At 48.3% G+C, this 72,089-nt stretch overlaps 2 protein-coding genes across 2 annotated transcripts in view; one reads left to right on the top strand and one right to left on the bottom strand.

Moving 5' to 3' along the window:
• The first annotated feature begins 2,724 nt into the window (after window positions 1-2,724).
• Window positions 2,725-45,841, top strand: LOC125946092 (zinc finger protein 674-like). The gene is made up of 3 exons (XM_049668552.1): window positions 2,725-2,798; window positions 15,940-16,149; window positions 43,817-45,841. The coding sequence occupies exons 2-3, from the start codon at window positions 15,954-15,956 to the stop codon at window positions 44,314-44,316; spliced, it is 696 nt and encodes a 231-aa protein (XP_049524509.1). The 5' UTR covers window positions 2,725-2,798; window positions 15,940-15,953; the 3' UTR covers window positions 44,317-45,841.
• Window positions 45,842-71,414: 25,573 nt separating this feature from the next.
• The window catches only part of LOC125946091 (uncharacterized), a 1,003-nt gene continuing 328 nt past the window's right edge, over window positions 71,415-72,089 (bottom strand). The window contains exon 1 of the mRNA XM_049668551.1: window positions 71,415-72,089. This exon is cut by the window's right edge and continues 328 nt beyond it. Coding sequence (XP_049524508.1) covers window positions 71,524-72,089 — 566 coding nt within the window. The 3' untranslated portion in view covers window positions 71,415-71,523.

The raw sequence follows: 72,089 nt of genomic DNA on the forward strand, positions 1-72,089 counted from the left end.
TACTTTGTCTGGCACGACCAGGTCTTGGTGTCTTTCCTTAACTCTCTTTCCTTTAACTCCCCCTCTTTTTTTTTTTTTTGCATGCTCAACTTAACATGACAGGCGTGTCCGCCAATTGTGCATGTGTAAGACGCTTAACAGCTGAACAGCTACCTTGCCCTAAGCTTCGTCTGGCACGACCAGGTCTTGGTGTCTTTCCTTTAACTCTCTCTCTCTCTCTCTTTTTTTTTTAAACATGACAGGCGTGTCCGTCAATTGTGCATGTGAAACACGCTTAACAGCGACCTTGACCTTTGCTTTGTCTGGCACGACCAGGTCTTGGTGTCTTTCCTTTAACTCCCCTCCCTCCCCCCCTTTTTTTTTTTTTGCATGTTCAACTTAACATAACAGGCGTGTCCGTCAATTGTGCTTGTGAAACACGCTTAACAGCGACCTTGCCCTCTGCTTTGTCTGGCACGACCAGGTCTTGGGGTCTTCCCTTTAACTCTCCATCCTTTTTTTTTTTTTGCATGTTCACCTTTGTCATATATCTCTCTATCTCTCCTTTCTCACCTTTTTTTGGCGCCTTCTTTCTCTACCTGAAGATATAAAAAGACTGTTGCAAGATTTTCCTGTATCCCTTGATAAAGGTCGGTCCACCGACCGAAACTGTTGGGAAAATGATAAACCTAAGATAACCGCGAAGTTGTGCTTCTGATTTTCCTAAATACGCTTGGCCCATTGAAAAATCCAGTTACTACTATATATATATATATATATATATATATATATAAAGATGGTAAGATCTACTGTAAGACACCGAATAGCCGTTTCGTTCAAATGTAACGCATAACAGCACTATTTATGTCTCAAAGGTCAAAGGTGAGTGACCGATGCAAGTGAGGACCGTTATTCCGTATGATTGTGCTGCCGGAGAGTCGTGGCTGTTGCGCAGAGGCGCAGTTCCTGAGAGAATTAACGCATGGGTGTTAATGAGTTCTGCTTAACAAGTTCCTAGCTGTCATTCAATATAAACGCCCCGCTGTAAATCTGCTAACTTGATTCAGACAAGGAAAACCTCGTTTGACAGTCTCACCATGTTTACAAGCCATTAAACTGGGTGCCCCATTTGGTACCACACTTTTCTTCAACGAACACAACAGATCTGCACATATCTCTACGTGTATGTGAGACATGCCGTTCCTTTAATTGTTTCATTATGGTCGTTATGATAGTGCACCGAATAACTGAAAGCAGCTGTTTATAATACACAAGCTGCTGAGTTGAGCGGTCATACAATTGGGAACGGCATTACATTTATGTATGAAATGTAGGATAAGCGTAACATGTTTTTCTCGGAAATCAGACTCGAGAATAATTTATGTTGTTTACTCCTTAGAAAAAAGCCGGAGAACGCAGCCGCATGCTTTTTTTTTATTTAAACTAATTTTTCGGTTTTACGTGGTAAAACCACAATATGATTATGAGGCATCTGGTTTAGTTTTCACCACCTGGGGTTCTTAATGTGCACCTAAAGAGAAGTACACGAGTCTTTTTCCATTTCGTTCCCATCGAATTCCGCGACCTGAAAATTGAACCCGCGAGCTCCAGTTTATCAGCGCAACGCCGTATCCACTATATAGGCACTAATTAGGCTACCGCGCAGGCTTTCTTTCTTTTCTTTCTTTTTTCTATTTTGAAGTATCGACTGAAAAAAAAATCCGCGTACGATGTACGGCCAAAGATTAGCATATAGATTGACAAACTAAAACCGTTTTCGGCGCTCGAAGTCCAACCGCAATCAATGACCCCGTACCAATTACTCCGCATTCTGTTACGCGAAGGCGGAAACTTGAATGGAATGTTGCGCTGCAGTTTACTCTTTTTTTTAATCTATAACAATGCTGCCCGTAAATCTGAGTACAAGGCGCCGGATGGGGCAGATATGCTTTACTTGTTTGAAGCTGCAAGCAGGAAGGTTACATATGTTTCTTCGTCTGCGTTTCGCAAGAAATACTCATGGAAAACTATATGCGCAACAATACACACGAGAGATACATGCGGCTTGAATAACGAGAAAAATATTTGTTCTCGAAAGGGAACCGTACAATAACATAGTAGAATGAAAGCCGACACTGCGGCCGCAATGCACGCGCAATCAGCGAGCGGCATTAAAAATAAAATAAAATAAAGAAGAGAAAGGAATTTATTCTTAAGGCATAAATACATGTCATATGCAATTATGAACACCATTTGAGTGGTCTCAACGCAAATACCAGCGCGCGAAGTAGTACGAATGACACTATGGAGCAGTATCGCCAGCAATTTCCAACGGCGCGACCTTGATGCGGCCCAAACCACTTCGATCGCAGCGCCGCCACAGTATTTTTCCACGTCGGGCGCCTCACTGCAAAGCATGCGCCGCCCCAGCCGCTCGTCCCACTCGACCGTATTCTAGTACACTCTACTTTAGACACTCTCCCATATTCTAGGTCACTCTAGCATGATCTGTTCTTGAAAACGCGCAAGCCCAAAAGGCATTATTGACGTATCCTAACAGTTTGTATCGTTCATTTTTTGCAAATTATGATACTTTAAATTTTGTTTCGGAGCGTTTTTGTTTATAAATGCAGCAAGTTTTGCACAACATATTTAAATTTTGCGCGCAAGGCACACCGATACATTGCAGCGCCTATTTGGTGGCGTCATCGCAGAAGAAACCACGGTTCCCAATAGTTTTACTATACGGACGACACACTGTTCCATTCCTGTACACCATAGTTGTTCCACTGGGCTCAGTAGTGGTCACCCGCAAGAAGGTTGAATTTCATTTCGTTCCTCAAAGCTTGTGAACACCTTCCATATGTGATAACTTTCCTTTGCTTGAAGCTTAGCTGCTCTTATGTGTCAGCTGTGCTGTTGTGTCATGTTATGTGTACGTTGTGAATCAGTAGGTAAAGCCCACTCGACTGCTGCTGTCGCTTACGGGCACTTCCGAAGGTAAACATATGAGCGCACGAATCAATCCATCAGTCTATATGTGCATGTCCGCTGCTTTCGTTCTTAAAACATGCGCGTAACTTTTCGTCCGTAATCGGGGTTCTACAAACAGCAAGAAGGCAAACGACAGAGGCACCAAGTGCCTTAATTCTTTGTCAGCGCCGTTTATAGGGTAGAAATTACGAGCTGCCTAGACCACTCGGCCTTTTTACAGGTAAAGTAGTTCTTTTCCTTGATGCGTGAAGAGCATACTTCTACTTGCCGCAGTGACGGGGTGACGGCTGAGTACGCAGCACGTGTGTAGTTTGTTTCACTGAGCTGCTGCTGTCTCTACAGCCTCAGCTGATTTCTTCTGCCTTCGTTGTGCCAACCAGGACCTAGACTGTCTTTGCCTTGTTGGCTACAAATAGCGCCAAGTACTGGTTGATGCTGGTTTGCTCTGTCGAGAATCTGGTATGTGTGTCCAGCTGCTAAGGGTGTGCTATGAAATAATTATTTATTCAGCACCGTTCCAAGGTTTTAGGAGCGTGGCAGAAAAAGCCAGCAGAAGTGCTGCTTTCTGCTGGCTTCCAATGCTTGTTCTGCTCCAGTAAAAGTGTATTTGAGTAATGTAGGTTCGAGTGACGTATGACACATTGTCATAATCGTGTTAGACAGCTGGTAAGGCTTGCTGACAGGTTCAAGCTATGGATGCTTGCCATTCAAATGTTGTAATTTGCCGCAGTGGTGTTAAACTTCCATTTGAAATTGTGTAGGCTAAAAGACCTATAATATTGTATTGCACTTGATGCATAGTGCCGTCACAAGAAACAGACTAGAAGATGAATCCAAAGAATGTGCTTCCAGCTCTCCTGAGACAATAAATTGTTGAAGAATAATTGTGTTGAGAGCTACCAACAACCATTCTTAGCTTTGGTCCATATTTCTGTGGGGCTACTGTTGTTCACCAGTGTGAACACCACTACTGTTGTTCACTAGATGGTGCCTAGTGTTCTTAGAGAAACTTATGAGATTTTTAGAGATTCTTAAGAGTTATTTGGGATTTACCAACACAGCAAGAAAGACATTGGGAGGGAAAGTGTGTATGATAATGCAAAAGGGAGTGCCTTGCCATTTGACACCCCAGCTGGCTGCCTGAGGGCAAAAAGATACAGGAGAAAATATGCGCCACAGGATGAGGCACGTGTGTGCTGCTGCTGCAAAAAAGGACCCGGAAATGACTCTGCTCATCCTAATAAAAGGCCAAGATATTCACCAAGCAAGACCCGTAAGGAGTGTCCACCTTCCAGAAGCGTGGGAATTCAAAGAAGGTGGAAGAATTGACTGGTCAGCAGTTGAGATGACTTAGGGACGATTAGAGTATTAGTGAAAAAATGCTATGAAAAGCCTGATAAAACTGGAGTCATTGCCAGCCTAGATAATGGTAGAATATAGTGAGAGAAGTTTTGAATACATAAGATCGAGGTAAGATAGCGGTAGATGTACAGTCCTCCCTCTCCTGTGCCAAATTGTGCCAAACGAGATGTCCTGCAAATCTTGTTTAAAATAACGCAAATTGTGTTTAAAAAACAAGATTTTGCGCAAAAGTCCGCCAAAATTAGCGATTGCGCAATACATGTGTGGGCACAGTTGTCTGCAGACGTGTATAGCGCACATGATTAAAGCAGCTTAATAAATTGAACTTTTCATTATATATACGTCACTGACCAATAGATCGGGCCTGAAAGGGACAGCCTAAAAATCCGAATAATCGGGAGTCTTATATATCCAAGTTCACCAGAAAACAAGTGACTTTATTCCACGAATGGCTAAAAAATTGTCCCATATTCTCAAGTGACCACTTCCAGGGATGCATTCACTTTCGCGTGATTTCGCTTCGCTAGCTTCAGACACACCAGTGTCTACGAGTGATGGCATTCTTGGCACTGTGCCAGGAACGTCATTGTCTGTCGACGTGTCTAGTATCCCCGAAAGGGATCATCCAAAAAGAAAGCCGACATTCATCAATGCGTTGCAGCGTGCGGATACGCTTGCCTACGATCTGGGTCAGTCAGTATCTCTGCCATTGTCATGCTGTCGCCACAGATAGGCAAAAGTACAATCAATTCATACATAAGATCCATGTCATCCTTTAAAGCATGAAGAACAACGACACAAGGAAGACCAGACAGGATGAGCACGGGAAGTACAATCAGTGCATGCACCAAACCTCCAACCCCTGGTAACATAGCAGAACCGCAATTTTGTAGCGATGCCTTTTCCGGTGTCACTCTTTCTTGCGCTTTCTTGCTTTCTCAGTGGTAAGAGCAGCACTCCCCCTTCGTTATCAATGGTATTAGCCAGCCGTGAATGAGGCATGATAGGGGTGGGATATATAGAATCGAGCAGAATGCATTGCTACAACATGGCCCAGAAGTCGACCATGCTATCATAGCCAAATGACGTCAGTTTATTTATTTTTAACAACAGTCATTGTCCGCGCCAGCACAGACATCGAGAGTGGAGTTGGCGCCGCTTAAACAACATGAAGTCAGCGGGGCCGTTTCACTATTTAAAATGTCAATGAACAAACGCTCGACACACGGAGCCAACACCGCGGGACTCGCGATTGGGTTGCCAGGGTTCGTTTGTCCTACGTTTTGGACGCAGTTGGTGCTGGTTTAACCAGGCTTCTGTAGTTTCGGTTTCCAGGAGGTGTCAGCAACACAGCCGACAGCGTGCCGCAGCATTGTGAGCGATATATCAAAGCCAGAACTCGGCGGTAAAATTAGCATGCAGTCGTGCAGCCGTAGTCTGAATTATTCACTGGCATGCCTTAAGGTGTCCGAAATTTTGGTCTTACGTATACATTAAATATATGGGCCGGTGATAGTGGCTCGAAGTCGTCCAAATAATCGAGCGTGTCTGAAATGTTGATGCCCAAATAATCGGTTGGTGCCAGGTGTGAACCAGCCAGTTGCTGAGCAGAGGAAAAGGTGCCTGGTGTCGTCTAAAGTAATGCTTGAGCTTTACCAGGTGCTCATCAAGGATGGCCTGGCTCAGAAGAGCATAGGTGACAATGAGTCTGGCCAACTGTTTCTGACTGAGGCCTTGCTGTAAGCATGGCTATGCTGGCAGCTGTCAATAAAAACTCCTGGGTGAATCCAGATAACGAACAGGTGGTCCTGGTCAACATTCCCGATTTGATCAAATTTACTTTAGGCGCAGCTTTTGGGCCTAGAACAATGATTCTGAATTTAGTTTTGTGGAACAAAGTTTTGTTTGCCCCCAAAAATGCACAAATTTCGCCCGTCGAAAACAGTTTTCCGCCCGTTTCGCGATTTCTCAATTTTGAGCGTGCATAGATAAACAATGGTACACTTCTCGATCGCCAGTCAGGCTCTAGAATCTGTAAAGGAATATGTTTATCTAGGTCAATTACTCACAGGGGACCCTGATCATGAGAAAGAAATTTACAGAAGAATAAAATTAGGTTGGAGTGCATACGGCAGGCATTGCCAAATCCTGACTGGGAGCTTACCACTGTCGTTGAAAAGAAAAGTGTACAATCATTGCATTCTACCGGTGCTAACATACGGGGCAGAAACTTGGAGGTTAACAAAGAAGCTCGAGAACAAGTTAAGGACCGCACAAAGAGCAATGGAACGAAAAATCTTAGGAGTAACGTTAAGAGACAGGAAGAGAGCGGTGTGGATAAGAGAACAAACGGGGGTAGACGATATTCTAGTTGACATTAAGCGGAAGAAATGGAGCTGGGCAGGCCATGTAATGCGTAGGATGGATAACCGGTGGACCATTAGGGTTACAGAATGGATACCAAGAGAAGGGAAGCGCAGTCGAGGACGGCAGAAAGTCAGGTGGGATGATGAGGTTAGGAAATTCGCAGGCGCAAGTTGGAATACGCTAGCGCAAGACAGGGGTAATTGGAGATCGCAGGGAGAGGCCTTCATCCTGCAGTGGACATAAATATAGGCTGATGATGATGATGATGACACTTCTCGATTGCAATATGTTTTTCCTCACATAGAACAAGGGAAATGCTACTCAAGTATTTTATTGCACTTGGCTACGGAAGGAACCTTGAGAAAAAAATCACAAACATGGTAAACGGACCAAAATACTGTAATTCAGGAATTTATTGCTCCAGGCTAATTAAAGAGGATAATAAAACTCGGTGCACATGAACTTTTAAGTTTTCACATTCCTTAAAAATAATTTGTCAAGCACCGTCATATTTAAAAATTGCACTGAAACATAAGTGGTTTGCCAAAAACATCGAAATTTGAAAATAGTTTTCTGAAAAAGACCATTTCTAATTTATTTGAAAATCACTCTGGTTGAAGTCATGGACGTTGCCTACCACTGTGCGTAAAAGAACTTAGTATTATTTGAGTGCCGAGCAACTTACAATGCGTCAAATATGACCACACTCAGCCTAGCGGTCGCAATAGGATTTCATGCGTTCTGATTTGTTGAGCTATGCAAGGACTCATTCAATGTAATATTCATTGTTCAAATATAACGCTGCCAACAAGCGATGCTGTCCTGTGTGGGTCACAACCTTTTAACTGCACAACTGCGCATGTTGTATGCCAATGTGGCTGAGGAAGAAGGCTGACGGTACTGTTGCCATGGGGTTTTATTTTATTAATCTGGTCTTGCACCTTTTTGAGAACATGTGACATTCGATTTCACTACCGAAGACTGTTCTTGTTACGGACAACTGCAATTCGGAGTTATGGGTCCGCTTGCTCTCCCACATATGCCACGACTGAATACCAGGCCTTGCAGGAACCGCAACCCATTCTCTTGCCTTCAATCGCCTGAAAGATTCAATGGCAGCTTTTGGAGCGTAAATTAATGTAACCTTTGGTAGCTTAGGAGTCAAAATTTGCATCATATCGAAAGCAGAGTTGATAGCAGATGAGGCGGGATTTTGAAGATTTTGCAGCGGGGGGGTCGCCTGGTGCTTCACAATGCCTCCGATTCCATTGCAGGCATTTTTCCCGTGTCCAGTCGCGCGGTGTACCTATTTGGCTGATGCATACCAGTGGTTTTTCAATTCATGAAATTGAAATTTGTTCTTGAATTGAGAAGCAGCACAGTCACTGATATAAGTAGTATGAGCATACACTGTGATGTGCTCTTCAAGCCATTCGTGCACCTTAGCCAAGGTGTAGCATGCATGGGCCGAGTCATGGCACATGTCATCGCTTACGACAGAAAAACTGTGCGACCCTTCTGGGTCGTGGCCACACAGGTGAATATGGTGACTTGACTGGTAGTGTGGTAGTGTGACTCTCCAGTTCTCTGCAAAATCGAAATGCAGAACACTTGCTTTCTTCATAGACTTCTTTTCTTTACTGATTGCTTCGGGTTGAATGTGCCTGATGTAGCTGTGATTTATCCATTTCTTTAGGCATGTCTGAAGGTGCTCCAAGAATGCACTCGGGGTAGACTCTATATTAAGTCACCTTTCTCCCAAGTCACATATAATATTTCTTCATCTTCAAGAATTCCAAGGTCAGTCAGTGTGAGAGCTCTGACCATCGGACACGCTGGACACTCTCCAAGTTCGCTTTTAAAGGAAAAGTGACTGCATGAGCAAAGGTCGCGAAAGTCTTCGGTGCTTTTCTTCTGACAGGAACTCTTTTCCAGCGCACATACTGCCAATTTTATGTTGGCACAATACACAGACACATACTTCCTGTGTTGGCGTGGGCGTGACACTTTTCGATCATAAAGAGTAGAACCTAGTGACAGGGTGAGCTTTCTTAAATATGTGGCAAGTTTCACGTATAGAGCGTGTCATTACACGTTTTGCAATAAATTCTTTCTTGCCATCCAGTATACCGTGAACCACATCCTTCTTTTTTGGGCTTGGTTGGCTACAATTAAGCTCATCTTCAGTGTAATGGTGCTATGCTGCTTCGAGATCTTTCTGGTTTACCCGTTTTCTTGTGTAAGGGTAAGACCACACACTATGATTTTCTTTGTACTTTCTAGATTTACGGATCATGTAGCGTGTCGCTGCTTGAATAACATGCTGTATCTCTTTGATGTCAAGCCACTTTGGCAGCAAGGTAAAAGACGACAACGCTCACTGAACGACTCCGAAGCTTCAAAGGCTTGCTTTAAGTTGTTCAGCCAGTCCGAACAGGTATTGCAGCTTTCTGTCAATGTCATAGGCTGGCTTTCTGCGTCATATGCTGCTGATAAACTGGAATTAAGTGTCTTCTTGAGACCATGTTCAAATTCTCCTTGCTTTCGCTTGGCATATGAGCTTCGATGTTTTCTTTCAATCAAATGTGGAGGTTTTAGTGGCAAAACTTCTGGACACCGCACATACCTGTCGAGCTTTTCAACGGCCACTTGTTTTGGAACGAACACTTTCTGTGACGTAGATGCCTCCTCAAACTCAGATGAAACATAATTTCTAGATGTTTCAACACACGCTGACACATGAGGATGTCAATGCATCCTCATGTGTCAGCATGTGCTCAGGAGCTGGGGAAGTTGAAGAATCCGCGGTCAGTGCCTTGAAGGGATTGACACAGTTCCCGCAGAAAAAACCCGTTTCTCGAACAGGAACACTGGTCTCAGGCAGGTGTTGCCTTATTTGAACAATGTCCAAGTCCTTTACGCTACGAAAGTTCCGCTGATACAAAATTTTCTTTTGTCTCTGCAGATAGCCAGCACAACCATGCGTTTCAGGCTATACTTTGTGGCTTCAGCCACCACAGCGGAGGAAGAAACATGCGTCGGGTGCACGGAAGGTGTCCTCAGAAAAACTACCGGCAGACCTAATTTACCTTGTTGACGCACTGACAGCTTTCGCCTTTCACTTTCTACGTTCCTTATCTCATTGACTCTCTGAACTTCGCTGTCACGCGCAGGCAGACTGCGCTTACAATCGAAGCGGCACTGACGAAATGTGAGCGCCCGCTGCCACGGATCGCCTGCTTAAGATTGCTAAGTGCCGGATCGAAAGACAAAGCTTGAGGCACCACTCAACCTGATGGCTCATTTTTTTTTCTGTTTTCTTATTTTTATTTTTTGAGGGTTTCTTTATGAGTATGTCGGGTACCATTATTTTTAAACGACCTGCGTCCAATTTGCAGTACAATATCAGTGGCGCGGCCGCTAGGCTGAGTGTGGTCACATTTCACGCATTGTAACTTGTTCGGTACTCATATAATGCTACATTTCTTTATGCACAGTAGTGGCAGACAACGTCCTTGACTTCAACGAGAGTGATTTTCAAAAAAATTTAAAATGGCATTTTTCAGAAAACTATTTTGAAATTTCTATGTTTTTGGCAAACCACTTATGTTTAAGTACAATGTTTAAATATAACGGTACTTGACAAAGTAACGAAAATTATTTCGAAAGAATGTGAAGACTTAAATGTTAATGTGCACAGAGTTTTATTATCCTCACTCTAATTAGTCTAGAGCAATAAATTCCTGAATTACAGGTATTTTGGTCTGTTTAACATGTTTGTGATCTTCTTTTTCTCAATGTTCCTTCCGTAGCCAAGTGCAATACAGTGGCGTAGCCAGAAATTTTGTTCGGGGGGGGGGGGGGGGCTCAGGTTGCAGCGCGGCCTCCTCCTTATAGAATTTGTCGAGGGATCAAATGCATGAATAACTGCATTGCCAATTTAATTGTATATTAGATGCTGCAAAGAATTATTGAACGTTATGCACTGTCCATTAAAATGTGTATGTTGTCATAAAAGAATAAATTCGTATGCCCCAAAAATTGTGGCAGAAATAACTGATACCAATGCTTCCGCGTTTTTTTGTCTAATTAATAAGTAAAGAAAACATCACATGAACTTTAGAACTATTGACCCTTTTCGCGGACCTCTCCTCAGCGACCGCGCACGAATACGAAACCATTACCGCTTCTACCTTGCTTCTGTGCGATCAGTTGTCGGAAATGCAACTGAGTTTTCGCTAACACACTGTGCTCCAATCATGCTAGATTGAATAATGTGGATTGAAGACGTGTGGAGTAGTTGGCTGCAAAAATAGTGACTGGCATGTAAAGGAATAGAATAAATCTGTGTGGCGAAGTTCGCGGACCGCTGCGGCAACTGTCCGAAAGTGTTACCGGCACTTCGTGATGTACGGCTTTCTTCGAGGGTACAGAAATTTGTTCATCTGCCAGCCTTGTATCGCTAACCTTCAAAGAAAGGGCTTCATCCCCAGAACGTCGGCAAGAATGAGTACCACTCGTTAAACAATGACAAAGGGAGTGGCGCCGCTTCCTGTCATAGTAAGTTTCGCGCACGTTATCTATACACATCTGTCCAAATGGCAGGAAAACTTACGCCCACTCTATCGCCGACGTATCAAGAATAAGTGAATGGACTCACACTTGAATGTATGCGCACTGTATACACACAATAAATGACGGACTACACCTATGGCGCACCAATGGTCGAAGCTGAATGTTTCATGATGGTCCACAAGAGTAAGCAAGTTACTAGCTGTTATATATTTGCTACAATATATTACAATGTACAAAAAAGCTACGTTTCAAGCCTTGTGCGCAGCAAGAGCAAATCTATCGGATTCAGAACTGAGCACACCCGCGAGTGATTAGGCAGAAAATAATCAGATAGTGGCCGCACCGAGGAACTTCACTGAGTCAGAAACTGACAAGCCACTGCTTCAAAATATTTGCCGAATAATGAACAAAGAGCAAAACACACTAATCCTGACTGAATTCATAATCGGACAGCTTGGAATACATATTTAGCCCCGCTTTTAGAAGAAGCACCATATACGCTGCTTATGCCATTTGGACATAGCTTAATCAGCTCCGAAAGCGCTTTTGCATGTTCTCTGAAGCTGTGATAAAAGATTCGTGTCGTCCATCTAGTCACCGTCTATGATATCTACGAAAACAGAGGTTTTCTAAGCCGCGCCGGCGTCATACACTTCCATTGTAAACAAGGAGGCAACGGAGGCAGTTGAGGCAAGCAATGGACGTGTCACCACGTGATCAAATATGGCAGCGCCCACGGGATTGCCGCGAAAAGGGTCAATATCAGTCTGAAACCAGCAAAGCAGTGCATGCAGCTTATATGAAAAACGTAAAGGCCATGAAATGAATAAGTTGAGGACAAATATTTTGATGAATCTTTGTCAATCAAGAACCTTATTTACATTTTTGTATATATGCAACGGCCAGGAAGAAACCCCAATGACGCTATCCTTCGTTGCAATCGATTGCGCAGGAGCAGCTGTAACTCGTCGTGTATTGTAATTACACCGAGATAATACTCGCAGCAGTGAGTACAAATAAAAAGAGGGAGTGCTGCAAAATATATATTAGAAATGCGAAGATAGAATGGAATATACAAATGCGAACCTACAACTCGCTAAAGGGCAAAAAAAGAGTCGCTGGAAACAAAGTTCACTGCTTGTATACACAAAACCTCGCAATAAGATATTTAAAAATACGTAAGAGTCTCCAATAAATCTACGTATTTAAGCAAACGTCAGTGTATATAATGCGTCAAATAAGACAAATAAACATGTTGCTCAGTCAGAGATAGTAAACTTTGCGCACAGAAAGACAGATGATCTAGGCAAGAACATAACTATGATCGCAGAAATCGTGATATGTACTTGGCCCATGCAGCGGTCACGACAGCGCCATGTGGGTAGAATAATAGAGGAATAATGCATAAATCAGTACGAAAATGTATAATTTAACTGCCTGCACAACGCCAACAATTACTCTGCACCCAAAATTAAAGGAGGGTATTCCTTCGTTTCAAAAAAGAAATAAAAGCAGGTAGCTGAAAATGAAAGAAAAGGACAAGCGAAGGCCACAGATGATGCGGCAAGTTGAACTACCCAATATCCGAGTGTGTACGCCGCGTGGGCCGGGCTTTCAATGAGCAAGGTCGGTCAAAATTGGTTATTGGTATTCTCGTAATTTGTATATTTGCGTGATAATTATGATCATGATGCTAACTGCTAGAATAAACGGCGAAAATTTCTGCGGTTTTAAAAGTGAATGAACGGTCATACGTTTTCATAATTAAGAACTTATGAACCTGAAGGAACAGAACTTTTTACTTGCATTGATTTTTGCTGCTTCGCTATCTAAAGGACAAACTTCTCTCGGCGGGAAAGTTGAGCGAAGCGGTCAATGACTTCGGACACGTTGAATCCGACATCTCTGTGGCTGTATAGAAGCGCCAGCCTAACCCTGCGTTCCACAGACATTGTAGAGCGCAAGTAGTTTTTTAGTAAACTCTTGTTAAAAAAATATTCTCTCTGCGCTAGCAGTGGTCACTGGAAGGGTAACTAGAAGCTGCAGCAGTATTTACACATTTACATAGAACCTGCTGTTGCAATGAGAGATGGGCATCTATTCCGGTGCTAAAACCTAAAACACTCCCTTGATGTCGTTGGCATACTTGTTTAGGTACCTTGCAGAAACAGTAGGCTGTTCGATTCCAGCGATGTCCGTCGTTTCGTCAGGAAGTATGGAGAAGCAGCCTGCTTTTGAATCTAGGCTTTCTTTGATAATGTCACCACACATTTCTATAATTTAGTTTTGTTCGTCTGGGCTTAAATACGAGGCATTACTGGGGCAACTTTCCAAATGGTTCTTCAGATACGTATCTCCACAATCAGCTCGCATGCGAAGAAGCACTCTGAAAATGCCTGTATTTTCAGCAGGGGCATTGCTTAAATCCATAGGGCCCCTGTCCTTGTGGCCACGGAGAGCCAGACGTCGTCGCCCGCAAAAAAAAAATCAATAATAGGCCGTTTACTTTCTTCTGTTTTCTCATATTTTACTTTGCCTGCCCTGGTCCAGCTGATCAATCACATTCTGCACGCTTCCTGAAAATGATTGGAGAAAATTATCAGCTGCTAGTTGACAGTCACGGTGATATTTAGTATTTTCTAGTGTGTGGGAGATTGCGAGCGCGCGCTTCAATTTATGGAACGGCTTGGACACGAGCGTTCCAGTGCGCGCATGTTGGCCCAAGTGTATAAGAGCATTAACCCCATAAAGTTCCAGAATTGAAAATCTTTTAAAGCACGCCTTTGGAAATGTCAGTGCACCTTTCGCGTCAAAAGTTTATGAGAACTTTATACCCATAAAGTTTCGTAATTGAAATCCATGCGCTCCGTACATTTCGCGGCCGCTGCGAGATGCCGCAACGCGCCCGCTCGCTATCGAAAAGCCGTTGAAAGTTTATGCTGGGATGGGGCTCCTTGCGTTAAGTGACTCCAGGTGCAAGGGCGTTGTCACAAAATCCAGCCCGAGTTCGCAATGTTCTTTCATGCCGAAATGTCTTGTCGAGCGTAAAAAAGACATTGTAGACAAAATCCAGAATGATTGCCGGCGTCGGTGGTAGTTTTGGTCGGTGGTGCATGCCCGCACGAAAAAATTTCGGGGGGGGGGGCTGAAGCCCCATCAGCCCCCCCCCCTGGCTACGCGCCTGGTGCAATAATATACTCATAAGGTAGCATTTTACTTGTTCTTTGTGGGAAAAAAATATTGTGATCGAGAAGTGTACCATTGTTTCTCTATGCGCGCTCAAATTTCAGAAATCTCATTTGTGCATTTTTTCTTTTCAGGCGAACAAAATTTTTTTTCATGAAACTAAGTTCAGAATCATTGTTCTGGGCCCAAAACCTGCGCCTAAAGTAAATTTCATCGAAATCGAGAATGGTGACCAGGACCACCTGTTAATTCTTATCTGGATTCACCCTCCTGTGATGTGAAAGGCATCGTCTGTGCAGCTTCACAATTTCACATAAGCAAATTGCAGCACATTGTGGGAACAGGTTCGTTGTCTTCATTTAAATTAAAGACTCAAACCTACATTTCCTTTTCCGTTTAGTTAGAGGCAAGGCAGCGTTGTAACGCTTGTCATTTTTAAGTATTCGAAAGAGCCAGTGCATGTCTACAAGTTGGGATATATTTGCTCCAAAGTGCTCCGAAATGTGCATTTGAGTGCTCCAAACTGCTCTGAAACTATTATTTCGCTGCTCCAAATCTCAGTTCATCAGTGGCACCACTGGATGTAGTAAAACTAGATTAAATCAAGCAGTCTAGATGACTATTTGTTCCTGCCGCATTTTAAAGGGAATGTCAATAAATATCGTCATTATAGAAACGCGAAAAAGAAGTCCTGCTGCAGTACATGCCTCATATATAACTCTTTTTGATGGTGGCAGTACAATGCATCGTTATGATTCAATGTTAAACGCATTACCATCATCGTGAGCTGGGGTCTGCTGAATTTTTCGACCATGAACTACCCAGTGACCTTAGTTGGTGGGAAAGTGCTTAGATGCCAAAATATACTCATACATACCACAAATTGGATGAAGTTCCCAAAGAATGCTATTGCTATAAAAATAAAATTTGGCAGCCAATGTAGTGTGCAGGGCAGGTAACCAGTGGTCTATTGGGGCTCCTCAATGAAAGGGGCAATATTTGTCGTGATGTTTTATATGATGAATATTATGAAAAGCGCAGATAGCTGATGGCAGAGAATAAGGCGGTTTGATGAAATAGGAAATTTGCAGGCATAGGATGGTATCGGCTGGCACAAGAAAAGAGCGATTGGAAATTGCTGAGAGAGGCCTTGTACTACGATGGACATGAAATAGGCTGCTTATGACGAAAATGACCTTGGCATCTTGCAATTAGTTTGCATTAGTCTCGACTACACCAATAGCTTTAAAATGTATGAAATGAAGATGGTCTGCTTTCGGTACACCTTGAGCCGACAAAGGTTGCCCTGCTTTCAAATGTTCGGTGTGGATTGTCCCTTGTAGCTCTTATGTGGTACTGTACCGACATGATTATTTTGATTTCCACAGCTACATTGTATTCTGCCCCTGCGTCTTTTTTATTGTTGTATTTGCTACTTGTTCTAAATGCCACAATCGCTCCAATTATTTTCTGCAGGCCTCACAAATGCAATGAGCCTTGGTGAACGCATCACTGTTGCCATAGCAGCATGCCAGGTCCCTTTCAACATCGTAGATCAGGTCGAGGTTGGCACGCAGTGCTGCTTGCCTCTGGCTCACAAGTCTGTCGGGTGCTCCTTGGAAGCACCGAGCGTGTCGAGGAATGTGCAGACTACTGAGGCTGTGGATCAGTCAAGCTCTACCTCAGGTAGGCAGTTACCGGCACTTCTCTTACTTCAGCGTGCTTGTGTGAGTTTATGGTAAATGGCCAAGTCTGCCTACCTTGGTACGACGTGCTCAAGTGTATGTAACCGTCTACTGCTGACGACAGGTGTGCGATTCTCGTCTGCATTCGGATTTAGGCAGAATGCAAAATCCATAGATACCACATGCTGTGGCAATCGGTGTAAGTGAACCTTTCATTGCTGCTTGTGAGAATGCTGTTCCCGCTTAGCCATAATTTGTTCACCTGGTTCAGCATAAACTTGTTGCTGTCGATCATACACATGAAATGCATTATGACAGAAGAACGATGACGACAAAACGACCGTGATGGCATGAAGATGATTGTGTGACGATGCAACGGTGATCATAGAATGGTGACGTTTGCATGAAGATAATGGCATGACGACACTGGAATCGTAATGGAAAATGAAGGCAATGGAACAAACACACCAACAACTATTTAAAAATGAGAATGGCAGAATGAAGGTCTGACACAGATGATATCAATACGATGGCATGAGGACCATGACATGACAACGCTGGAGTGACAATGATGATATGAAGACGGCTTAGAGATATGATGGTGGCAGTTCCGGTTCAGTTCTGGTTCAGTTCTGGTTCAAGCAAAAATTAATTTTCTTTTTAATTTTCAGTTCAGTTCTGTTTTGATACTCTGTCCGAAACACCTCGAACGCGAGATCTGGCTTTGTGGCCACCAGTATAGCATGTCGATGCGCTGTCATTGGGAGCCGACGTAAAAACTGCTGTGATGATGCTGATATAACAGTGGTGATGCTTAACAGTGGGCTGTGGCCAGCACTGCAGACACAAGGTGCGTTTGATTCACCCATAGTTCGCGGCATCACATGCACCACTTCAGGATGCGCGGTACCACAACACTCAATTCTCTGGTTAAAAGGTGCGGTGCTACATTGTAGCCCTCGACTGTGGCTAGGTGCAGGCAAGGTGCCGTCGCAGTGCAGCGCACCTGCTGGCGAAGTTCGGCAGTTGGGGCCCATGGTGTCATGCAGGGTCGGTATTTTGAAGTGATGCATTATGCTTTATTCTATACTAGTCTTATCATCCACCTCTCACGGCCGGCTGATCCCGTTGATAACGTGAGCGGACCGTTGCTTTGACCACTGACCAAGCGCGAAAAGGCATTAGCATTGGAAAGGCATGGCTACAAATACCGGTCCAGATGGCGCTCACTGATACAGTGAGTGTGTCCAGTGGATGTGGAAACCCATGGACAATGTTTCAACACGACCAGTGTAGTCTCTGGTTCGCACTAATAGCATTTAATCTATTAGCATCCTTCGCAGAGTATTGCATGGAGCACTCATACAGAAATTAAGTTGAGAGAACTTGAAAGTTAACTTATTGTTGCGATTGAATGCTCTTGCTAGTGGTCACCATCGGCATCCAAAACTTATTGGTGATTGTTGTGGTTCTCGAGCTTTTTTTTTATTCCTATGTTACTGCGTGTTCTGCTGGCTGTGGTGTGGTCAATTTTTTCTGTAGAATAAGGGATATTCATAATGCTTCATGTTCTGACAACACTGGGCACATTTACCATCTAGCTTAGGGTGCAGCCGTGCACTGTCTGCTAGCATCCGCATTAGGAGAGGCTGAGTTGGGCTGAGTGGCAATCGATTGCCGGAGCTTTTGGACCAACAAAATGCAGCAGGTGCCATCGACGTCCAATGGTGAATGGTCAGCGAACCTCACTGTTGCCACGAATTGACATGCTAATTGCGCGTCAGTTAGCACGAATTGACGAGAACACTTGAGCAAAGTTGCAACTTGAGCACGTGCCGACAACATATCGTTTTCGGTATCAACCACCGTGACACGTTCGTTTTTCGCGCACACAGTATGACCGACAGAGAATTCGGCATACATTGCCAATGACATTAAATCACTACGACACACTGAATATTGACATTACAGTGTTAATAAAGACATAAGAAGTTTATTCACGCAATAAAATAAAAAATATATATATTTTCTTTTTTTGTGTGTGTTTAGCCGTTGTGTTATGTATGTATATTATGAGCACTTAGCCTTTTTATTTGATTCTTACTTCCTACGTGTCCTTAGAGAGGCGTGTTTGATTCTAATGTAATCTTGGATTCATTGTGTATCTGGTACAGTGCTACAGTGCGGTTCCACCTGCAGCCAGTTGTTCTTTTCGTTCGTTCATTTTCATATATTCATTTCTACATTTCAAATAATTGCTTTCCTTGTCATTGTCTATTTTATTTGTATGGTTATGACTTATAAAAACAGGTCCCCTTGTTCCCTTTCTTCTCGCTCATGCATTTCTGGGGGCTCATCAGTAAATCCGCTTACAATCCAGGATCTGTTATGCCTGTTGTGGCTGGGTTGGAAAAAACAACAAATGGACAAAGTGGGCTGTTGCATTGTTTGTGTGTTCAAGATGAAGAAATCCAAGTCCTGAGGAACTTGGTATAAGAAATGCCTGTAGTCATTGCTGTGTCACTGTCATAATGACAGTCCTGATGTCGATGGACGTCATGATGATGGAAAGTGTACATGCTGCTCCTTTTGGATGACTTCAGGCAGAAGATTTTTCGTCCAAGGTTTACTGATAATAAAGAGAAGTACCCCTTGCTGTACACATTTGTGAAAGCTTTTCCGAGCCTGTCACATGGAAATACGATTGTGGAGAAGGGCTTTAGTGCAAATATATGCATGATGCGAGAGCGAGCCAGTCTTTCAGTAAATAGCATCAATGTATGCAGCTCCAAATGTTAGGGCAAGGTCTAAAATTCAGAAATGTTTGGACAAGATGCAAGGGATTCCCCTGACCCAGGACCTGTTCAAAGCAGTGAAGGGTTCGTGCATACGATACCCGCTTAAACGACTGGAAGGTAAAGCTTTGGTGCAGTCACATGCAGGGACAGCAGTGTGTAATATTCCTTGTGGACTAGGCATTTTGGCACAAGGAGATTGCAAAAGGAAATTAATTCAGGCAAGAAGATGCTGGGTAATGTGGAACTACTCCTTGCAATATAAATAAAGGCAAAATTATTTATTGACCTTGAGGCTGCTCAACCTCTTTTGCAGGTGGGACAGGAGCTGTCTGTGGCTTGGAAATTGGGCGGCACTTAGAAAGAGGGGGACAAATTAAAGTTTACAGTAACTTGATAAAGGCATCTACAGTGTTTGCCTGTATTATGATGTTATGGCGCAACCAAGAGTAGCGCCAGTCCGAAGACGATTTGATGTGTAGAGCTAGAATCGGTCTCGCCAGCTGTCTTGTTTATGTATCGTTGCCTCTGTTGGTTTCTGTAAATACACCTGTATATGTGACTTCCGCAATGTAACAATATGCAGCTCTTAAAAAACTTATCAAGGTTTATATGTGAATCAATCTGTTTCTATGTTCTTATATCTCTTTGATGGCATTATTTTCCTTTTTATAGAGCTTTAGATTCGACTGGCAAGGTGTAGGGCCTTAGATTGTCTTGATACCTCATGTAATGACTTAATAGTATGTGCTATAAAAACCAATATGTCTGCTACAAATGCACTTATCGTTTGGTGCAATAGCTGCTCCAAAAGGCCTTTTGCTGCGTTCCACCACTGGTGTTCTTATGTTATTGTAATGGTGCAATGTGCACCACTTACGCCCGCTCTTCCGAACAAGACGAGCGCAGCCGAACGAAAAAGAAACCTACCGCAGATAACTCCACAATCCGCCTGTTTGTCATCAAAACAAATTCAACAAAAATGCCGACCATGTAGACGACTTCAACGAACCACCTGGATACTAGGATTGGGTCACTGCGTCTCCAATATCCGTAGCGGAAAAAACATGGGCAGGTGCGCGTCTTCTCTTCAGCCCGGCCATTGCTGCGCATGGCTGTGAGCGTGCGTGAGTGCATACATAGCCGCACGCCCTCTCTTTGAGTTAACCTGCAGCATGTGCAAAGGCCACTGACTTCATCTGCACCGTCTCTTCGCTCGCCGTCCTCCAGGTCACCTAATCTCGAATTTCAAAGACGCATTGAAATGAGGTGCTGATGCAAAGTGTTCGCTTCTCTGCTTTCCATGCATTTTCAAGCTTAAAGTAAAACAGGAAAACCAAGAGAAGAAAAAAGAACAAGACAGTGTTTTAGATTCAACCGACAAGGTGTAGGGCCTTAGATTGTCTTGGTACCTCATGTAATTTCCTAATAGTATGTGCTATAAAAACCAATATGTGCTATAAAAACCAATATGTGTTGTTTCGGGCAGTAAATCAGCTGGTCTTCAGCTGATTTACTGCCTGAAAGATACACTCACACATCAGGCGGCGGAACTTGCAGATAGAACTCGCAGAACTCCCTCTCCCGTTTTTCCTTCTCTCGACTTTCCTGTTTCCCCTTCTGCCCTGGAAATGCATGAAATGAAAAAATTCCAACTAGCCCAGCTCTCTGCCATATGTTCCGCTTCGCTCCGCCTGCGCTCCTCATCACGGCAGCGTTGTGGTGTCCGACAGGTTTGGATGCTACATTGATTGCACTGTCTGTAGAGCATTCCACTTATATTGTAGGTCATCCTACCGCAGGTGAAACATCAGCTGCGGTGGTGGAGTTGACACGAAAGCGTTGCAGGTTTTGCTTTGCAATACCGATGTGAATATATCGTCAACACGGCATGAAAGCTTATTTTTGGTCGCCAGCTCTCAAATTCAACGAAATATTTTTAATTGAAGTTAGTTTCTTTTTCCAATTGCCCGATAATTAGAAATTCTTACGGCTCCTTCGGGGCCGGAAAAAATATATCTGCGAATATGCTATTAGCCTAAAAGGTTGAGTTTCAGTAAAACCAAACTTCAATATTGTCACGGCTCACTGGAGACAAGAGCGAAGAGCGGTATTTAATTGAGGCAATGAGGACAAAGTGCTCAGTTCAAACTTCTTCTTCTCTAGCACCTGGCTTGCAAGCTCGAGGTCGTTATCTTTGTCGTCAGCGTGGTTGGGCACAGATAGCGTCGCGGCATTTGCCCCCTTCATAAGGAGCATCGACCTGATGCTCGGCGGGTAGCACCCGGTGATCAGCAAACCGGAGAGTACCCATGTCATTCAGAAACATAAGGTTTCATGCGCACCACGTGCACAGTCTCAGGCAGGTTCATACGGTGCCTCGAGCAGGATGGGCTGTCAGGAACAACTTCCTAGTTGGCGTCGCTAAGGCGTCGTGCTAAGGCGTCGTATGGTCGGAAGTATCGGCGTAGAAGTTTCTCCGCGAGGCCCCGGTGGTGTACTGGAGTCCAAACCCAGACTCTTTGGCCGGGATGGTAGACGACGCATCGATGGTGTTGATTGTAACGTCGGGCATCTCGCTCTTGCTGGCCAGTTATGCGAACGCGCGCGAGCTGTCTTGCTTCTTCGGCGTGCGCTGTAAAATCTGTGGCGTCAGTCTCGGAATCGCTGGAATCATGAGGCAGCATAGCATCCAGCATTGTAGTCACTTCTCGACTGTGGAGGAGACTGAATGGTGTCATTTTTGTTGTTTCTTGCCGAGCCGTGTTATAAGCAAATGTGACGTAGGGTAATATTTGGTCCCAGTTCTAGTGGTCCACATCGACATACATGCACAGCATGTCTGCGAGAGTCTTGTTGAGGCGCTCCGTAAGTCCATTGCTTTGCGGGTGATAGGCTGTCGTCCTTCTATGTGCCGTGCCACTGAGCGTTAGTACAGTTCGCAAAAGTTCAGCCGTGAACGTGGTTCCCCTGTCGGTTACGATGACCGCTGGAGCACCGTGCTTCAGGACGACGTTTTCAATGAAGAACTGTGCAGCCTCGGCTGCTGTGCTGCTCGGTAGTGCCTTGGTTTCTGCATATCGCGTAAGGTAGTCTGTCGCAACTATGGTCCACTTATTTCCGGCGGCAGATATTGGGAATGGGCCCAAAAGGTCCATCCCAATTAGTGCTAACGGCGTTTCCGGCACTGGAACAGGATGTAATAGTCCGGCAGGTTTCGCAGGTGGTACTTTTCGTCGTTGGCAGTCAAGGCACGTTCGAACGTAGTGCTTCACCTGTGCTGCAAGTCGTGGCCAGTAGTACTTCTCTTTGATCCGCGCTAATGTTCTTGTGTACCCTAGGTGGCCTGAGGTAGCTTCATCGTGACAGGCTTGCAATATTTCATTGCGGAGAGTTTTAGGGACGACTAGTAGATATCTGTTCCCTGTTGAAGAGAAGTTCTTTCTAAAAAGAACACTGTTGCATATGCAGAATGATGACAGGTCCCTTGAGAACAATCCAGGCTTGTTTGTGGTGCGGCCTTCTAAGAAATCAATTACAGAAGCGAGCCCTTGGTCCTCTTGTTGTTGAGAGGTGGTGGCCGCATCAACAACTCCTAAAAAGCCTGTGGATTCGTCATCATCTCCGCCTGACGACTCGATCGGGATCGGCGATCTGGAAAGGCAGTCAGCATCTAAGTGCTGCCTTCCCGATTTATAGACCACTGTCATGTCATACTCTTGAAGCCGTAGGGCCCAGCGTGCCAAACGTGCAGATCGATCTTTCATGTTGGTCAACCAACAGAGAGAATGGTGGTCACTTATGACTTGAAATGGGCGGCCGTATATGTACGGGCGGAACTTGGTAACTGCCCATAGTACAGCCAAGCATTCCTTCTCTGTGGTGGAGTAGTGCGATTCGGCACGTGACAGTGTTCTACTCGCGTAAGCGATGACTCGCTCAGCGCTGTCTTGCCGCTGAACAAGGACGGTGCCTAGACCCACGTTGCTGGCGTCGGTGTGGATCATTGTGGGTGCATCCACGTCAAAGTGGGCAAGAACAAGTGGAGTTTGTAGACGGTACTGCAACTCGTTAAATGCCTGCTCCTCGCCCCACACAAATGCGACATCTTCTCTGGTTAGGCAAGTCAGCGGTGAGGCTATGCGTGCAAAACCCGCAATAAATTGCCGGTAATATGCGCATAGGCCCAGGAAGCATCTGACTGCTTTCTTGTCCGCCTTGAAAACTTTGCGACAGCTGCGATTTATTTAGGATTAGGTCTGACACCTGTGGGACTTACAACATGGCCCAATAACTGCAGTTCTTCATAGCCAAAGTGACACTTTTCAGGTTTTAAAGTAAGCCCAGCGGACCGTATGGCTTGAAGAACTAACCGTAGCCGTCTGAGATGTTCATCAAATGTGGCAGAATAAACAATCACATCATCTAGGTACACTAAGCAAGTCTTCCACTTAAGGTCTGAGAGAACGGTATCCATTAGCCTTTGAAACGTGGCTGGGGCGGAGCACAAACCAAAAGGGAGAACTTTGAATTCATAGAGCCCATCAGGCGTCACAAAAGCAGTCTTTTCGCGATCCCGTTCATCGACCTCTATTTGCCAGTACCCACTCTAAGTCCATTGACGAGAAGTACTGAGCATGCCATAGCCTGTCGAGGGAATCGTCGATGCGTGGTAAGGGATACACGTCTTTTTTCGTAATCCGATTGATCTTGCGATAATCAATACAAAACCGCAGGCTACCATCCTTCTTCTTAACGAGTACCACGGGTGACGCCCAAGAACTTTTTGACGGCTGGATGACATCATCTTCTAGCATTTTCTTGACTTGCTGCTGTATTGCTTCACACTCTTTCTCAGCCACGCGATACGGATGCTGCCGGATGGGTATTGCTGTTTCCTCCGTTATAATGCGGTGTTTCGTCAGTGGTGTTTGACGCACTCGGGACGTTGTAGAGAAGCAGTCCTTAAAATGGTCAAGCAGTTCCCTGAGACTTTGTTTCTGTTGCGGCGCTAAACCTGGGTCAACGTCGACGACGGGTGCATGTGGCATCGTATCGGTGGTTGATTCCTCTTTTACAGCAAAGCAGTATTGAACGTGGTCAATTTCGTCAAAGTATGCCACAGCGGTGCCTTTACTGATGTGCCGGCGTTCATTAGTAAAATTTGTCAGTAGTACCTCTGTGCGACCACCGATTAGGCTGACGATACCCCGAGCGATAGCAACACCTTGATGGAACAGAAGTGCAGATAATTGTTCGGCTACACCGTCCTTGTTAAACTGTTCTCCGCAACTGACGGAGACAAGACTGCATGATAGTGGTGGTATGCAGACGTCGTCGGCGACACATAACGATGTACGTTGGCGCTCGTCGTCGTGGCTCGTGTCTATACTGTTCGATAAGGTTATCTCGCCATCCCGTATGTTAACCACGGCGTCGTACTCCCGCAAGAAGTCCATGCCAAGGATGAGTGATCTGCAGAACTCTTTTAAAATCATAAAAGAGGCAACAAAAGCTGTATTTCCTATCTGGAGTCGTGCAGTACATTTTCCTGTAGGTGTCATTATCTGGCCCCCGGCATTTCGAATATGAGGGCCCGTCCATTGCGTTTTGACTTTCTTAAGCCGGTCTGCCAACTGCTCACTCATTATCGAAAAGTCTGCGCCAGTATCAACTAAAGCTGTCACGTCATGTCCATCAATCGTTAAGAGTAGGTCGGCACTCACAAATTCGTCGGTGTTCCGTTTCTCCGGGTTGCTCTGCTCCTTGCTCAGTAATAATGGGGGATTTTCGGCGGTTTGACGACTTGCAACCTTCCCCCTGGAGGTTGCTGATTTCAGTTTCCCCGCCGTGGGCTTGGAGAGCGGCCTCTTACCACGTTGGCGAAACTGCGACGGTCCGGCGAAGAATAGCGTAATGGAGACGGTGAGCGCGACCGGAGAATAGCTGAGCTGCCTTGTTCCCGAGTGATACTGTCGTCGAAGCGTGGATTTCTCTGTGGGAACTGTTGCGGAGTAGCAGGTGACATTTCCTGGATGCGACCCTGGCGATGAGGGCAAAAACGATAAATGTGCCCTGGTTCGCCACAGTGAAAACACAATGGTCGGCGATCAGCAGTGCGCCATACGTCGGTCCTGCGAAGCTGGGGTCGCCTGAAATGCTCTCTCTGTATCCAGGCAGCAGTAGGTGGCCGCTGGTGGTACTGCTGTACTGGCACGGTAGAAAGAGGGCGACGGACAGCGTCTGCGTAGCTATATGCACGTGGCTCGTAGCGTGGCTCGTAGCGTGGCTCGAAGCGTGGCTCGAAGCGCGGCTCGGGACACGGTTCAGGGAGTGGCTCAGGAGATGCAAATGCTTGCCGGATTTCTTGGAGGACAACTTCAGCGACCGAAGCAACAGTAAACTCCTTCGGTGTCGCAGTTTGCTTCGCAATCTCCTCGCGCACAATGTCTCTGATCAGTTGACGCAGCGAGGTCTCGTCGGTCACTGCCAGAACTGCGGCTCCTGCAGGTGCATCGTTAGTTAGGCGCTCATATTGCCGGCTACGCTGCTGGAGCGCCCGCTCAATTGCTGTGGCTTCCTTAATAAAGTCTTCCACTGTTGTAGGCGGGTTTCGCACGAGACCAGCGAATAGCTGTTCTTTGACGCCGCGCATGAGATGGCTCAGCTTCTTCGAATCAGGCATGTTGGGATCCGCGCAGCGAAACAAACGAGACATGTCCTTGGCAAACATGGAGACACTTTCGTTGGGTTTCTGAATGCGCAACTCGAGAAGGCGTTGTGCATTATCTCGGCGATCAGTGCTTCCGAAGGTATCAATTAGCCGACGGCAAAATTCGTCCCACGTTGTCAAATGTGTCTCGCGGTTTTGAAACCACGTCCTTGCGCTACCGTCAAGAGCGAAGTACACATTGGAAAGCTTCTGGTCCGGACGCCACTGATTGACCCTAGCCACGCGTTCGTACTGGTCCAGCCAGTCTTCGGCGTCTTCATACGTGTCACCGCGGAAGCTTTTGGGGACTAGATTGTTCTGAACAGTCACCTGTGTTGTACTTGCAAGTGCCATTTCCTGAGTCGGTGCGGTTGCTGACAAACTTCCTTGCAAGAGACCGAATTCCGGGCACAGACCTTGCAGGCGGCGGCTTGTGCGGTGCACAGGTGTCTCGAAGCGTGGATGATGTCTTGAAGGGCTGGATGCAGGGCTACTCGCAGGAGTCGTCCCAATCATTAGGCGAGGATGCGATACCCAGCACCTCCAGCAGTGTCACGGCTCACTGGAGACAAGAGCGAAGAGCGGTATTTAATTGAGGCAATGAGGACAAAGCGCTCAGTTCAAACTTCTTCTTCTCTAGCACCTCGCTTGCAAGCTCGAGGTCGTCATCTTTGTCGTCAGCGTGGTTGGGCACAGATAGCGTCGCGGCAATATAAAGAGGTAAAGTGCTGGTACACCGATGTGTTCCACAGTTGGTACACATTTGAACGCTTAACAATATGTATTGGTTATAACAATGAGAAGCTGCTGCACCGTCAACTTTTGTATGTTTTCTATGATGAAATAACCCGCTTACTACAATGCCCCCATGGTGCATTATAGGTTATAACAATGAAGTCTGGCTACTGGGTGTCTGTGCCAAACGAGAATGAAATGTGAAATCCTTGAAAAGAAAGAAGAAAATAATACATTCGAGCCGCTGCACGTCACCGCGCGCTGTTTTCCAGCCTTCTCCGCATCGTGAGCCTCGCGCTTCTTTCTCTAGTCGCCCTTCCACCCCTCCAAATACGAATGGGCTGTGCCCATAGCTTTACACTATGGGCGCAAACAAGAATGGACCATGCCAACTGTGCTGATAGCAGAGAGCAGGGCCATTCTTGAACGCCGACAGCCGCAGCTCGTTACATGCAATTGGAGCGCGCAGGAAGCAGAGTTAAACAGTTAAACCAGTCTGCACAATCAGCAGCCGGATGGAGGAAAGTGGTGGAGAGGGGCACTGGCCTCCCCACTGTTATAGTTTTCTCATAATAGCTCTGCCATCCCCCTATTTTGATTTTTTTCCTGTAGTCTGCTTATAACAATTATCAGTTGTAACAATGGAATTTTTGTGGCATTTGAATGTTGTTATAATTAATGAGGTTCAACTGCATTGTAAGGAAGAAGAGCGGCAAACTAAGAATTCCTCTTACGATCATGTGTCTCGGAGTCAGAAGATCGGCACACTAGAAAGCGCCGTCACCATCAAGCGTCTCACGGCCAGTTCGCCCATCCATCCGAGCTGCTGAGTTGTTGCTGCTACACTTGTGGCTGCTGCTCAACGACTAAAATAAACCTCGTCACATTTGGTGGAGGGGCAGGGTATCAATCCCTGTAGCTTTTGTGGACATTGCCGCTGTCTCCCGCCTGGTTCGTGCCACAGTGTATCCGTGTGTACCAGCCATATTTTTTAGTGGCTGTGGTGCTGGGCTGCTAAGCACGAGGTCATGGGATTGAATCCCAGCCATGGCGGCCACATTTCGATGGGGGCAAAATGCAAGAACACCTGTGTACTTAAATTTAGGTGCACATTAAGGAACCTCAGGTGGTCCAAATTATTCCGGAGTCCTCTACTACGGCGTGCCTCACAATCAGATCATGGTTTTGGCACATAAAACCCCATAATATATATTTTTTTACTATATCCGTGTGTAAGACGCATGTTGTGCACCAGACAACTGGCCAAATTCCTACGGCCTTACAGGGCCTCATGGCAAATTTCTACCGGCACCGGATGCCACCTAATGCTTGCTTCTGCCAACCAACTTTCAACTACCCACCGATATTATTTCAGTGCTGCGCTTCACCAGATTCACGTTTCAATTCACCGCCGCTCCATTTTGCCCATGAGGCTTCGGCCTACCTCTCCTCCCGAGGAAATCTAGGCACCGCAGTTCGAGAGGCGAGAACTGTGTGTCCAGTGGAATCTCCAAGGCCTCCCATTTCTCCTCATGACGTGATTGTCGTGATCGTGGAAGGAGTACAGACATTAACACTTGTAGACCCAGACGCCGCAATTTCGGTAATGCTTGCCCACCTCCAGGGGCGGAGCCAGAAATTTTTTTCGGGGGGGTTCACCGGCCCGACTGGAGGGGGGGGGGGCAAGCTTCCACTTTCCTCTAGGTCACGGGATCGATAATAAATATTGGTAGTTTAAGCAGACTCTATACATGTATATCAAAGACATGGGACTGCCCCCCCCCCCCCCCCCCTCGCGTGTGCGTGTGCTTGTGAAGAAATTAAGTAAACAGTAAAGTAAGCTCAATAAATACAGTAAGTACAACAGGTACAGTGGGCGTTTGGAGCAACGGTCTCTCATCGCGCCACTGAATGGACCAGTCTTCGAAAACGCATCATTGAGATGACCTGCCCGATTGGAGAAGACATCATTAATTGTTAATTTCCGTTAAGCGTAGCTGGCGTCGTCCTCGTCGGGGCGAAGTGCGTTTCACAAGTCAAGGACGGCTATACGCATGAAAATGCACGTGTGACCAGGCTATATCTACTCCCATAGTAATAGCTTGTTCGCTGCGTCTTTGCACTAGAAAACTTAATATGTGCAAAAACGAGTCAGGCTTTTTTTCGAAGCTTTCTTCGCCCTGCTCCCTCATACGAGAGGGTTGCATTTCCTGCGGCAAGTGCATGGGCCGCTGTGTCTTCCGCTGTGTGCGAGCGTGTAGTCGTCATTTGCCTTTACGTCAACAGATTCAGAATTGTACAGAATATTTCACCGCACAGCATAGATATGGCATGTGTATGCATTTTAAGTAGTGCATGCAACTCATTTCTGCTTCACTTAAGCCGGTGCAAACAGGAAGCGGCCTTGTACCTCACAGAATCTCGACTGATTGGTGTACTAGTGATGGAGGAATGAACTCCGGTCTTCTTCAGTGCATAGTGCACATAATCAATTTCTCAGGACGCGTGAACTCCGACGAGAACTGTCAGCGCATACAACAAGAGTTTACTTACGCTGTACTGCGCACAGCAGTAATTCATACTTGTCGGCTCTCTGTTTCGTGCATTCTATTGCGAGTCGGTGGAATTTCACTGCTGTCATCAACCCCTTCGTGTGTACATTGCTGGTTTGGGATTCCACAACAAAACAGCAACAACCAGCCTTCCGTAATTGCTGGTTTGTGATTCAACAACACAACAGTAATTACCAGCCTTCCGTAGGGGCGCAATCGCAAACAAGAGACGTTTCTCGCGCAGACTAAAAGATCCTGCCCGAGCGTGGCCTAACCGGCACCCGAAGGGAAGCAGCGGAAATGTATACCGGAGATTTCGACCGCCTCGGGTCTTTAACGTGCACCTAAATCTAAGTAAACGGGCCTCGAGCATTTTCACCATCATCTAAAATGCGGCTGCCGCATTTGTTGCGTCATTTGTTGCGTCATTTGTTGCGCATTTGTTGCTTCAAAATGCGGCCGCCACATTCTCGCCCAAAACTTCACAGAGTGTCAAAGCCTTGACAAACACCGTGGCAGTTTTTTCCTTATGCAGACATGATTCGCTGTAAATTACCAACCGAAACGGAAGCGCCCAGGAATGAAATTGTGGTAGTAGCACCGGTTTCCTGAATTATGTCAGCGCGAAGTGACGAAAACAAAGGGTGGGTAAGTGGGGGGGGGAGGAATTTCGGGGGGGGGGGGGGGTGAACCCCTCCAATCCCCCCCTCCCTCGCTACGCCCCTGCCCACCTTTGTCGCAGCCTTAGTAAGATTACGATATTGCTTTCGGGTATTTCGTTATGCACAGCTAGCACACAACATATTGAGCCATTAGGAGCCTGCACAGCCCGAGTCATTGAAGAGGAGCTGTGCATTTCTTGTTCTCAATGTTTCTTGGGATGGGATTTTCTTTCAAACCATCCTGCCATCCTTTACTGCGCCGGTGTCAAGGGTTTGTTCCTTCGTCTTTGTGACATGTCTCAGTCATGCTGAGCTGTGCACTTTTCGACACGGACGGAGACCCACCTGCCATTTGCATCGCCGCTGTGGACCCTCTGCCGTCGAGTTCCTCCCTTTGCCTCATCCGTGGACTGCAACCTTACTTCAGTGCAGCATGACAATCTCTCCTCCGTCGTCTTCACCTGTGCAGCTCTTCATTTAATTACCGTATTACTTCTTTTGGCCGAGTAACAGGTGTCTCCCACACCATCGACACTAGGTCTCAAGCTCCTCTGTGGCAGCGACCTTAGCAGATTTCAGCCAGGTTGGTTATTGACGTACAGGGGACCGGCATGCTCACTCGCACCATTATTCAGCCATCAAGTGGTTCACAGGCATCCCCAATCATTCGTCTTAAAAAGATAGTTCCATCTGATTTTGCATTGAGTATCATCATTTGAACAGGATCATCCGAAAGGATGTCTGTCCTTTACCAAGCATAGATGACGCACTTGAGTACTTGCAAGGAGCCAAATTATTTTTTCCCTAAATCTTTGCTCTGAATGCTGGCAGGTGCCCATGGCGGAGGTTGATCACTGTAAGACTGCATTTGTCATAGCGGATGCCTTATTTAAATTTAATGTCATTCCGTTCGGTCTTCCTATTGCACCGGCCACATTTGAATGGATGACGGACACTATTTTGCGTGGTCTGAAGTGGCTAACATGCCTCTGGTATTTAGATGGCATTGGTGGTGTTTGCGCCTGACTTCCAGAAATATCCAACTTCTGAAACAAGTTCTTACCTGCCTTACGCAAGCTGGCCTGCAGCTTAACTTGAAGTGTTCTTTCGGTGCAAATCAGTTGACCATATTAGGCCATGTTGTATCTAAACATGGCGTACTTCCTGATCCCACTAAGCTCTGAGCCGGGGCCGAATGTCCTAAGCCAACGACACTCAAGGCACTACATAGCTTCATGGGCCTGTGCTCCTATTTTCACAGTTTTGTGTTAAATTTTTCTACCATCATTGCACCCTGACACAGCTTCTTGCCAGCACCAGGGACCTTTCTACCTTGTCAGAAGAGTGTGAAACAGCATTTAACACCTTACACCATCCACTTACCTTGCCACTATTTTACATCACTTCAGTCCATATGCTCCTACGGAAATTTACACTTGACGCCAGCGACGGCAGTCTGGTTGCAGTGCTAAGCAATGAAAACCTGGCTTTGGCGAGCACATCGTAGTGTGCATCAGCCAACCTCTCACTACAGCTGAGCAAACTAGTACTGTGTGACTGAAAATGAGTGCTTAGCCATTGTGTGGGATCTCGCTAAATTTCGGCCTTACCTTTATGGTCGGACCTTGTTACAGACCACCATGCTTTTTGCTGGTTGTCGTCCCTCAAAAACCTGTCTGGATGCCTGACAGGATGGGCCCTACCTTTACAGGAATATGACATCAGAGTTATCTACCACACCGGCTGCTAACTTTCCGACGCCGGCGCTTTATCAGGTTTGCCGATCCCACCCGACATGAGCAGCATTTCAGCCGAAGCCACAACCGAAGCCACAGCCTGAGCCATAACCGATGCAACAGCCGGAACCACGGTCATATCAAAGGATACAGTGCACCGTGGTAGAGTCCACAATGCCGATTCCCGATAAATCGCCCGAAGAAGACCGGCAAGTGGTTGTGATGCTTAGGTCCCTCATAAATACCCTTCGCATACTCTTAAGCAAGCTACATACTCCGTCAGCGCGAAGTGCAATGCAAGTACTGGATGCTCTTAATCCAGTGCTTGGAAGTCTCGAGTAAGCCCCATGGCTCATCCGCAGCCTCCTATTCACGCAACGACCACTGGCCCTTGGTTAATGTCAGATCTCTTCAACGCACATCACCAGCTATGGAACTTTGGTGTCATGGTGATTCGCTGCACACACAGTGCTCACTCTCATCTTTTTTATTCCTCCTTTCCCTTACCCCCAGTGTAGGGTAGCAAACCGGACGTTCGTATGGTTGACCTTCCTGCCTTTCCTCTCATTGCTTTCTTTCTCTCTCTCGTCCCTGACACCTGCTCTGTTACCTTTGCACATCGCTGACTTGACTTTAAAGCAACAAGAGTACCCATGGATAACCATGCTTCTGAGCCTTCTGAAAAATCCTGTTGGACTACTGGAGTCTCACGCACTCCGCCTATAGACTTCTCTAATGCAGAAATTACCATTGTGATGGCTGCTAGTGACTTCTAGTGGCCCTTCGCCAACTCCATAGCCGTATCTGTGCTTGAGTTCACAGCTACCCGCAGTGTGGCAGTGGCGGTGCGTCCAAGACCTACATGCACCTTCACCTTCGATATTACTGGCGGGGCATGTGCCATTACATCAGCAAATACATCTCCCTTGCCCTGATTGCCGACATCGCAAATCGACTCCTTATCCAGCTGCACCGTTGTAGCCACTTCCATGGCCACTTCACCTCTTTAACCTATTCACTTCCGCAGCTGGCCAGCTGCGACGGCCAAGGCCAAAGTCTGAGTGACCGGCGATTTGCCGGCCGCTGAGAGAACGGCTGTTTCTGGCTATTTTTCACAGATGAAAGCACATTGCAGGCTATTTTATTGTTGTTTTGGGTTTCGTACACAAGATGGACATGTTTGTCTACACCTTCAGCAGGAGTTCTTCGTAAAACAATGGCAAGCTTCGTGCTCATCAGACTCTGTTGTAGCCATTGCAACCAGAGTACTAGACTCGAAAAAATGCGTACAGGCTTTAGAGTGGGCTCATCTATTTCAGCACATACCATTGTAAAGTGTGCTGCACAACCACTCGATGCTGTGCTTAGTTTTCAAGACCCAAGTTCTAAAATCCGAGAAGCATTCTGAGTGCAAGAAATGCAAAAGTGCACTTTGCGTTCCAGCACGTTTTCAACTTTCTTTGCTCGCTTTCTACTTTTCTTACTGCATCTGATGTGGAAGCTTTTTGTGAACAAAGTAAACCATACATTTTGTAAATGCGACGTCTGTAGCACATTTTAAAGCAATTTTCTTGCAATGCGGAACACGCTCAACGAAGCAGAAAAATGTGCAGTGGAATACCAGGCGTGGTGGAGCACCGAACGGGCAGAAGCAAAGGGGTTAACCGCGTCGGGATTGACTTGTATGTCCTCTCCCATGTACGGCTGCCGATGGCCGCTGGGTCATAGTCGCAGTGGATCATCTCACGCAGTGTGCGGAAACTGCTGCCCTCCTAGCGACCACTGCTCATGACATCGCTTCTTTCATTCACCATCACTTCGTTCCTCGCTACAATGCACCTCGTGAACTCATGAGTGACCTAGGGCACGTGTTTCTCTCTGTACTATTTAAGTCTCCTTTTCATCAAAGCAGCATTATACATCGACCTCTTATTACCCCCTGACAAATGGCCTGATGGAATGGTTCAACCGGATTCTTGGCGACATGCTGTCCATGTATGTTGGCTCAGATCATTCTGACTGAGACCTTGTTCTACCATTCGCAATGTGCGCCTGCAACACCACCAAACATACTACAGCTGGATTCTCTAAATTTTTTCCTTCTTTACAGCCGTGAAACTACTCATACCATTGGCACAGTTTTCCCATTTAATCCAGATGCATCGGAATGTACTCTGGTTCCCACTGCTGCCAAGCATGCCGAGGAATGTTGGTAGCTCGCCTGCTGACTAACTACGGCTGACCAATCCAACCAAAAGCTTCAACGTGATGATGACTGATCTGCTCCCACCGTCCCGCTTGAATCTGTCGTGTGGCTCAGGGTCCCACCTGTCTGTCACATGTAAGAGGTCACCCGTGGCGAGAGAAGAGGACGAAGAAGTTGGCAGAGCGTTCCGAACGGCGCGAGCGCGCGAGGCGCACGAACCGAGGCATAGTCGAGAAATGAACGGCGCTGTCCGTTGAGTTTCAACGTGGCACCGGGTCAGGAAGGTCGTATCGCCAGCTCCGCTCTGGCAACGGGAGACTTGGGGGTCTGGTTGAGTCCGCGACGCTAGCCGTCCAAGGTGTGGCCGTCGACCTCGGCAAGTTCGAGTGAGGCTCCTGGACGGGCTGCAGCTTCTCACGGCAGGGCCAGGCACCCCAGAGAGGATCCCCCTTCTGCGGCGGACCGGCACGTTCGAATCTCCTCGGGACGACACGTCGGCACTCCTGAAGAGGTTGCGACGCATCCCGACGTTAGGTCTATCCAGGTGGGCCTAAGCAACGCCGAGCGTCGTCGCTGACGAGCTGACGAGCTCATCACCGACGAACCGACGAGCTCACCGCCGAAAAAGAGACAACGCGAGTCGTCAGCACCTACGGCAGCAACAACACCCGAATGAACACGACTTGGACCCGACGTGAGGAACGTCAAGTCGGCGGCCCGTAAGAGTACACGTTTTTGATATCGACGCAGCTAGGCCGGGGCCAGGGTGGTCAGACTTTTAATAACAAAGGCTAGGACTGACCTAGAGACTTTAAGGCTGAGCTAGGCTCCGAAACTGAAATCGAATATTTTCTGGTAGTTTTGCATGTAGTCAGAGCTTGATATTTTCTATTAAGTAAGCATTTTTGTGAAGTTATGTGTTTAGTTTGGCGTGCCCTTAGTTTTGAGTTTCAGTTTCAGTGTTGTGTGTTGCGTGCTTCTACCACTCCTGTATATATTAAATCTTCGTTTGCCGTGCCGCCGGTCGTCTCTCTCCTCCATCAAGAGTAGCGCATGCTCGCAACTCTCCGCACTCCCAAGTAAAGGTGACACTGTCAACAAACTTCTTCCAAAATTTTATTGTTCTTATCCCATTGTTTGCCAAATCTTGCTCGTCCACTACATCATCGAGCCACAGATTCCTCCGAGTGACCATCATTGCCATGGATGTGAATCCTATTGTCATCTTCGTAGGTTGCCACGATAGCAACCTACAATGGCACGCTAGAAAGTCCCATCACCATTACGTGTCTCAGAGCCAGGAGAATGTTGGCAATCTAGAAATCACTGTCGCCATCTCGTTTGTCGTGGCCAGTTTGTCCATCCAGCTGAGCTCTCAGTGCTGCCGATGCAAGTCTGGCTGGCACTCAACAACTTCAGTAGACCTCGTCACAGTATGTATATTCAATAAATGCATTGTAATGCTTGTTATTACACTACGGATGCCTGAGTGGTCTGATTTGTTACCTTCATTTCTGTTACAAAGTGCTGCGTATAACTCTGAGTGCTTTCCTATACAGTAAAATCACGTTATAAAGAAGTTGAAGGGGGGGGGGAGGTCATAATTACTTCATTATAACCATTACTTCATTATAGCCGCTATTCATTTCTACCCACAGTTAGCAAGCAAGAGAGGATGTATTCACCACCGAATCTCGTAGCAGCCCGCCACGCAAAAATAAAACGGCCGTCTCACAGAGAAAACAAGCGGGAAAAAAACGGCAAGGAATTGCTACTTTATTCATGCCAAACGGCTCATCACTGATCGCAGCACACCAGCTGGTGACTCACTTCTCAGAAAAAAAGTCCTTGATAGATTTTTTTCTGTGTCTTCTTCAGGGGAATGATGGCAATTTCAGTTGCAGCCGCTATTTCGAGTTCGTCCTCGCCCTCATTGTGAGCGCCAAAGAATGAGCGCAGCAGATCTGCCGCATCTGGCGCTTGTTCAAACATCGATACATCGGGTTCGCCAACATTAGGCTCCTGGCTGTCGTCGACACATTCGTCACTGTCGTCATTAGGCACGCACATCACCGCGCGCATAATTTCTGCCTCCGTTAGCTCTTCGGTCATCACCGCATCATCATCGGCACTAACATACATGCAGAAGGTGTCGCAGTCGGGCACAACGCCAGCGTCAAGGAAAGGTTCCCACGACGCTAGGGCATGGTAGCCCGCGGCAGCCTCATTGGCAGCAGCACCGAGACCTTCGCAGTAACCGCCGCTGCTGATGCCAAAGGAGGCATGCCAGAAGTAATTGGCGATCCTGCTTGCCGGTACAGCCATCCAAGCAGCCTGTAGCATCTCGATGCCCATGTACAGGTCGATCGTGGTCTCGCGCTTCATGTTCATATTGACGCGTGTGCTCTAGGCAGACGACAACGACGATGGGAGCATTAATGGACTCCATCAAGTGGGTCACGGGGATTTTGGCTGACGACGAAGAAGACGTGTCTCTGTTCTGTTTTGCTTGAACAGGTTGTCCTGCTGTTCTTGTAAAACGTCTCTCTGTCCTCTCTCGGCGTTGTACCGCGACAGTGGTGGAGGTGCTGGGTATATTGACCACGCCTGATGCTCCGGACTTCTTCTGGGAGTCGTTCATCTAGCCCGGACGCATTGTCACCAGTTACGACCCCCGTGCATTGCTTCAGTCATTGACTGCTAGGCCTTGCCCCGGAGTTCTCCCCTCTTCAACCACATCTTTCCAGGAGCTCCGCACATCTGGCAATGGCCGAAACCAGCCCACCGCAAGCACCCCAATGCAGCCAGTCTCCCAGTCAACAACAGGTAACTTTTCTTCATCCGCTGGTTCCCGATCGCTATCGCGGTGCAGCCTTCGAAGACATTGAAGACTGGCTTGACAAGTACGAGCACGTCGCCCAGATTAACCAGTGGACTGAGCAGCAAAAGCTCTCCCACGTCTATTTCGCGCTTGACGACAGTGGCTGTACTTGGTATGAGAACCGCGAAGCTAACCTATCGACATTGCATGACTTTCGGCAGAAAATCACCGATACGTTTGCAAGTGCTGACTGGCGCGACCGTGCCCAGCAGTTAATGGAGCTACGTACGGGTGCAACAACCGAATGAGTCGGTCACAATGTTCGCCGAAGACATGGCTCGTCTCTTTCGTAGAGCCGACCCGAACATGACCAAGGATAGGAAGTTACGCTACCTCATGCGAGGTGTAAAAGAGCAGTTCGCGGGGCTTGAGCGGAATCCACCAGTCACCGTCGCTGATTTTATCAAGGAGGCTACGGCTATTGAGCGGGCCCTTCATCAACGATGCAGGCTGTACGATCGACTGTCCACCAGCACCGCAATCAGTGCCACCGCATTGACTCCACAGTATCAGAGCTCCTTGCATGAAATGATAAGAGATATCGTCAGAGAAGAAGTTCACCGGATCCTGACACCGACACTGGATAGCCCCATTGCGTCAATCTCCGAAGTGGTACGCGACGAAATCAGGCAGGCGTTACCGGCCGCCGATCTTCCCGACCACCAGCGTCCCATGAATTACGCCGCTGCTGTCCGATGTTCCCCACCCGTTACAACCACACCCCCGTACAACCAGCCTCCGAGATCCGCTCCTTGGTCGCCGCCGCAAAAGGACGCATTGCGGCGCGCACCCATGATGCCGATGCAGTCCTACCGCCATCCGTCATTCGCCGCGCCTTGGACCACGCCGCAAAACGACCCTACGAGACGGCCACAATTTCGGAGATCCGACGCGTGGCGCACTGCCGATAACCGCCCTCTCTGTTTTAACTGCGGGGGTGCCGGCCATATTTTGCGCCATTGCTGGCATTGCGACACATCATTTCGACCTCTTCGTCCGTGGTCTGATGGTCAATGTGCAGATAGCGAGTCCCTGCTACGCCTCAACGACGCTGCTTTTCAGGGACCTCCCATAGCGCACCCGAATGACGAATCCGTGCTCAATGATCGGACTGATTTCGGCCATCGGTCGCACTCTACAACCCCTCCACGCCAGATGCCTGCTGGACGTACTTTTGCTAACCTTCAAGGCCGAAGGTCGCCCAGCCCCCGCCGGGGAAACTGAAGGCGACAACCTCTGGGGGTAAGGTTGCAGGCCTGCCGCAAGACAATAAAAAGCCCCCAACTCGCCCGCTGCAGAACGCCGAGAAGCCGATAACCACCGACCCCGAAGAAATTGTGAGCGCCGACCTTGATGTTTTTGTGGATGGGCAGCCAGTGACAGCGTTAGTCGACACTGGTGCTGACTTCTCTATAATAAATCAGGAACTCGCCCTCTGCCTGAGGAAAGTAAAGACGCCATGGACGGGACCTCACATAAGGATGGCAGGCGGCCAATTACTGATGCCTACTGAAAGATGTACTGCAAGAATTAATATTGGAGATTCTTCTTTCGTGGCCGCTTTCATTGTTCTTCCTGTGTGCTGTAAAGATTTGATTCTTGGAATGGATTTCCTAAGGGAATATGGCGCCGTAATTAACATTCCAGACCGCATGGTGACGTTTTATAAGAGCCCTGGTTTAGTCCATTACTTATCGCCGCAACACAATGCATTTCGTCTAACAGAAGATGACGTCGTAATCCCACCTCGGTCATGTATTCTTGTTTCGGTGGGCTGTGACGTACCGTTTCATTGCGAAGGAATTTCCGACCAAATAACCATTTTGTTGCTTACTCACGGTATCTCGGTCGCACGAGGAATTGTAAATGTCACCGACGGGCGCACTTATTGCTAACAAATTTTAGCACAGAGAGATGGCACCTTCCAAAAGGCATGGCTATGGCTTATTTTGACGGTGTTGCAGATGTTCGCGGCTGCTGTTTACTACTCGAAGAAGCGCCTACACAAGACCCAGCTCCCGCACTTGACGTCAGCACTGTTTTGCCGCCGCACGAACGAGAACAGCTTCTTACGCTATTGGCCCAGTTCGTCGACTGCTTTGCGTCGACTTCAAGAGTCGGTCGGACGCCTCTAACGAAGCACCGAATAATTACAGAGGATACGGCGAGACCCATTCACCTAAATCCTTATCGTGTGGCACCCAGAGAACGTGCAGCCATACAACAACAGGTGACAAAAATGCTTGAAGACGACGTGATCCAACCATCAACGAGTCCCTGGGCATCGCCTGTAATTCTAGTCAAGAAAAAAGACGGCAGCTTGCGTTTCTGTGTGGACTACCGAAAACTAAATCAGGTGACGAAGAAAGACGTGTACCCGCTTCCCCGTATCGACGATTCCCTCGACAGGCTTCGACACGTACGTTACTTCTCTTCAATGGACTTAAAAAGCGGCTATTGGCAAATCGAGGTAGACCCCAGAGACCGTGAAAAAACTGCTTTTGTGACGCCAGACGGCCTGTACAAATTTAAGGTTTTGCCTTTTGGCTTGTGCTCTGCCCCTGCTACGTTCAAACGCCTCATGGATACTGTGCTTTCCGGTCTGAAGTGGAAAACCTGCTTAGTGTACCTCGACGACGTCATCGTGTTTTCCGCAACGTTTGAAGAACACCTCGAACGACTTGAAGCAGTTCTGCAGTCCATAAGATCCGCCGGCCTCACCCTGAAACCGGAGAAGTGCCACTTGGCTTTGCGGAACTACAGTTTCTTGGTCACGTCGTCAGCCATGCTGGTGTCCGCCCGGATCCCGCAAAAATTACCGCTGTCGCAGTTTCCCGTATCATCCGACAAAAAGGCTGTCCGGCGGTTCCTCGGCCTCTGCGCGTATTACCGGCGGTTTATTGCAGACTTTGCTCGCATTGCGCCGCCGTTAACTCGCCTCACGAGAGACGACGCTCCTTTTGTATGGGGTGATGAAGAGCAAGGTGCATTTAATGTCTTGCGGCAACGTCTCCAGACACCTCTAGTGCTTGCCCGCTTTGATGAGACCACTTCTACATTGCTCCACACAGATGCCAGCAATGTTGGCTTGGGAGCTGTTCTTGTGCAGCGGCAGGAGGACACGGAAAGAGTGATTGCCTATGCAAGCTGAACACTCTCACGCACAGAGGCTAATTATTCCACAACTGAGAAAGAATGCCTCGCCGTGGTATGGGCGGTTATGAAATTTCGCCCATATTTGTAGGGCCGCCCTTTCAAAGTTCTCAGCGACCACCATTCACTGTGTTGGTTGACGAACCTTAAAGATCCGTCTGGACGATTGGCACGTTGGAGCCTAAGGCTGCAAGAGTTTGACATGACGGTCATGTACAAGTCGGGGAAGCGACATACAGATGCTGACTGCCTGTCTCGATCGCCGCATTTCTTTGTGTTCTGGACACAGCCGCCATCGCTCAACAACAACGGGACGGCCCTGAGTTGCTTGCACTCATCAACTACTTAGAGGGAAGGTCTGCGAAAGCACCTAGAGTTTTCGCAAGAGGACTGTCGTCGTTTTGTTTACAGGCCAAAGTCCTTTACAAAAGAAACTTTTCTTCTTCCGGGTCCCCCTACCTGCTCGTCATTCCTGCAGCTCTTCGTTCGGAAGTACTTCAAGCCTGTCACAACGAGGTGACTTCTGGTCACTTAGGCTACACGCGAACATTGGGCAGAGTGCGGCAAAGCTACTACTGGCCGAGACTTACCACGGCTGTGAAACATCACGTTTGCACTTGTCTTGACTGCCAGAGGCGCACGCAAGTCACCTCCAACGAAACCAGCCGGCCTCCTACAACCTGTCCAGGTTCCTCGAACACCATTTGAACAAATTGGAACGGATATCTTGGGCCCACTTCCTACTTCCACTGCAGGGAACCGCTTTGTTCTCGTCGCAACCGACTATCTGACACGTTATGCTGAAACAAAGGCCATCCAGAAAGGCGCAGCAGCCGAGGTGGCGCGATTTTTCATTGAAAATGTTGTATTGCGACACAGAGCCCCAAGCGTCGTAATTACCGACAGAGGAACCGCATTCACGGCTGCACTTTTAGATCACGTCCTGCTGCTAACTGGAACAGCTCATCGGAAGCCGACCGCCTACCATCCACAAACCAACGGACTGACAGAGCGCCTTAACAAAACAATTGAAGACATGCTTTCAATGTACGTGGATGTCGAACATAAAAATTGGGATGACACCCTCCCTTATATCACGTTTTCGTACAACACGGCGAAACAAGAGACGACGCGCATGACTCCGTTCACCCTTGTTCATGGCTGGGATGTACGAACGATGTTGGATGCAATGCTTTCACAAGAATTTGACGACACTGAAATGGACGCCTATGTGTTCACGCAACACGCCGAAAAGGCTCGGCAGCTCGCGCGCGTGCGGATCTGCCAGCAGCAAGACTACGACGCAGGCCGCTATGATGCCCACCGTAGAACCGTAAGCTATGAAGTCGGCGACAGAGTGTGGGTTTGGACACCCATACGGAAACGAGGCCTCTCCGAAAAGCTGTTAAGGCGATACTTCGTCCAATATCGAGTATTGTGGCGACTCAGTCATGTCACCTATACGAGGTCATCCCCGATAGCCCCAACTGTACGAGGCGCCGCCCACACCATTCCGAACTTGTGCATGTTGTACGCATGAAGCCGTATGTGAGTGAATGACTTTGCGATAGACCTTCACTTCCGCAAGTGGCATCTCTGGTATAGCATCGGGACGATGCTCTTCTAGGGAGGGACAAATGACGCGTGTGCTCTAGGCAGACGACAGCGACGATGGGAGCATTAACCGACTCCGTCTAGTGGGTCAGGGGGATTTTGGCTGACGACGACAAAGACGTGTCTCTGTTCTGTTTTGCTTGAACAGGTTGTCCTGCTGTTCTTGAAGAACGTCTCCCTGTCCTCTCTCGGCGTTGTACCGCGGCAATATTAAACAGAATTCGGTTGATCACACAATTGCGGTAGTTCGACTTAAAGTTCATAATAACCCCTTGTTTTAAAGATTGCACAACTGCGGTGCAGTTTGGCTGCAAAAAGCATAGCTCGATGTTCTTGAGCACAGCGGCAGTGTGGTGGGCCACGCAGTTGTCCAGGACGAGGCATATCTTCCGTTTCTGCTTGCCCAGCCATTCGTCCCACTCCCGCAGCCATTGTGCAAAAATTTATCTCGTCATCCAAGCTTTGCAGGTGGACACATAACTCACTTAGAGCTTTCGTTTGCCTTTAAAGCATCGTGGTGACGCACTTTTGCCGACCACCAGCGCTGGCATCCTATCCAACCCATCCACGTTGACACAAAGCAACACAGTCACGCGGACCTTGCTCTGCTTCCCGCCTTGGCAGCGTTCACCTTTGAGGGCCAAGGTTTTTTGCGGCAGCATCTGGTAGAACAGGGAGGTCTCATCCGCGTTGAACAAATCCTTGGCACTGTATTTTGCTAGCAGCTGTCCAATGTTTTTTCTACCCACGCCACTGCAGCTTGCGGTCAACAGACTGCGCTTCCCTTCCAACGGCCCTGTCGACGATGTCGTGGCGCTCTTGCCACAAAATTGTCGTGCCTCATGATGCAAGCAAAGTCCCTTGCTTTCTGCTGCAACAGTGCCCCACTCGCAGGAGTGCCACTTGCTCTTGCATCTAAAAACCACTTGAAGACCACCTTCAAGCTCGCAGCTTCTTTCTGTCGCCTTTTACGTCACGTGCGACAGCACTGGTGACAGCTTCTTTGCTGCTCAAATCATCGACAGCGCGCTCAATGCTATGCCGAAATCTTCGGCCACTTTTTTTTCTTCTGCACGCCGGACTCGACGGCTTTCAGCATAGCTGCCTTCTGCTCGATTGATATTGTTTTGCACTTATGTTTGCCGTTACCGTCATCCTTCTCTTTTCTGGCGGCCGGAACTCACACGAACGAACTGATAGAAACGCTGATAACCTTGATGCACACGCAGACAACGGCAAGCAACAACAACTGTGGTCGGCGCCACCCCACACGTGCAACGGAAGGGCGGGTGGGCTCATGAGTTCTACAGGAAAGGGGAGGCCGGGAGATGCACACAGGAGGTGCGCACGTCGTGCACTGTAAGACATTGACCTGGCAGGTACCAAAATGCTCAGTAAATGCTCGCTGTGAAAAAAAAAGTTTGTTATACCCATTGTGAGGAAATTTTAGCTTTGTTAAAACGAGGTTTCCAATACACGGGCATCTATTGGAATTTCAAGGGGAATTACGATTGCTTCATTGTATTCATTAGTTTGTTATATCCCATTTTGTTATAACAAGGTTTTACTGTATAATGTTTCTTCATACACAGTCGAACCTCATTAAAAGGACACGGTTATAATAAGTTATCATACATAACGAAATATATATAAAATTTGGTTGGTTATTCTTCATTTCAGTGGACTACATTCTCCTGCTATTGTTAAATTAGAATTGATCTGTCATGGTATTGGTTCTGTCATGGTATATGCTGAGAGGTGTTTCGGCCATCAACTGCATTGTGATATCACAAACTTGGCGGCCAGTTTTATCTTGTCTTCAAATTGCAGTAAACATTTGCTTACTAATTAAACGAATAAGCATAGTGTCACGCGTGCACAGGCAAGCACAAACACATCTCATTCGATGACCACAAACGCTTGCTTTCAGAAAGCTGGCATGTTGAAGAGCACCAGCCATGCTTCATCCTCCGTCTCGCTTCACCAGTACTTCGAAAGTTCAGATTGCGCAGCCTCTAACACTGGGCACACAAAAACACGGCACATATTAAAACACCAGCCATCTCGGCCTGTCCCTAGCTATGGCACCTGTCGCATAGACCTCTTGCATAATCGCTGTGCCCACATTGGGCTTTGCCACCATCTTGAAGGTTAGACATGCGGCCGAGCGCAGACCGCATGCGGGATGTTTGTGCGCCGCGCGGGCTCTGCTACAGGTCGTGCTGACTGTTTGTCTGTATCTCGTACTGTAACTGTAAAAGTTGAGTGCAGCTACCAGGAATATGTACAGTGAACACATGGCTTCTTATTCGTTTTTCACACTGATGAACTACAGCACCATACTGAGCTGTGCATCACTCGCTTAAAGCCATGTAAGCTAGTTTCTTGAGCCAAAGATGTTATGACGGTCAAAGATTGCTGCGACAAGATGGCCCGATGCTCTAGCATTTGCAAGACCACTTTGGCCGTGCCAGGTGATTGCGCCGGAGTGCTACACCAGTACAAAAATATTGCAGCATGCCACAGATTTGTAATTTGCTTTGATGGAACCATGATACCTGTAGTATTTATGCTGCTCTTTGGCATTTCACAATAAATTTCACTTTTGTTTTAAATGTGCAGCATCAAGGCCTTCTATTTCTCCATCAAAGGCCAAGGGTGACAACACGCCCCAGGGACGCCTCCACCACTGCCCCCTCTGTGATTATGAGACCGATGATATGAGGCGTATGAAAGTACACATCAGGAGACACGCTTGCAAGCGTCCGTTTGAGTGCCATTTGTGCCTTCGAACTTTCACAGCGAAGAGCTGCCTAACAAAGCACCACCTGCGCTTCCACGCGGGTGAACAGCCGTTTCGGTGCCCTTCATGCCCTGGGACATTCTCCGATATGTCCACCTTGAAGCAACATCTGCGCACCCACACGGGCCAGGGGCCATTTCCGTGCCCTTCGTGCCCTCAGAGCTTCAAGACAAAGTCCAGAATGCTGACGCACTCGCGCCGTCATACTGACGATCGACCATACCGCTGCACCATCTGCTCCATGTCCTTTCGGTGGCAAGGTACCTTGAAAAAACATCAAAAAAAGCACCAGAATACCATAGTTCAACTGCCATGTTGAACTAAAGTCTGTGTTAGGAATCTTCATAAGTGTGTAGCATCCTTCATAGTGTTGTGTGCATCAGTTAGCTCAAGCGTCACCATATGCTCTTCTATGTCGAACTGCTGAGTCACTTCAGAAGAGGTGCCAGCCTAATCTAGGAAGTTGCAGGAACATTTGTAGTGATAAGATTGCAGTACGTTACAGTGTGTGTGTAAACATTATTTAAAGAGGTCCAGAGTCTCCACTTAAGCCGAGGCGGGCCGCTCCCATGTTGGCACTGTCAGGCCATGCCCTTCAGCGACATCATGGGCCCTCTGGACAGCCCTTAGTTGATGTTGAAGCAATGGGCTTTGTATTCTTTTTTTCCATCGAGTCCATTTTTCCAGGAGGCTGGGGAGAGTTGCGGGGCACCCCGCGATCATATGTTTGATTTCAATGATGCCATTACAATCATTACATTCCTTCATAATCTCCCTCTCTGGATATATTTTGTTAATGTGGTACGGCGTTCGGTATGTACCCGTTTGCAATAAGCACAGCGAGACTGCTTGAGCCCTGTTTAGTTTTGAGTTTTGGTATGTTACAGTGGCCGCATTCATTTTGTGTTCCTTCATGTGAACACATACCACAGAAATTTGTCAAATCCTTGGCGTCATATTTTCTAAGCACTTGAGATGATCATGTTGATTGTGTCAGATCAAAAATATCTTCAGCAGTGGATTTTATGTCACGCCTGTGCACTAATCTTCCTGTTAAAGTTAGGCTGCTGGTTTATAACTCTCTAATTCTCTCCCTCTTACAATATTGCAGTACCATTTGGGGTACTACAGGTATCACTTATTTGTCCAAGTTGAACCTAAATATAGCTGTGAGATGCATTGCTGGTGTGCCCTACTGTTTCCCTATACCTGTCCTCTTTTTTTTAAATATGAAATATTACCAGTCTCTGTTTTATACAATTACAGACTTTTAATGAGTTTCAAGTCCTCTTCACGAAATGATGAGAATTAGATTGGTTATCTGGCGGAACTTGCAAACACCCAAATTAGATTGGTTGGTCATCTGGCAGAACTTGCAAAATACACCCATATTTTGCAGACCAGACATAAACTTAACTGTGGTTTGTTCCAACACCTGGAGCATATTACATTGAACAATTTATCTTTTATACTCTGCCAGTGTTAATAAATAAGTTGAACCAAGAAATGGTTGACCCTTTAGAGGATTCAAATATTCTTCTTAGACAATATTTTCTGAACAAGGTAATGTAAGGATAGCGCATCCATTTTATATTATATTGTTTCCTTCTTTCCCATGGCGTTGTTGCTATTCTCTTTTGTAGTGCAATGATTAGCACTGTTCCTTACCCAGTGCTTTCTATTCTCTTGTCTCTTGAATCTTTGTTTGGGAAAAATTACCTTTTGTTGTTGGTCTGCTGTATAGCCAAGTTGAAAAGGGGGCAGGACCTCTGTCAAGCTTGCGAGCTTTTAGTCTTGTCTCCTTCAATATTTCAGAGAAAATAAAAGACTGATTGATTGATTGATTGAAATCCTCATCTCTCAGTTATGCCTTCAATAGACTCAGTGTGTGTAATATAATATTATACCCACACATGATAAACTCTGATAATTAGATGTCTCACACAAATATATTGGTGTTCTAAATATTGACACGTGTACATGTTTATCTTTCACCGGTGACCGCTTTTCACTGGCCAACAAATGTCAAACGTTATCTCAAACAGAAGCATCGAACTAACGTTATCGATGCTTCTATCTGTTGTCTGTTGTTACCGACGCTTATGAAATCCGATTGTATGAGCGACGCGAATTGTCTAGAACTTTTTGGAAGACACGGGGGTACCAGGGAATAATCTGGAAGCTTCGATGACTCGTGTATAAAAGCCGACGCGTTTCGTCGCTGATCAGATTTCGCCGATCGCCGACTGCGTTCGCCGCTATCGTTGTGCTTCGAGTGTAGCTTGCTTTTGTGGGCACAGGTTCGCCCAACAAAAAATCAGTTTCGTCATACACAGTTTTACGACTGTTTTCTTCACCGTCGCTACTACCTGACATTATATTGCTGCCGATGTGAAGTTACGGACATAAGATGGAAGCAGACAGACGATCAAGCCGAAGAAAGCATAGAGGAAAATAATTGTGGTGTTTAATTGAAATAATGAGCAAAAGGAAAATGAAAAGATAACTTCCTGCCGGTGGAACTACATCTTCCACATTTAATGTTCAGTGCTTTACTAATTAGGGCTTTTGGTGTAAAATTGGTGAGACCTCTTGACAATAAACCGTGTTTTCCTTTTCTGTGTATGTGTATAGTCTTGCGACTGGATGTGTTAGCTGGTGTGCCGCCAATGGCCATGGCAGTGGATATGGAACACCCTTAAGCCTATCTTGGTTTTTAAGATTTTCCGTTGTTATTCTACTATTACTATCAAAGTAACCTACTTCAACCTTCTTGTGACGTAAAAGTTAGACCCTGATCAGGCACGGTGCAATCGGGCAGCACGTGCTGAATGTTCTGCCGACATTTCCATCAAGATGGGCAGTAGTCTACTTGGTATTAGCTATAACGAATGCATCTGCAAGATCCCTGCTTATCAATATAACACATTTTTATATCAAGAAATCAATGCATGAAGCAACGCAGTAAGGCCAATGAAATCAAACAAAACAGCTGTGTAGGATATGATTGATGAATAAGTGATCATATAAAAAGTAAATATCAAATTTTTATGTCTACCGCTAATAGATATTTCATCACACATTCTTCTCAGGCATATATGCAGAATTGGTGAAGATATGGAGTTTTCAATCACAAAATTGGTGATACAAAAAATTGGTGATACGAGTGCATTATAAATATAGCATCTTAGTGCCATGTTGTCATGCCTAAGCGACTTTTGAAAACCTCATTGCTAAAAGAATTGTACTTTTTCTTGAGAAATATAACATACTAATTCCAGACCAGCATGGTATTCGGAAACATGTGAACTTGCCTAGCAGAGTAGGCTATGCTGCTCGGACATTCAGATTTTACTGGCTACACAGCAATCATTTGCACTTTCTGAAGAGTTCTGTGTACGTGAAGAGGCTGCTAATCTGTTTTCTAATGCTATATTTGTGCTTATTATAAACAATGCTTCCTTCTTTGCAGTGTAATGACAGAATGTTGCTAACTTTATGAATACTACTTGGATGTGATTGGTATTTTATATTACTTGTGAAAGGGACTATTTATTACTCGAAAATATTCTATATTTAATTTGATGTGATTCCTTCCTGGCACTATTTCGTTATATCTCAAAAATTCGTGTTCACGTGCCCTTACAACATATGCATGTTCAATGTACTGCATTGTAATGCTTATTATTGTGCAACAGATGTCTGAATAACTCGCTTTACTAACTTTCGATAGGAAATAAATGTTTCTTCATATACAGACAAATCTGGGTGTAAGAAGCACGGGTATAACGAATTATCGGATATAACGAAGTAAATATAAAATTTTTGTCATGCTTTATCTGGGCTGACTTCTCTCCTGCTATAGTGAGATCCAAAATGAGGTATCGGTCGTGGTACCAGTTATGCCAAAGCAAGTATTTGTGTCCACATGCCTCGGAATATATATATAACAATAATAATAATTTATGGTGTTTTGCGTGCCAAAGCCACAATCTGGCTTGCTGTAGTGGAGGACTTTGGAATAATTTTGACCACACGAGGGTCTCTAACGTGCACCCAGTGCACGGCACACTGGAGATACTGCATTTCACCTCCATCGAAAAATTATGTATTCTGGCAGCAAAAACATGAAATAGACTCGGGTCAGTTTTAAAGCGAAGCTTTCTTTACCTCTTCCTTCGACTGTTCTACTTCAGCTGCTGTCACTGTACTGCACACCGCTTTGGGAGGTGGTTTAGAGCATGTAGGAGCTCTCCTGCCATGTACATGGCAGGATCGGGGCCGAGACGAGAAGTGGTGCGAGAAACTCATTTGGACCTTTTCATCGTACCACCACTATGCCCTCTGGAGCTCCCTGGGCCACAATGGCCTCTTGATAGCTGCAGTTATCCGTGACCCACCGCAAAAGCATTGGAGAAACTACAGCGCTCACCTTTGTACTAATTTGCAACTGTTCAGAGAGAAGGTAGAATGGTAGAGAGCAGGTAGGGAGAGCAGACGGAGAATGGGTAGAACCTACGCAGTCGTGAAATGAGTGAACAAGTCTTGCACTCTTCGCTACATGGGGGAATGGCGAGAGAGGGAAAAGGCGGCGTAAGAAGGCAAGGAAACGCTACTACTGGACATAAGAGCTGGTTGCAGACAAACTGGATAAACTTGAGTTCTAGGTACAGTATGGTGCGTTTCTGCCATTTTTGAAAAATTAAACACCGTGCAAATTTGTCAAGCGGACAACTAACGTAGGGCGTGCAGCGCCGTAGCGTCTAGGCAACACTACAGAAGCAGCTGCACGCCAATCAAAACTTTGTGGGGAGCACACGCTGCCACCTTCTCCCGCGGGCGCTCGCCCGTCGCTTGCGCACGGAGTACACGCGGCGGTAGCCGGGCGGACATCTCGTTATACATCTCGTGCGCGCACAGCGCGCAGCGGGAGCCGGGCGGACACGGGAGAAATGCACTTTGCCCTCTCCCGGTTCTCGCTCGCCTCTCGCGACGCGCAGGAAGAGGGAAAGTATCCGGCGGGCGAGGAGGACACTCCCCTCGCGGAAAGGTAAAAAGGTATAAAAGAGCGCGACCGAGAGACCCCCGGGTCTCTCTGACCTCGCTTGACCTACCTGCCCATACGGATTTATCCGCTGAAACCCGTGAGTGACCTCGTTTGCGTGACTACTACATGCGACGAGGCAAGCCTATTTTATTACTTATTATAGAGAGCGGACTTCCCTCTGCAAGTGTGTTTTATTGCCCACAGCAATAAACGTTGTTGAGTTGGCTCGCTTGTTGCCTTATTCGCCCGAACCCTACGTAGCTGCGATTATACGCGCTACGGGTTGGGGAAGACCCCATAACTTCAGTGCCCGCTGCAGTAGCTTTGCAGCTCGGGAGTTTGATCCCAACCACGGCAGCCGCATTACAGCGGGGGTGAAATACGAAAACGCTTGTGTGCTTAGGTGCATGTTAAAAAACTCCAGCGGTTAAAATTAATCCGGAGTCTACCACTACGATGTGCCTTATAATCCGATTGTGTTTTTAGCATGTACAGCCCCACAATTCAAATAAAGTTTAACACTTCTGCCACGATGTGATGCGCCATGTGAGGCAATGAGAATGCTTACCTTCTCGAATTTATGAATAATGGCGCACAGCAACGCCTCAAGCAAACACGTCTCGCTGTGTGTTCTGTGTACCATGCAAAGTAACGTTTAGCATCAATTCACTATTGTTTTATTGCACTAGACACTGCAAAAATTAAACATTTGACGTCAACATCACCGCTAATTATTGTCAATCAAAGCAAACAGCACAGAAAGCTTCGCTTACATCGATTCCCACTCTACTTGGGATCCCAAACATTTTTTTGAGATGCCCGATGTTTCGGACCTGCACAATACCTGTGCCACTACTACATACCCCTAGCATTAATCTATAACAGGAATGACCTCATTTTCATATGCAGAAAGATGTTTCGGCCATCAACCGTGTTGGGATATCACAAACGTGGTGGCCATGAAGAAAGGTGCCGCCGGGTTGACTGGTACAGAACTGCAACTTTGGTTGTCATATCCCCATCTGGCAGCCTAAGCAGTGTGGCCAGTGGAGGGGCTGGTGGCAAAACATCACGGGAAGCCTGCCACCGACAAGTTCGCAATCGAAGACCTTATCAGTATTCAAGCGCAATATCAGCAGACGCACAAGCTAGACCGACAACCGCAGTAGCGGAGAACAAATCTACATGCGGTCCCTTCCATGTCCTAGAACCTTGCCGGAGCCATGTGCATTCTTCTGTTCAGATTCATAGACCTTCTGTGGATTGAGCGTGAGATTAAACGCAGTTTCTATGCTTGTGCAAATAGTAATATTTTGCTTGTCGAAGCAAATAGTCTTCAGGGTGGAATAATTTTGAAGTGAATTAGAATAGTTGTCAAGTGTTGGAAGAACTAAACTGAGCACTTTAAATTTGTTTTGTAGTGAAGAAGAACAGGGAACAAGCAGTAGTGGGGCGCTCTCGTAGATGTAGGGCGTGAGCGCAGATCGCGAGCTCTTGGCGCCGAGACCGTTGCTCTTTTGCGACTGTACTGGTTTTTCGCCTGCCGCTTACCGTCAGTAAATCTCCTTATCAAAGCGGTGGAGGCGCTGGGTACCCTCTTCAAACCTGGAACTCCGAAGCCGGACGTTGCCCACCACTGCTCCGACAATGCCTGATGACTCCACCCAGCAAGACGCGCCCCAATCTCTGTCGGTCATTGTGTCAAGCGTGTTGCGCCAGCACGATCCCGCTTTCTTTAGCGCCACCAATGACCATGACGTAGAAGATTGGCTATCGTCGTTTGAAAGGGTGAGCGCGCACAACAAGTGGGACGATGCTACAAAACTAGGCAACGTCCTGTTCTACCTAACAGACGTCGCAAACCTCTGGTTTCGTAACCATGAGTCGGACTTCGCCACTTGGACCACTTTCAAGACGAGCTTCGCGGAAGTGTTCGGTCGCCCCGCAGTGCGCAAGCTTCGCGCTGAACAGCGTCTACGCGGACGTGCGCAGCAGCAGGGCGAGAACTTCACGAGCTATATTGAAGACGTCATTGATTTGTGCAAGCGCGTGAATCCTTCTATGATTGAGCAAGACAGGATCAAGCACATCAGTAAAGCATAGACGACGCCTTTCAGATGTTGCTGGCCAAGGACCCACGCACCGTGTCTGAACTCGCGACCTTGTGCCAGAGCTTCGACGGACTACGTGAGCAGCGTGTCCTATCTCGGCGGCAGACGTCAACAGACGATTCCCTCGCTGCGTTGACCATCGGCTGCGACCACACAGCGCTCCTGTCACAGATTAAGGAGCTTTTGCGTGAGGAAGTTGCTCGACTGCTTTCATTTTTTTCCGACTGCATAAGTGCCTACGCCCTGCCTGACTCCAACCATTCGACAGGTGATACAGGCGCAGGTTACCTAGGCTTAGCCGTCTGCCTTTCAGCCGACTGCTGTCACCGCGCCGCTATCATTTGTGGTGCCGTCTGCTGCTCCGCCGACTCCTGTTGCCGCGCCTCTGACGTATGCGGATGCCGTCGTGAAGCCACGTCCTCAACCAGTACTGAACTCTCAACCACCAATTCGACCACCAGCGACGGCGCTTTTCGGGGCGCAGCCACAGTACGCAAATCCTTGGCGCACTGCAGACAACCGCCTGATCTGCTACGCTTGCGGAATTCCGGGTTATGTTGCGCGCTTCTATCAACGACACTTCGCGGCGACCACGAGTACGCCGAGATATCCTGACCACTCCTTCCGACTTCTCTATCCCACGCAGCCAGAACGAGAGCCTGAAACATACGCCCGTGATCACCGGCCCACTTCCGATACCCAATCTTTTGCTGCTCGTCGGTCCCCCTCACCGCGCCGCCGTTCTCTTTCGCCTATGTGTTGCCGGTCCAATACTGGTGAGGCGGAAAACTGACTACCGCAGCTTCTGAGGCACGAGCTGCGCCGTCGTCAACTTGTCTAAGTCCTCGCTTGTCTCCCGCCAATATTATTGAAGTGTTTGTTGACTGTGTACGAACTCTTGCGCTTGTGGACACTGGCGCCGCTATTTCTGTAATGAGCCATACGTTTTGCCGTTCTATCCATAAAGTGACGACGCCCCCATCAGGATTTTCTCTTCGTACTGCGAGCGCACAATATATTCAAGCCGTTGCAGCATGTGCGGCCAGGGTGCTCATACAATACGCGATCTACAGCGTTGAGTTCCTTGTGCTAGCCTCGTGTTCCCATGACCTGTTCCTCGGGTGGGATTTTTTGGCCCGTAACCACGCTGTTATCGACTGCGCTTGTGGTCAGGTAGAGCTCGCTGTGTTTCCCGAGACGCCTTCCACCCAGGTGGCTGGTCCTGGGGATAGAAAGCTTGTCGTCACTGCCGATATTGACCTGCCACCTCAGAGTGCCGTCATTGTTCCCGTTTCCTGCGCCGCCCTTTCCGACGCCACCGTTCTGTTCACGCCATCTGACTTGTTTCGTCGCCGCCACAATACGTCACTGCCTTTTGCCATCCTCGCGCTTCATCAGGACAATCCCGGATGACTTGTTTGCAACCCCAACTCCGGCCCTCTGACTTTGTACCGAAATGAAACGCTTGGCCACGTTCAGCCTGTAGACGCTGCTGTTATCGTGCCCTTTGACCCCTCCGAGCCTGAGACTCAGCATCCGCTGAACGCCCTGACCCCTCACCTTGCGTCCGACACCGTGCTCTCGGATTCTTTTCACCATTCCATCGACAGCAACCTCGATCCGGCTGCACGGACGCAGCTTCTTGCCCTTCTACATGAGTTCCGCACTTCGTTTGACTTACCGCAAGCATCACTGGGCCGAACTAATGCGGTTGTTAACACGATTGACACTGGGCCTCACGCTCCTTTGCGACAGCACCCCTACCGTGTGTCACCTGCGGAACGTCGTGTCATTACGGAGAAGGTTGACGACATGCTTCAGCACGGAGCCATTACGCCTTCTTGCAGCCCCTGGTCCTCTCCTGTTGTACTGGTCAAAAAGAAAGATGGCTCTATTAGATTCTGTGTGGACTACCAACACCTCAACAAGATTACTCGCAAAGACGTCTCTCCTCTTCCTTGAATAGACGATGCCCTCGATTGCCTTCAAGGTGCCGAATTTTTTTCTTCCCTCGACTTGCGATCGGGATATTGGCAGGTCCCTATGGCGGAGTGTGATTGTCCCAAGACGGCGTTCGTCACACCGGATGGCCTGTATGAATCTACCGTGATGCCTTTCGGACTTTGCAATGCGCCCGCAACATTCGAACAACATTTTACGCGGTCTGAAATGGAAGATATGTGTGTGCTATCTGAATGACGTCGTCGTGTTCTCTCCCGATTTCGTTACACATCTCTCTCATTTACGCACAATTCTACGCTGCCTTACAAACGCACGCCTTCACTCAACCTGAAGAAATGTCACTTTGGGGCTCGCCGGCTCACCATCCTCGGCCACTTCGTCTCCAAAGATGGCATTCTCCCTGACCCGGACAAACTACGTGCTGTTGCCGAGTTTCCGAAGCCTTCTACCCTCAAAGAACTTCGAAGCTTTGTCGGCTTGGCCTCCTATTTTCGTCGCTTCGTCCGAAATTTCGCCTCCATCATCGCACCGCTTACGAAGCTCCCCGCCGGCCCCAGCGACCTTTCCCACTGGACATCAGCCTGCGACGACGCATTTGCGACACTGCACCGCCTACTTACTTCGCCCTCCGTGGTACGCCGTTATGACCCGGCTGCGCCAACCGAAATACATACTGACGCCAGTGGTATCAGTCTTGGTGCAGTTATCGCGCAACGCAAGCCCGGCTTCCACGAGTATGTTGTGGCCTATGCAAGCCGCGCCCTCACCAATGCGGAAGCGAAATATTCGGTCACTGAAAAAGAGTGCCTCGCGATTTTATGGGCATTAGGAAAATTTTGTCCCTATTTGTACGGCAGGCCTTTCGACGTTGTAACCGACCATCAGCACTCTGCTGGCTGGTTTCCCTCAAAGATCCCTCTGGTCGTCTCGGTCGATGGGCTCTTTGTATTCAAGAATTCAACATTCGCGTCGTTTACCGATCTGGGCTCAAGCATTCTGATGCGGATGCGCTCTCTCGTTCACTCGTCAAATCCGAAGCAGGGCCTCCTTCAGCGGTCGACTTTTTCCTGGATGCTCTCACCATCACCGACATGCCTTCGGAACAGCGCAAGGACCCATGGATCGCGTCCCTCTTGAAAGTTCTCTGCGTCTCTTCACCCGCTACCCAACCCCGTGCCTTTCGTCGACAAACCAAGCATTTCGCAATACGCAATGCACTTTTATACCGCCGCAACTACCTGGAGGACGGACGTAAATGGCTGCTGGTCATATACCCAAGCACTTGCGAGCCGATGTGTGTGCATACTTCCATGCTGATCCGCAACATGCCCATGCTGGCAGGCTGAAAGCATATCAACGGCTCTGCCAATGCTACTACTGGCGTGGGATGTACGCATTTGTCCGTAAATATATACGGTCTTGTTCCGCATGTCAACCACAGAAGACGTTTAACCATACACCCGGTCAGCTGCAGCCTTTACCATGTCCTGCCCGCCCTTTTGAACGCATTGGAATCGACCTTTATGGACCGCTTCCGTGCTCTGTTGCAGGCAATCGCTGGATAATTGTCGCGGTGGACCATCTCACGCGATACGCAGAAAGAGCTCCACTCCCTGCGGCTGGTGCCCGTGATGTCGCTTCCTTCATATTTCGCCATTTCATACTCCGTCATGGTGCCCCTCGGGAACTGCTGAGCGACAGAGGCCGTGTGTTTTTGTCCAACGTCATACAAGAGCTGCTCCGCTCGTGTCATATTGTTCATCGCACATTAACTGCCGACCACCCTCAAACGAATGGGCTCACGGAACGTTTCAACCGCACGCTCGGTGACATGCTGTCGATGTACATTGATTCTGATCATTCCAATTGGGACATCGTTCTCCCCTTCGTGACTTACGCGTATAACACCACGACACAGTCTACGATGGGCTTTTCACACTTTTTTCTTTTATATGGCCGTGAACCATCCTCCACACTGGACACAATTTTTACCGTACCGCTCGCAGCCTCGCACGCCTCCGAATTCAGTGCAATTTCTGACGTCGCCCAGCATGCAGAGGAGTGTCGTCAGCTGGCCCGCTCGTTCACGTCCGACAGCCAAGCCCTCCAGAAAGATCGCCGCGACACCGATGAGCATGTGCAGAGTTTTGCCGTTGGATCCTTCGTCTGGCTCCGAATACCTTTCAACTCTCCTGGCCGCACTCCTAAGTTTGCTGCCAAGAACCACGGGCCGTACCACGTCATCGAGCGCCGGTCGCCCGTCACTTATGTCATTGAGCCGGTCAACCCCTCCTCGGACAAGCGCCGTCTCGGTCGCGACACGGTCCACGTCAGCCGTCTTAAGCCGCATCACGACCCTCTCATCCTTGCGTCCCATTGAGTCGCCAGGATGGCTCCCCTTCGCCGCCGGGTTTATTGTAGTGAAGAAGAAGAACAGGGAGCAAGCAGTAGTAGGGCGCTCTCATCGATGTCGGGCGTGAGCGCAGATCGCGAGCTCTTGGCGCTGAGACCGTTGCTCTTTTGCGACTGTACTGGTTTTTCGCCTGCCGCTTGCCGTCACTAAATCTCCTTAACAGTTTTATGGAAGAATGTTCTATTTCTGAGGTAACTGTTGAGCGAGCGAATGACATCACGACGCCAAGGAATTTGACGCTGAAAGTGGCGAACGAGCACTTCGCCCGGTTGAGCGTGCCGATCCATGACTTGTCGGAGATGACGGTCGTGCTCGGAGCGCGTCTTCCCAAAGACAAGGATGTCGTCTATCATGTTCACCACACCCGGTTGGCCTTCGAGGATCCTGGACATCTGCCGCTGGAAGTACTCCGGTGCAGACGTGATCCCAAACGGCAGCCGGAGGAAGCAGTAGCGGCCAGATGGGGGTTATGAACGTGGTGTATTCATGGGACTCGGTAGACAGCTTGACTTGGTGGAAGCTCGACGTGGCGTCTGGCTTGAAGAAAACTGGCTTCTCCGAGCAACCTGAGGCATTCTTCCACAGTAGGAAGCACATGACGCTCTCGAAGAATCACCTTGTTGAGGCGCGCCAAGTCCACACAGAGCCGATAGCCGCCCGAGACCTTGGGGACGACAACTAGTCCTGCACACCAGTCAATGGGTGTGTCCACCCAACGAATCACGCCCTCTGCTTCTAGCTTGTCTAGCTCAGTCTTGACGATGCTGCAGAGAGGGAGTGGAAGGCGCCGGGGTATGCTCAAGGAGAAAGGCGTAGCGTTGGGTTGCAGCCTGATGGTGTAGGCTTCGGGGAGTGTCCCTGTTCTTGGAAGAGGCTGGGATCGAGACACAAGTCGCCCGAGGGCTGTGGAGTCCCCGAGACTTGGTCGACAAACGTGCAGACGCCCAAGGCTTGGATTACCGGGAAACCCAGCAGCGGGGACCGTCTTGGTTGCCAGTACGTAGAGCAGCTGCTTGGTGGACTTGCCGTGCCATGATAGGTTAGCGAAGTAAGTGCCTATGACCGGCAGGATGTTGTTGCCAGGGCCTTTCAACTTTTTCTTGGGGTCTTGAAGCTTCAAGGGGACGCCGGGAAACGTACTGGGTACGACAGAAACTTCCACGCCGGAATCCACCTTGAAGGAAAGTGGGCACTCATTAATGAGTACTTCGACGAGCTTCGCGTTCGGGCACTCTCCTGCAACTGCACGTAGCTCGATGGAGCTGGCAGAAGGCTTCGGTGTGTGCTTCCCGCTTCCGCGTTTCTTCTTGAAGCACACATTCTCGAAATGGCCATTCTTGCGGCAAAAGTCGCAGCACGCTCATGCGAGCAGGACAGTCGGCGCGAGGGTGGGATGCGCGCCCGCAGAATGGGCACAGCTGCTGCGTTGTCTTATCAGCTGGCGCTGGCTTTCCCTTGCGAAGGCGAGCGGCGTCGATGGCGAGCGAGGATGAATCAGCCGAGTCACGAACCTTGCGCTCGTGACTCGGCTTTTCGCTAGCGAACTTGCGTGAGCGCTTCGTGCAGCGGCAATCTCAGGTTTCGACAAAACTGATCCGAGAGCTTGCGGTCAAGCAAGCCCACGAGGTAACGGTCTCGAACGAGCCGCTCTTCGACGTCGGGCGAGGAATAGTTGCAGCGCTTGACCATCGTCCGAAGCGCAGTGTAGAATGCGTCGGCCTTCTCACCCGGCTGCTCGTACAGCTCATTCGGCGGGTGGACGAAGTGGTCGGTGAACGCCTTCTTTACGGCGGCGAACTCCTTCAGGTCTGCCTCTCCCAGTGTGGTGGATGCGAGGACCACCCTGACTTGCGGCCCATGCAGTAGAACATAGTTTCCCATTATTGTCATTTGTGAGCCAAACCTGTCATATCCCATCAGACTGTCCAGGTATGAGTGCTTTACCTCCTCCACGCAGGGGCAATGCAGCAAAGTTATTGTTTTCATACGCCGTGACTTGACATATGTTCATCAACCAGTGCCACCTGACAATGAAAACCAGTACATGTGTTTGACTGTGAAGAAGAGCAAGGTCACCTTCACAATTCTGGGAGCCTACTTATCACCATCAGGTCGTCTAAACTACCCGCCGGGGTTGCTCAGTCAGCTAAGGCGTTGCGCTGCTGAGCACGAGGTCGCGGGATCGAATCCCGGCCGCGGCGGCCGCATTTCGATGGAGGCGAAGTGCGAAAACGTCCGTGTGCTTGCGTTGTAGTGCACGTTAAAGAACCCCAGGTGGTCAAAATTTATCCAGAGCCCTCCACTACGGCGTGCCTCATAATCAGAACTGGTTTTGGCACGTAAAACCCCAGAAAGAAGAAGAAGAAGAACTCGTCTAAACTGTGAGCGCTTACAGGAAATTTTGACGACTCCGCAGCCATGGTTTATCACTGGGGATTTCAATGCCCACCATTACCTCTGGGGGAGCACCAAGATTAACTCGATCGAGGGGCAGAGAATTGGTGTTGATTGCTTCTGAACGAGAACTTTGCTTGTTAAATGACGGAAGCCCCACCTATCTGTAAGGAACGGCGCATAGTAGCTTTCTCGACCTCAGCTTTGTTTTGCGCTCCTTTAACAGAAGAGTTAAATGGTTCTCGGACTTGGAAACGCGGGGAAGTTACCACATCCCAACTTATCTCGCGATTGAGGGGCTGACTAGCTCCAAGTTCTCCGGTGCCGTTCAATCCATCGACTGGCCGAAACTTATATCAATCCTGGAAGACTGCTGTCGAGACGAGATACCATCCAGCCTAGGAGACGCAATAAAAGGTGCCTTACAGGTTGCCACACATTCGTAATTGAAAAGCTCCAAATGCACCGAATTTGACATCTAGCTAGAGAAACTTCGCGCACTTCGCCGCCGTGTGGGCCGAAGATATTGGCGCTCAAAGTCCATTCATGATTTGAGATTGGCCAGACGCACACAGAAGAAAATACAGCGTCGGATAAATAAGCTGGCTTCCCAATTATGGGCGTCTTTCTGCGAGTCTCTGGATCCCCGAAAGCCTTTGTCTCTTATATGGAGAGCTGTTCAGGGCCTCCGTGCAACCCCTGGACAGCGCCACCCATTTAATTCCCTGGCCCTTTACCTACAATGCAGCGAGATTGAAGTCACAGAATCCTTCTGTAAGAGGATTTCCGGTGTATTTAAGTTCTACTGGAACGCAGACTGCTGAACACTCGCCATCCTCACGGGATCCCCGTATGGAGTGCCCTTTTTCTCTGGACGAACTTGAAGCTGCGCTCGCTTTACGCAGGCGTTCCTCAGCCCCAGGACCAGATGGCATTACATACCGCGCTGTGCAACCTTGGCGAACGAGCTCGAATGGCACTCTTGCTCCTGTACAACGACTCGTGGCAGACAGGCACCGTTCCCCAGGAATGGAAGTCAAGTCGCCTGATTTCGCTCCTCAAAGCTGGCAAATCACCCTTGGGCATTTCGTCATACCGTCTGATTGCGCTTGCAAGTTGTGTAGGAAAAGTAATGGAACAGATGGTTCTAACGTGACCGGAGTGGTACCTGGAGCACTATGAAATTCACCCAGACACGTTGACAGGATTCAGGTGCGGCCGTTCGTCTATAGACAACGTTGTCGATTTGGTGACGTAAGTCGAATTCCAGAAAGCCTGTAAACGCTTGTCTGCTGCTTTGTTTATAGACGTTAAAGGAGCTTACAACAACGTCACCCATGAAGCCATGCTTAACGCATTAGAAGTAATAAGACTTGGTGGCAAGACATACCTCTGGGTTCGCAGCTACCTACAGATGCGATCATTCTATGTGCTCACCGGGGATGGCCCGACACCCCAGTATTACAGTAGCCGCGGAGTCCCTCAAGGTGGAGTACTAAGCCCGACGCTCTTTAATCTGACCCTTATTGGAGGAATCGAGAATCTGCTAAGCACCATGCGACTCTCTAGCTACGCCGACATTTGTATCTGGACGTCGGGGGTGACACGACTTCAGCTTCGCGCTCGGCTTCAGAAGGCGGCCTCATCGACATCATGCTACCTTCGTAAACAAGGACTGGAGGTAACGTGGGAAAAGTGCGCAGTGGTGGCATTTACGCGGAAGCCAATGTCTGCATACGGCATATCAATCAACCGACAAGTGATATTGTTCAGCAGGAGTCACAGGTTCTGGGGAGTTGTGATTGACAGAGATCTGCCCTGGACTCCTCACGTCTACCAGTGAAAAAGCGCCTGATGGCTATTTGTCATCTGTTCAAGTTCATTGCAGGAAAGAAGTGGAGGGTATCCACACAATCCATGTTACAGCTATGCAGGGTGTTGTTTGTTGGGTTCCTCCGGTACAGCCTACCTGTTGTATCCAACAGCAGCAAAACTAATTTGCGCATAATTCAGAGCATTTAGGCGCAAGCTCTTAGGATATGCCTTGGAGTACCACGCAGTGCGTCAACGGCTGAAACTATCCTCATTACTCAAGATTATTCAATCATGACGCACATCGCCATCGAGACAATGCGTGCACATGTCAGGCACATTGCCCGGACTCCTTGCCACCACCTCGCCGCACTCACCGTAGACAGACCTCGCATGTCATATAGCACAACTGTCTGTGCATATCGTACCTCGATTACATCGGGGTACGCACCTGCGGTCAGGCCGGTGTCTCCTCCATGGTGTTTGGGCCGTCCTGAAGTCCAACTTAGAATTGCAGGACTTCAGAAATAGTCATATCCATCACCGTCTGTTCTAAAACAATTGAGTTTACTCCTGTTGTACGAGAGATACAGCAGTCATGTGCACACCTATACGGACGGATCGACTACATCGACCAGTTCTGGTGGTGCTGTGTTTATACCGACGAGAGGAGTAACAATGCGATTCAAGACGTCACATGTCACAACGTCCACGGCTGCAGAGCTCACGGCTCTGCGCAGTGCACTTTAATTTATAGATGCAGAGAGTCCTGGTACATGGGCCGTGTTTTCCGACTCGAGACCGGCTTTACAAAGTATGCAGGCAGTTCTCCGACGTGAAGCTCACGAACAACTAACATACGAAATTGTCAAACTACACCACTACGTCAAACAGAAAGGCCAGCCAGGAAATTATTTTCCAGTGGCTCCCTGGCCATTGCGGGATCAGTGGAAACGATCTCGTAGACAAAGCTGCCCGAGACTCACATCAAGAACAACACAGCGTTCCCATTCTTCTTTCCAGGACAGACGCTGCAGGGCAACTTCGTCACCTGGCACGCAAGCTATCTTTAACTGAGTGGAACACCCCAAATATTAGGTGCATCAGGCTACACGAACTGAACCCTTCACTTCAACTCCGAGCTCCACCCGGGATTCACCGACGTGAGGCATCACTTCTATACCCGCTGTGGTTGGGAGTGGCTTTCACGAAGGCCTACTGTGCTTTGATTGGAATGACTGAAAGTGCTACGTGCGACGTCTGCGGCAGCGAAGAGAACATCGAACATCTATTGCGTCACTGCGATCAATTTCAGTCGGAAAGACAAACATCGAACGCATTGCGACGACTTGATGATCGGCCGTTGCCCATGCAGGTGCTTCTTAAAGACCGTCCCCATCGCTCGTTGGCCCACAAAGCTGTGAAGGCACTGTTGTCTTGAGGGCGACTATGTGAGCGCCTTTGAATTGATCAGGCCCTCCGCGTGCGTGCGCGAGCTCACCGTGTCCTTCCTCCCCCTCCTCTCTCTATCTCATGTTTCTATTCCCTTTTTCCCATCCTCCAGAGTAGGGTAGCCAACCAGACGCATTTTTGGGGAACATCCCTGCCTTCTCTTTCTCTCCTCCTCCTTCGTTGGAGCGACGTAAAGTCTGGTGGCGAACGAGTAGTCCTCGTACTGCAGCAGCCATGTGAGCCAGGAGCTGGGGTTGTCAAAGTCAAACTCCGGTGGTGGACGCAGCTGGGCCATGCCATATAGAAACAGAGCGGCCGACGAAGCAGCGGACGTCCCGGCAGAGCCTGCACCGGTGACCATGGTGGAGGGAAGGTGACTTCCTCGACGGAGAGCGCCAAGGCCTGTGTCGAAGCCGCAAGCATGGGATCAGTCGAGATGGATCCCGCCCACTTCTGACACCATGTCGAGCGAGCGAATGCCACAGCAGCCAGCTCTCCAGGCGGGCAAGTGCCCAACAACATTTATTGAGCCCTTATATAGCCGCGGATGCAGTGCTTCCATCTAGCGGTACTGCCGTACACTGCAGTAACAACATACTGAGGCATCACAGAGAATCCTCTGATAACATATCTTAACCAGTAAAAAATTTTAATTTTATGACAAAGAAGTCTGGCACGGCTGTGGACGACACGAAGGACGCCGACAGGAAGACACAACTGCGTAGGCTTAGCCAGGCGCACCAGGAACAGCGTCGAGCCCGAGCCCCACTTCAGTAGCGCTGGCAATCCGGCTGCGGAGCGCTGCACAGCGTACTTCTTCCTTACATCTTCCCCCCTCGCTGAAGACGGAGCCGCACAGGAGGCCTAAGGCGTCGTAAGGACGAAGGGCTCGTGATACGGCTTGAGCCGATCGACATGGACAGTTTCGCGGCTTCGGCGACGCAGGTCCGTAGGGGGCGTCAGAGGTTCGATGACGTAGTTCACCGGAGAAGTTTGCTGTAGAACCCGGTAGGGTCCATGGTATCGGGATACCAACTTGGAGGAGACACCTGGTGTCGAAGTAGGAGGCACCCACAACCAAACGAGAGCGTCAGGCGAAAACGAGAGCGTCATGACGAAATTTCTGTAGCGCTTGTTCTTGCGTTGTTAGAATGCGAGCTAGTTGCCGACATTCTTCTGCATACCGGGTGGCTTCGGAAACCGGTGTACCCTCTGATAAGTCGGGACGGTAAGGAAGAATAGCGTCAATCGGAAATGACGGTTCTCGGCCGTATAGAAGAAGGGAGAAAAGCCCGTCGTTGCCTGGGGTGCCGTATTGTAGGCGTACGTGACATAGGGAAGGATGAGGTCCCAGTTGGTGTGGTTGGAGGCGACATACATCGAAAGCATGTCGCCAAGAGTTCGGTTAAACCGCTCTGTCAATCCATTTGTTTGCGGTAGATATGCGGTGGTACAGCGATGAATAATGCGGCATTCAGTGAGAAGTTCTTGAATGACATCGGCGAGAAAGACGCGACCTCGGTCGCTCAGGAGTTCGCGGGGGGCGCCGTGACGGAGAACGAAGCGTTGAAGCAGGAAGGAGGCAACGTCACGAGCTGTCGCGGCTGGTAGAGCGGCCGTTTCTGCATACCTCGTGAGGTGGTCTATGGCGACAATGACCCAGCGATTGCCAGCAGCTGTGTATGGCAGAGGCCCGTATAGGTCTATTCCAACGCGGTCAAAGGGTCGCGAAGGGCACGGTAAAGGTTGCATTGGTCCAGAAGAGCGGCAAGGATCAGGCTTGCGGCGTTGACATTCTGTGCAAGAGCGAATGTACTTTTGCACAAATGTGTACATACTGCGCCAATAAAACCTATGACGTAGTCTGGTGTAGGTCTTGAAGAGACCAGCGTGTGCACACTGAGGGTCGGCGTGGAAAGCGGCGCATACATCAGTGCGGAGTTGCCGGGGTATGACAAGCAGCCATTTGCGGCCGTCGGAACTGTAGTTACGGCGATAGACGATTCCGTCGCGGTTGGCGAAGTGCGAAGCTTGTCGGCGGAGCGCTCGGGATGGTGGGCGTGCAGGTGAATCAGAGATGTAATCTATCAAAGATGAAATCCAGGAGTCCTTGCGCTGCTCCAAAGCCATGTCGACAGAAGCGAATGGGGGAACTGGGTCGTCTAGGACGGAGACACTGACAATTTCGGCGTGGACAGGCGAGCGCGAAAGAGCATCGGCATCGGCGTGCTTCTTGCCGGAGCGGTAGACAACACGGATGTCGTACTCTTGGAGCCTCAGTGCCCACCGGGCAAGGCGGCCGCAGGTATCCTTGAGGGACGACAACCAGCAAAGGGCGTGGTGATCGGTAACGACATCGAAGGACCGGCCGTACAGGTATGGGCGAAACTTTGTAATGGCCCAGATGATCGCTAGGCATTCTTTTTCAGTGACTGAATAATTCGCCTCAGCTTTGGTGAGAGTGCGGCTCGCGTAAGCAACAACATATTCCTGGTAGCCGGGCTTTCGCTGGGCGAGCACAGCGCCAAGACCAACGCCGCTAGCATCCGTATGGATTTCCGTGGGAGCAGTGGGATCGAAATGGCGCAGTATCGGTGGTGTTGTAAGCAGGCGCCGTAGCGTCGCGAAGGCCTCGTCGCAAGGCGGTGACCATGCGGAAAGATTGGGGTCTCCCCGAAGAAGCTCTGTCAGCGGTGCCATAATCAAAGCGAAATTTCGAATGAAGCGGCGGAAATACGAACAGAGCCAATGAAACTACGCAAGTCTTTTAGAGTCGTCGGCCTTGGGAATTCTTTAACAGCACGGAGCTTTGTGGCATCGGGGAGAACGCCATCCTTCGACACGACATGTCCGAGAATTGTCAGCTTTCGCGCGCCAAAGTGACATTTTTTCAGATTGAGTTGGAGGCCAGCGTCTCTGAGACAGCGTAAAACCTGCTCCAAGCGATGAAGGTGAGTAGGAAAATCTGGTGCAAACACTACTACATCATCCAAATAACACAAGCACGTGTTCCATTTGAGGCCTCGGAGAATAGTATCCATCATCCGCTCAAAAGTGGCGGGTGCGTTGCAAAGGCCGAATGGCATCACACGAAATTCGTATAAGCCATCTGGTGTGATGAAAGCAGTTTTAGGCTTATCGTCTGCAGCCATAGGCACTTGCCAATAACCAGAGCGTAGATCGAGGGAGAAAAAGAACTCTGCGCCTTGTAAGCAGTCTAAGGCGTCATCGATCCGCGGCAATGGATAAACATCCTTTCGAGTTATATTGTTTAGGCGACGGTAATCCACGCAAAAGCGGATCGAGCCATCCTTCTTTTTAACCAAAACAACTGGCGATGCCCATGGACTGTCGGACGGTTGAATGACACCACGCTGTAGCATTTCACCTACTTGCTCATCAATGACGCGTCGTTCTGTCGACGATACGCGGTATGGTCGCTGCCGTAGCGGTGAGTGAGCACCAGTGTCAATCCGGTGACATGCAGTCGTCGTTCGACCCAGGGAAGTGCTATGGCTGTCAAAAGCAGGGCGAAATTTGTCGAGGAGACGGAGAAGGTCATGGCGTTGCTTGGGGTTTAAGGCGCTGTCGATGACGTGGCTGAAAACGTCTTCAGGCGATGTTGCAGGTGCGGGACTACCGGAGAGGGTGTTGACCTCGGACGATCCAAGAAGTTCCAACGTGGTAATGGTGTCGTAAGGCTCCACAGTGCCGAGAAATTCACCGCGAAGCAACGTAATCGGGAATGGGAAGTGGTTGTATACAGGAAGGTGAGTCGCACCTGCTTGAAGGCCAAGCAGCGCGGTTGGCAGTGGTGAGACGTGGCGATGAACGAAAGCAGTGGAAGGTGTGAAGAGTACGGTAGAGTCGCAGGCAACGGAACAGGATACAGGTGCCAGAACGGATGCGTGCGGAGGTATCTGGAGGTCGTCAGTGAGGGACAACTTGGTGCAGGAAAGCGAAACTTCGTCAGATATGGCATTTCCAAGCGAAGAGAAGGCGACTTCTGCACGGGAGCAATCAATAACAGCTTGGTGACGGGAGAGAAAATTCCAACCTAAAATAATATCGTGGGAACAGTGGGGAAGAACGACGAACTCGACGATGTAGAGCACTCCTTGAATTTCAAGTCTGGCGGTGCACGCAGCCACTGGCTGGACGTGCTATGCTGTGGCCGTGCGGAGTAATGGACCGAAGAAAGGCGTCGTGACTTTTCGTATTGAGCGGCATAGTTTTTCGGCAATCACAGATATGGCGGCACCTGTGTCAATGAGGGCAAGCACAGAGACACCTTCAACAGCGACATCGATAACGTTGGGCGGCGAACGAAGAGGGCTTGAGCGTTTCGACGATGACGCAGTTCTTGCCTCGGGAACTGCGCCACTTAGTTTTCCGTGTCAGCGGTAGAGGGACGTCGACGCGTCGGGGAGAGCGAGCGACGACGAGGAGAAGGAGAACGGCGGTCAGAAACTGGGCGATGGCTTGGGCGGGGAAGGGGTAAATCGCGGTCTGGAGCGTAAGACAATGGATGGTCGTACGTTGCTGTGCGTGGGTCGTCACGTGGATGAAGTGGACGGCGGCGGCACAGGCGTGCAACGTGTCCGGGAATACCACACGAATAGCAGATGGGCCGATTGTCCGCTGTGCGCCAAGGATTTACTCGATGCACCGGAGGTCGTGGGGGCGTGGAGGTAAAAACAGGGCTAGGCATCGGAGGCGGAGCCTGGAACGTCGGTGGGCGTGGTCGTGCGACGGCGTCGGCGTAAGTCGATGGGGTGGTGAGTTGAGGCGCCCGCTCCAGAGGAAGAACCTCGGACACTTGTTCTTCTATAACGTGTCGTAGGGTCGGACTAAGGGACGAACTTGACTCCGACGGGTTGTTGGAGATAAGGGAGAGCTGGCGAGCAACTTCTTCCCGGACGAATGCCTTGATCTTTGAGAGGAGGGTGGAATCTGGAAAAGGAGAGGTCAAGCCGGACAATGATTCCTGATGGGGATTAGGGCGGCGGGTGAGGAGGCGTTGACGGCGTAGCTCGTCATAGCTTTGGCATAGTTCAATGACTTGGGCAACCGTAGAGGGGTTCTTTGAAATCAGCATTTGAAACGCGTCCTCGTCGATGCCCTTCAGTATTTGTTTGATTTTATTGCCCTCAGGCATGGATGCATCGACGCGTTTGCAGAGATCGATGACATCTTCAATGTAGCTAGTAAAGGTCTCACCAGGCTGCTGAGCGCGCGACTGCAGACGCTGTTCGGCACGAAGCTTTTGGACAGCAGGATGTCCGAAGACCTCGCTGAACTTTGTCTTGAACACGGTCCAGCTTGGGACTTCGCTTTCGTGGTTTCGAAACCACAAGTGGGCAATTCCGGTGAGGTAAAATGGGACGGTGGTCAATTTCGTGATGTCATCCCATTTGTTGTTGCGACTCACGCGTTCGTATGATGACAGCCAGTCATCAACGTCGTGGTCATCACTGCCGCTAAAGATGGGAGGGTCCCGCTGACGGAGTGTGCCGGGGCATACGGAGGACTGGGGAGCAGCTGGTGGTAAGCTCGTGGCGCTTGCGGAGGTCATGGTAGCAGGGAGAATCCGGCTGCGCAATTCCAGGATGACAGAAGACCCAGCAAACCTCCACCAAATATGACAAAGAAGTCCGGCACGGCTGTGGACGACACGAAGGACGCCGACAGGAAGACACAACTGCGTAGGCTTAGCCAGGCACACCAGGAACAGCGTCGAGCCCGAGCCCCACTTCAGTAGCGCTGGCAATCCGGCTGCGGAGCTCTGCACGGCGTACTTCTTCTTCCTTACAATTTGTATAGATTAACTGCTCACATATTGTAAAGATGGCGCTCCCTTCTACACAGGTAACAAGCTATCAACACAAACATGCATAAAACATTGCAGAAAATCCTTTCGTAACATATTTCAAGTAAAAGTTAATGACATATAAAGACTAGCATCTGCACATGCAGTGAAGAAGGCACTCCCTTCTAGTTAAAAGACTGCAACACATGCACAAGAGCAAAATTATGGAAAGATTGTAATAATATGTGTCAAGTAACAAAAAATTATAACAAAGACTCTGCTCTACATGCACCAAAAAGGGCTCCTTTCTAAGCCTCTTTCAAAGTAAAAAATTCGCATGCAGAAAAAATAGTTGATTTGCATGCTGGGGAAAAAGGTGCTCTTTCCCTTCTACACTTTACAGTGGCACCCGTTGTCTAGTATAACCTTTCACTTGTTTGGATTGCTGGGACTGAAAGGCTACCCTTGCAAGGGATGGGTGAAGGTGGCTGTCTTCGCTCTTCCACCATGCAAGTGGGTTCTCACAGTGAAGAAGGAAGGGAGCTCTCAGGTAGCCCTCAGCGTCATCTTTGATGGAAGGGCCAGACTTCTGAGGAACAACCAAAGCAAAGCTTGTAAAGGCACCCCTCCCACCCGAAAGAAGCATGTCGGGAGCTGTCCAGACCTGCACTACTCTCACTTGATGGTTTGATGAGAACAGTGCAGGCCCACATCTTCTCTGCCCTTTCCGTACAGCAGACATTCTTAAATCTTGGATCCAGCAACATCGCTAGAGCCGTATCCTTCGATGTCTTGACACCAGGAAAGCTTTCCTTGGTGCTGCATGCCAGACTTCAAGCAATTACCGACGACTCATCTGATTATGCTGCGTTTCGAGCAAGTACAATGCCAGTGCACTCCAGCAGAGGAATGACTTGAGACAGTGTGGCATATTTGTCCCCAGGTAACCCTGTTGTCGCTTGAGCAAATGGCTCCAGCACCTTCACAGCAGTGGTCGTCAGCTTCCACTGAGCTGCAGTGAAGTTAACTCCATCACACTCCGAAAGCTCCATCGTGATCGGTTTGCAAAGTTTAGCTGCCTTGCCATTATCTGATGCTCTCTGTTCCGACGTTTTCATAACTTAGAGGGTATTTAGCTGCATGTGCCTGCACTTCCACAAAGCATGCCCGAGTATTCATACTTTTCTTGCAGCGGGCCAACAGTAGCCCTGGCCTTCGTGCACAGCTGGGAAAACCTAGATACATAACGCTTAACATAACTTGCGCACAACTGCAGTGTGTGTTCGAAACATCTTTTGTCTGTCCAAGGCGAGTGAGCACTAATTGCTGCCGTGAAATTTCTCCCGTTATCAGTAATACCGTTCACTGGCACTGTTCCTGGATCGGTAAGTGCTGTTATGTATTCGGCGGCTCGACGCCGAGAGCGGCAGGACGACCGGCCCAAGGAACAAACGACCCACGCCCCCGAAGAGACAGGTGCCTCAAACCAGAGCCTTCAGGGGCTTGGGTCGTCTGTTCCTTGGGCCAGTCGTCCTGCCGCTCTCGGAGTCTTTGCCATAGTTAGATTTCCAAGTGAAATGTGTTCTTATTAGCGGTATCGTGGCCACCCGATTCAATGAAGCGTTTTCGTGATTGTGTCTTGCATCTATGGCGCCTTTTGCTGCTTGGGGGCGACGTAGAGGCAAACCCGGGTCCCATGACTAAACCACAAGAAGAAAAACTTGATTTTGTATTCAGCACTGTTCAGAGACTAGATTCTAATAGTATGGGTATTTTGGAATCTGTTAATAAGGTGCTACAAATCCACATCGGCATAACAAGTGACCTAGACCAATTAAGTCGACGTGTTTCTGAACTTGGAGCTAAAATTCTGTCCGATGTTTCTGAGAAAATAGAACTTAACTGCGAAGAACGGTTTTCTAAAATGCAGAATCAACTCGATGATTTCGAGCGTAAGATAACTACAGGGCTTGTGTCAGGAGAGGCTAATGCCCCTCCAACCCACGAAGTGAGCATTTCCAAAATAGAAGATAAGGTCGACGATTTAGAGAACCGCTCCCGCAGGTGCAATTTACTATTTTACGGGCTTTCTGACCCTGAACAGAATGAGAGATGGGAAACTTCTGAGTGCCCGGTTCAGCAATTTTGTGATAACCATCTTGGTATGAAAGTGTCCTCAATAGCAAGAGCGCACAGGTTAGGTCGTTTCTCTAACGATAAAAATCGACCGATTATTGCAAAGTTTTCTAATGACAAAGAAATTGATGCACTACTTAGCTATGGTTACAAACTAAAAGATAAACCATTTAGCATTTCACGTGACTACTCTGAAACTGTGCGAAATAAACGCCGCAACCTTCTCCTATTTTCCAAAACAATACGAAAGGATGGTGATCGTGTGCGACTCGTGTTCAACAAGTTGTTTATCAATAATGACGTTTATATGTGGGATAGCGATCAGAAACGTGCGACGCGAGTGTCTAAACAAGGTACAAAATGACGAGTGCCATGTAATCACGCTAACCATCAATCCACTGGACCAATACCGAGGAAAAATGACGCCCCAGGCCACATTCCATTTCTTTACACGAACATAAGAAGTGTCCTTTCTAAAACAGTACCGCTATCATCCATCATTGACTCATGTTCAGCATCGATAGTGATACTAACTGAAACATGGCTTACCGATACCGTCCCCGATACCTCCATTCTGGAAAGCTGGACTTCATTTAACTACTTTCGTTGTGACAGGAAAAATCGAATAGGTGGTGGCGTTTTGGTAGCAGTGCAAAAAAATCTTTTTGCCGCAGGTATTCACCTTGACACCTCTTTAGAGTGTGTGTGGGTTTCAATAAAACATAAAGCGGGCCTTATAATAATTGGTGCTTTTTATCGACCTCCTGACATGGACAATACGTTTTCTCGTGAATTCCAACGGCTTCTTGAAATCATTACTGTTCGTTTTCCTAAATCTGTAGTACTAATCTTCGGTGATTTTAACTTCCCCGGTATTGATTGGGCTAACCTTTCAACAGCAACCTACCTATCTGAGGCACACAGTTTCCTGCAGTCATGTCTCGACTTTTCTTTAACACAGCTTATCACCCGTCCCACGCGATCTTCGGCTACATCCACTAATATTTTAGATCTAGTATTAACCAGTGATCCTGACGTGTGCTTCGACTTAACTCATCAAGATGGGCTATCTGATCATGATATCATAACAGGTAGTCTTGCAGTTTCCCTTCCAAGACGTCCGAGCTCTGATAAATACATCCAATGTTACAATAGAGCGGATTTTGACAGCATAAACTCCGCACTATCTGTCTTTTCGTTACATTTCCTCAATAGATGCCAATTTCAAACCATTGAACGTAACTGGGCTGAACTTAAAACCACTCTTACTGAACTAATTAATCGATTCGTCCCTCTAACAAAAATAGCCTGCACTCCGACAGCCCCGTGGTTTACTGTAAAGCTTCGGCGCCTTAATAATAAGAAAAAGCGTTTATATCGTAAAACCAACAAAGACAGCGTCTCAGATTCCTGGCATCGTTATAAGACCTGCGATAAGCAATATCAGTCACTGCTAAAATCATGTAAACGACATTTCTTTACCCAGGACCTATATTCTATGCTCACTAACAATCCTCAACGTTTTTGGCGCGTAATAAACCCGAAGAGCTATCCCGATATAACACTCGTTAATGAGCACGGTGATATGGTCCACCACTCGGAGTGTGCCGATTTATTGAATAGCGCATTTTCATCTGTATTCACACAGGAAGACACCACATTATCACCATCCCTTGACAATCTCACTAACATATCAATGCCAGAAATAATTGTTAGCGAAGCAGGTATTTATTCTTTACTAAATAAACTTAAAGTTTCTTCGGCATCTGATCACACTGGCATTAATAATAAAGTGTTAAAACATTTGTCACCTTGTTTATCACCTGTATTGTGTGCACTCTTCTCGCAGTCTTTATCAACCAACACTATTCCGTACGACTGGAAGGTGGCAAAAGTCATACCCATTTTTAAGACTGGAGACCGAACTATCCATTGAATTACCGCCCCATCTCCTTAACTATTACTATTTGCAAATTACTCGAACACATCTTGTATACTGAAATTATTAACTACTTAGATGACCACAAAATTATCGTTGATTACCAACATGGCTTTCGTCGGGGTTATTCATGCGACACACAGTTAGCCGGCTTTTTACGTGACTTACATTCATACCTAGACCTCGGGTTTCAAGTTGATGCTATCTTCCTGGATTTCTCAAAAGCTTTCGATCGCGTTCCTCACCATAGACTAGTACTGAAGCTAATGAACCTTAACATACACCCAACCGTTATTGGATGGATTAAGGATTTCCTCTCATCCAGAGTACAATACACATCTGTTAACAACTGACTGACTGACTGAAAAACTTTATTGGCCAAAGTATTGACAGGGAGGGTGTGGACCGATCCTTAAGGGACGTTCCTTATAAATACTAGGTGGGCTCCTCATTACAGAAGCCCATTGGCTATAGCCGCGGCTTGGGCACGCACGACCAGGGCCTTCTGGCTCGCCAGGTCGGAGCAGCCGAGCAGGGCCGCCTCCCAGTCCTCCCGGATAGGGTTGGGTATAGGGGGAAGGTGCGGGGTGGATTGGCATGCCCACACCATGTGGAAAATGTCCGAAGACTTTTCCCCACAGTGTGGACACTCCCCTGTGCAAGCAGGGTCGAAATGTTTTAGGACTGCCGGGCACAGCAGTGTTTTAGTATAGAGGCGAAGGAGTAAACGCTCCTCCGCCTTCGTGAGGCCCTTACAGGGCTTAGGAAAGATTGCGTGGCCGAATTGGTAATGTTGGGTGATTTCCTTAAAGGTAAAAGCCGGATTGGGTTCGGAGTCCGCATCGAGGGGAGGCGAGGGCGATGCCCGGAGAGTAAGCGCGCGGGCAGCGGCGTCAGCTGCTTCGTTGCCCTCGAGACCCGTGTGCGCGGGAGTCCATATTATCGTGCGGGACGCGGGGGCCCCGAGATAATCGCTGCTTTGAAGTATGCGGTATGCAAAATAAGGTATAAAGCCCT

The sequence above is a fragment of the Dermacentor silvarum genome, chromosome 5 (genome assembly GCF_013339745.2).
Source record: "Dermacentor silvarum isolate Dsil-2018 chromosome 5, BIME_Dsil_1.4, whole genome shotgun sequence".
In the NCBI taxonomy this organism is placed as follows: Eukaryota; Metazoa; Arthropoda; class Arachnida; order Ixodida; family Ixodidae; genus Dermacentor; species Dermacentor silvarum.

Bases quoted from the DNA above. Each gene is read 5' to 3' on its own strand.
- LOC125946092 (XM_049668552.1), top strand. From the start codon at position 15,954: ATGAGCCTTGGTGAACGCATCACTGTTGCCATAGCAGCATGCCAGGTC. The intron at 16,150-43,816 runs GTAGGCAGTTAC...TTAAATGTGCAG, and splicing joins TCAGTCAAGCTCTACCTCAG to CATCAAGGCCTTCTATTTCT.